General features: G+C 40.9%; 6 protein-coding genes across 6 annotated transcripts in view; all 6 read right to left on the bottom strand.

Moving 5' to 3' along the window:
- Positions 1–9,856: 9,856 nt before the first annotated feature.
- Positions 9,857–25,591, bottom strand: epm2a (EPM2A glucan phosphatase, laforin). The gene is made up of 4 exons (XM_060893959.1): positions 25,228–25,591; positions 22,331–22,505; positions 13,676–13,920; positions 9,857–11,642 (listed from the first exon to the last, which is right to left on the bottom strand). Exons 1-4 carry the CDS (start codon positions 25,475–25,477, stop codon positions 11,341–11,343), a joined length of 972 nt encoding a protein of 323 aa, XP_060749942.1. The 5' UTR covers positions 25,478–25,591; the 3' UTR covers positions 9,857–11,340.
- A 1,306-nt stretch (positions 25,592–26,897) lies between these two features.
- On the bottom strand, positions 26,898–35,096 carry fbxo30b (F-box protein 30b). The gene is made up of 3 exons (XM_060894076.1): positions 34,898–35,096; positions 29,282–31,656; positions 26,898–28,791 (listed from the first exon to the last, which is right to left on the bottom strand). The coding sequence occupies exons 2-3, from the start codon at positions 31,628–31,630 to the stop codon at positions 28,588–28,590; spliced, it is 2,553 nt and encodes an 850-aa protein (XP_060750059.1). The 5' UTR covers positions 31,631–31,656; positions 34,898–35,096; the 3' UTR covers positions 26,898–28,587.
- A 1,848-nt stretch (positions 35,097–36,944) lies between these two features.
- Positions 36,945–41,459, bottom strand: LOC132862574 (fibronectin type III domain-containing protein 7-like). Its single transcript, XM_060894646.1, has 10 exons — positions 41,344–41,459; positions 40,926–41,183; positions 40,164–40,427; positions 39,759–40,019; positions 39,156–39,416; positions 38,676–38,936; positions 38,229–38,516; positions 37,702–37,734; positions 37,504–37,572; positions 36,945–37,408 (listed from the first exon to the last, which is right to left on the bottom strand). The coding sequence occupies exons 1-10, from the start codon at positions 41,393–41,395 to the stop codon at positions 37,128–37,130; spliced, it is 2,028 nt and encodes a 675-aa protein (XP_060750629.1). The 5' UTR covers positions 41,396–41,459; the 3' UTR covers positions 36,945–37,127.
- A 531-nt stretch (positions 41,460–41,990) lies between these two features.
- On the bottom strand, positions 41,991–46,895 carry LOC132862544 (fibronectin type III domain-containing protein 7-like). Its single transcript, XM_060894605.1, has 10 exons — positions 46,718–46,895; positions 46,343–46,600; positions 45,861–46,124; positions 44,932–45,192; positions 44,152–44,412; positions 43,739–44,005; positions 43,259–43,519; positions 42,913–43,173; positions 42,431–42,691; positions 41,991–42,256 (listed from the first exon to the last, which is right to left on the bottom strand). Exons 1-10 carry the CDS (start codon positions 46,893–46,895, stop codon positions 41,991–41,993), a joined length of 2,538 nt encoding a protein of 845 aa, XP_060750588.1.
- Positions 46,896–49,011: 2,116 nt separating this feature from the next.
- On the bottom strand, positions 49,012–54,344 carry LOC132862545 (fibronectin type III domain-containing protein 7-like). The gene is made up of 12 exons (XM_060894606.1): positions 54,328–54,344; positions 53,489–53,685; positions 53,099–53,362; positions 52,708–52,968; positions 52,318–52,578; positions 51,937–52,191; positions 51,586–51,846; positions 51,199–51,465; positions 50,526–50,789; positions 49,915–50,175; positions 49,440–49,703; positions 49,012–49,274 (listed from the first exon to the last, which is right to left on the bottom strand). Exons 1-12 carry the CDS (start codon positions 54,342–54,344, stop codon positions 49,012–49,014), a joined length of 2,835 nt encoding a protein of 944 aa, XP_060750589.1.
- A 16,262-nt stretch (positions 54,345–70,606) lies between these two features.
- LOC132862759 (uncharacterized) overlaps positions 70,607–71,475 on the bottom strand; it is an 8,818-nt gene continuing 7,949 nt past the window's right edge. Inside the window, exon 6 of the mRNA XM_060894981.1 lies at positions 70,607–71,198. The gene's annotated coding sequence lies outside the window, so the exon portion shown is untranslated. The remainder of the gene's footprint in view (positions 71,199–71,475) is intronic.

A 71,475-nucleotide genomic window follows, 5' to 3' on the forward strand; every position in this document is an offset into this window, starting at 1 on the left:
AAATAATTAACAAATGATACCTGAGTCGGAAATCACAGAGTCTTGATTTCAGAGGTCATTAAAACGTTCAAATGAAATCTAAACTCTTCCCCACATTTATTGCTCGTTTGTATCATGTTACGTTGTATAAATTTCAAAGTGCGTTAATGATCCCTGTCCAGTTCGGTTCATTAAATGGAACTATAAATGGATAAAAATGATGAAGTCTTATTTAAAACTCATGATCCTTAGCATATTAATATATAGGTGTATGTTACAGGTATTTTATATTTTATTGCCTTTATTATGATTTGATTACTGTATTACGTATATGATCAGATTCCAACATCAGAAGAGTAAAACACAATAATAATAATAAAGTAACACAGGATATTGATCACCACATGAAGCATCATCATGATAAAGGAGAAGCTGACATACACACACGCGCACACACACACACACACACACACACACACACACACACACACATGCACACACACACACACGCACACACAAACACACACACACACACTCTCTCTCTCTCTCTCTTTCTCAAAACACAGTACCTGAAGGTTTTTCTGCTCTCAGAAGTATCCTGAGTATCCAGGCTTTTTTTTCAAGGTTGTGAATGAAGGGCCCTGTGGGGGCCCTGTGCAGGGCCCTTAACCCTCAGTTGTATAAATTGAAATAAAAATGTAAGTCACTCTGGATAAGGGAGTCTGTTTAATACTGTAAATGTAAGCAACATATTGTCTAGAATCAACCAAGAAAAATTTGCAGGCATTTTAAATTTTACAAATAATTTGAAAACATTTTTCGACATTCAATCCAGTGTTGCGTAAAATCGTGTAGAGAAGCGAATTTGGTATCTTTCCTTCTCGTAGATGTGTGTACTGTATATGTCCAGATTCGCAGTTCAAATAGTGTTTGAAAGTGAACGTGTGTTCATGATTGACGCAGTGTGTTTCTCTCATTAACGGGAAAAAGCAGAATGGCTGAAATTCATGGGTGTGAAATCTGTGAAAGGACACTCTTCAGTCCAGCGTGTGTGTGGGTGGATGTTTTTAATGCAAAACTAATGCTCCGTCACGCTCTTGTTGTGAGGATGTGTGTGTGGGTGTGTCCTTGTGCATCGTGCCAAGTTGTTTTACTTTTGTGAAGTACTGTATGTAAAGGAAAGTTCACACGAATTTGTGAAAAGATGAAAGATCCAAAGGAAGGTCAAAGCTTTTAAGCAACTTGATCCGCTGTTCTTGAGCTCCTCCTTATCTTCAATCAAACATACACACACACACACACACACGCTGCTCTCCTCGTCATCATCACCTCACCGTCATCGCTTCCTCTCGTCTTGACACATAAGAGAACTGAGATTAATGTAAGGTTTAGTTTTAGAGCATACTATCAGGATAGATGTGTGTCTGTGTGTGTACGTGTGTGTATTTGTGTATATATGTGTGTGTTTGTGTGTGTGTGTGTGTATATGTGTGTATATATATATATGTCTGTGTGTTTATATGTGTCTGGGTGTATATGTGTGTGTCTGTGTGTATATATGTGTGTTTATATATGTGTGTCTCTGCGTGTATGTGTGTGTCTGTGTGTATACAGTATGTCTGTGTGTTTATATTCGTGTGTGTGTGTGTGTGTGTGTCCAGAAAGCTAATTTATTATTATAATTTTACTTCACTGCTTCATTTGTTAAAAAGTTGTTTTTGTTATTTTTTTCCCTCTCTGTGTTCTGATACTGTGTGTGAGTGTGTGTGTGTGTGTGTGTGTGTGTGTGTGTGTGTGTGTGTGTGTGTGTGTGCGGTTAGTTTTTCTCTGTAATGACTTTACACTTTTCATTCACTACACTCTTTCAGTTATATCATTAACGTACATACAAAACTTTTTTTTTCATTTTTAATTTAAAGAATCATTCGGCAGAAAGCGGAGTATCATTAATACAAACAGCTGTAAAAAATAAATAAATGTCCAGATTTAATGTTGGTTTCGGCCTCAGTGTGGGTTTTCTCTTGTGTTTATGGTCATAAATAAGGCAGAGAAAAGGAAACTCATTTCAGCAGTGTTTATTTTATGGCTCCCTTAGTGTGTGTGAAGGAACCACAATGGACCTGAAAATAACCATGAGGCACCGTGAAGCTCAGTGTTTCAGTGTAATTTCATTAAGACTTAACGATAACTGCTCACAATCTTACTGCATCTATACCCAAACTGGGAAAAGAGGGGAAGAGAGAGAGAGAGAGAGAGAGAGAGAGAGAGAGAGAGAGAGAGAGAGAGAGAGAGAGAGAGAGAACCAGAGAGAGAGAGAGAGAGCAAGCGAGAGAAAGAGAGAGAGAGACAGCCAGAGAGAGAGACAGCCAGAGAGAGAGACAGCCAGAGACAACCAGAGAGAGAGAGAGAGAGCCAGAGAGAGAGCAAGTGAGAGACAGACAGCCAGAGAGAGAGAGCAAGTGAGAGACAGACAGCCAGAGAGAGAAGGCAAGTGAGAGAGAGAGAGAGAGAGACAACCAGAGAGAGAGAGAGAGAGCAAGCGAGAGAAAGAGAGAGAGAGACAGCCAGAGAGAGAGACAGCCAGAGAGAGAGACAGCCAAAGACAACCAGAGAGAGACAGACAGCCAGAGACAACCAGAGAGAGAGAGAGAGCCAGAGAGAGAAAGCAAGTGAGAGACAGACAGCCAGAGAGAGAGAGCAAGTGAGAGACAGACAGCCAGAGAGAGAGAGCAAGTGAGAGACAGACAGCCAGAGAGAGAAAGCAAGTGAGAGACAGACAGCCAGAGAGAGAGAGCAAGTGAGAGACAGACAGCCAGAGAGAGAAGGCAAGTGAGAGAGAGAGAGAGAGAGAGAGAGAGAGAGAGAGAGAGAGAGAGAGAGAGAGAGAGAGAGAGAGAGAGAGAAAACTATTCAGAACACGAACAAAAACAAAACAAAGACATAAAATAACAAATTTTAAGCTTTACATATTAATGAGGAACTGATCAGGGAACAGTATTAGCGAGCTAGCTAACATGGAGGTTCTAAACTTATACACTAAGCTAAGAACTGGGGTCGAGTAAAGGAGAAGCTTTAAGAAACAGCATTATGCAAGGAATAAAACAGGATGTTCATGTTAAAGGAAAATAATCAAAGCATTTATATTATATTATATTTCTGTTACACCCCAGCAATTTGGAAATGATCACATTTTTACTATTAACTATAAATAACACATCATTCTTTTGATGCTTTGCTTTTCTTAATGTTTTCATGAGCTCATTAAAGTGAAATTATGATGGTTTTGAGTCTGAAGCGAAGCTGTGTTAGGACTAATCGAGCTAGTATAGCTCAATAGCTCAATTAGGAACAGTCGACCATCTGCGCTAAAGGTCTGAAGATTTCTAGAGGACTTCTAAATATATATTCAACAATAAAGAACAAAGTATGTACTTAAAAAAAAAGCAAGCAATAGAAGGTGTCAATAAAATGTGAATGGGAGTGTAATATCTATTCGTTTGGTGAGTCAGATATCAGTAAAAGAGGCTGATGGATTTGTTTGTTCATTTGTTAATTGCTTATTGATTGCGGGATTGTTGTAAGTCCTGCTGTCTGTCAGTATCACATTTATTACTGCATGAATTCACTTGGAATAACACAAAGCACAATCTATTTCTCAATATTTATACAGTTCAGTGATAATTCCATAGACACACACAGCAACTCCCAGTGATACTCAGAGCAGCTCCTTAATTAGAAGATTGTTCATCAATAGATTTGCTTTTCTATATTTTACATTCTCACAACGATCTGAGTAGAATAGTAAGAAATAGATTATTAAACAATAAAACCAACAATACCAACAATAAAACCAAAAACCAAACTCTGATATAATAGTAACTTTAGATAACTTTAAAACCCAGAAGCAAACCAAGACACTGAAAACAGGATCAGTCTCCCAAGCAAATCGTCGCTGTCGGTCGGAAACCTCGTATGTCCAAATTTTGTCAATTTCATATTTTTTCACATATCGATGCTATTGGTCAGTCCCCACGTGGGTCTGTTATTTTTACAAGTTATTAACCAATCTAAAGTCTTGAAAATAGCTTGAGCACAAATCTCTTAACTCCATTGGACACTTCAACTGTCCACCTCTTCCTCACTCCGTGTGAGAGCTTCACGGCATATTTCTCCTCAAGAAGAGTCGCAACGAATCAACACGTCTTCTGAGGTAAATGTCTTCAAAACACTGGGCTCAAAGAAAAAAAATTCTTGACCCCCGCTAGTTCTGGTGCTCGTCCAAGGACAGGAATTTAGCGCAAGACAATCCACTGCAACGCGGACTAAACCCTGTGTACTGCAAATAAGGTACGGCGTTTTTTTAATTTCCTGAAAAATAACGGTTTTGGAGATACGAGGATTCCGCCTGACAGCGACGAAATGCTGCCAAGTCAGATCCAGAAAAAGATTCTAGGTCTTGATTCTGATACAAGAGAATGAGACCAAGAGTCTGGGCCATAAAGCCCACAATCAGGACAAGACCTGGAGCACAGAGAAACGAACCCCAACCAAACGTCTGATCAGTAACACGCAAAACCTGAGACCTAGAACCAGAGGAAGACCCTAAGCAGCAACACCCATATTCATTCATTCATTTATTCATTCATTTTCTACCGCTTATCCGAACTACCTCGGGTCACGGGGAGGTAGGCATCATCGGGCATCAAGGCAGGATACACCCTGGACGGAGTGCCAACCCATCGCAGGGCACACACACACTCACATTCACTTATGCAATCACACACTATGGACAATTTTCCAGAGATGCCAATCAACCTACCATGCATGTATTTGGACCGGGGGAGGAAACCGGAGTACCCGGAGGAAACCCCCGAGGCACGGGGAGAACATGCAAACTCCACACACACAAGGTGGAGGCGGGAATCGAACCCCGAACCCTGGAGGTGTGAGGCGAACGTGCTAACCACTAAGCCATCGCGCCCCCCTCACCCATATTCAGAACAAGACAATCTGATGCTGTTTCTGTTTATTGTCTTTTGTTTATTGGCTTGTATTTTTTGTTTGCACTGTCTTTTGTCCTGCACTGTCTTGTTTGTCTCTTGTCCTGCACTGATGCACCAGGTTGCACAGAGACACTTTATGTGGCTAGGACTGGCTTACTAAATCTTTATAGCTCTGTCTTTGTTCTATGTACTGTAGCACCCTGATCCTGGAGAAACGTTGTCTCATGTCAATGTGTACTGCAACAGTTATATATGGTTGAAATGACAATAAAAGCTTCTTGACTTGTCTTGATTTGACACCGAGAACCTGACCAAGCGTCAGACCACACCAAGGATCCAGAACCAGACCTACAGCAAATCACAGGGCACCAAAACCCAGATCCACATTTGACTGCAGCCTCCATCGCACCTGTCGCAGGTTCGAATATAAATTCAAATAAATCCCAAATGATTCATCATGTTTAGTTTTGAGCAAGCTACCAAAATGTGTAACGTCCCAGGTGTGTGTGAATGTGTTCGCACAATGCAGAGATCACAAAGACAACATGAAAAATTGTTCCTGCCAACATCCCCATGGGCTCCTGCCTGGGTTTGCAGTCTCCTTTCAGTCCTGTGCCAGGTTATGGAAAGTGAACGATGAAGACGGAGGACGTCTCCATCATTTGGGAGCGCGGTGAATGTTTGGCCTGCGTTTGAAAAATAGAGTGATCCCCTGGAGCAACTTTAAAGGTTTAATGCATTGCTAAGAAACGCATACAACAGACAGTGAAAGGGATGAAACAGAGGCAGTGAGACTACAAAATAGAGAGATCATTTGTGTTTGATGTTGAAAATAGCAGGTGGAAGTGTGTGTGTGTGTGTGTGTTTATGTGAGTCTGAGCACAGGAGGCAGTCTGACAGTGTGATGCAATAGCACAAGTGGAGCAGCAGTTTGTCTTTCTGACGAATGGCTCACTGGCCCATGGGCTAATAGACCCTCTCTGAGATTTATGGGAAATTTCACCACAACAGAACAAATGAGATGGAACTGAGGCAAAAATAGATGCTGCTGCACTGGACAGGAGAGAAAATCGCATATTCACACAAACTATATGTATATATTGCTGCATGCGTGACTTTTCTATGACAACAGTTTGGAGACTGATCTATATTCATCTATATAATTTGATATTTTCTCTATATTTTCCCTTTCCCACTTCACTCACTCACTCATTTTCTACCGCTTATCCGAACTACCTCGGGTCACATCTCAGGCGTCATCGGGCATCAAGGCAGGATACACCCTGGACAGAGTGCCAACCCATCACAGGGCACACACACACACTCTCATTCACTCACGCAATCACACACTACGGACAATTTTCCAGAGATGCCAATCAACCTACCATGCATGTCTTTGGACTGGGGGAGGAAACCGGAGTACCCGGAGGAAACCCCAGAGGTACGGGGAGAACATGCAAACTCCACACACACAAGGCAGAGGTGGGAATCGAACCCCCAACCCTGGAGGTGTGAGGCGAACATGCTAACCACTAAGCCACCATCCCCCCCCTTTCCCACTTGTACAGTAAATTCTATTTTTGATTGTAATTCTATTCTTAGTCCATTTTATTCAAATTTTATGACACAGGAATTGAAAAAGCTCTTCACTACACGTCATACAGGTGCGTACAGGTGTGTATGCGACAAATAAATTTGCTGTAAATTCAGATTGCAGGTTTATATTAATTTGTGCGCTCTAACATCGTTTATATAGTAAAACAATCGTTTCTAAAGTTACACAATGACTTGTATAGTGGCCAAAAAGACTAAAAAAAAAAAAAAAGAAAGAAAGAAAAAGCCTTTGTTAATCTCCAAGAATAATTATGTGAGATTTTAATATGTGGCGCTTGAGGAATTACGTCCTTTATCATCATCCCTGAAGAGCCATCAGAGCCTTGGACGACATCTGTAGCTCTTCATTTTCTTTCTTTTTCGACACCTCCTCTATTCACAGTGTATATAATTGTGTCATGTTTTAGAATGTGATAGCGAAGACGGAGAGAAGAATTACAGGCTTCTTGTAATAAAACATTATCTCTGGTGTATACTGAAGCCTAGGAACCCCGTAAACTCTTCCTCTGCTTCATCTCCATCGCCTGTGTTTTTCATACTGCTGCATCATCAGCTATTCTTTTCTTTTTTATGATTGACACTCGTCTGATACGTGCGACTGATCCGGATCACTTTACATTCAAAATCTTTCACATTTCCTCTAAAATCATTTCATCACTTTATAGAGAGCAGTAGCTGAAGTATAAAAATCCTCTGACGTTAGCGCATCTTGCTAATTTTGCTTAGAACCTGCACAGGTTTATGTTTTTGCTGCAGTTAACAAATAATTCATTAATAAATCAATAAATTAGAATAAAATGTATTAATGACTTTGTTTAGGTATTAAAACTTTGCAATATTTTACAAATTACTCCAAATTACAACTTTTTAGCAGGTTTAGCATGGATATGATGACAGACCTAACAACAGTCTGGCACTAAGCAGTATAAACCAGTATAAACCGGTTTGGACAAACATGACATTGCTTTTGATGTAGGCTGTGGATTTTTTTCCTCAGTAACTTTGAGCACAAGCAAATTTATAATTATTTAATTTGGTCTTAAATAATTGAACTACGGGCACGGTGGCTTAGTGGTTAGCACGTTCGCCTCACACCTCCAGGGATGGGGGTTCGATTCCCGCCTCCGCCTTGTGTGTGTGGAGTTTGCATGTTCTCCTCGTGCCTCGGGGGTTTCCTCCGGGTACTCCGATTTCCTCCCCCGGTCCAAAGACATTCATGGTAGGTTGATTGGCATCTCTGGAAAATTGTCCGTAGTGTGTGAATGCGTGAGTGAATGAGAGTGTGTGTGTGCCCTGCGATGGGTTGGCACTCCGTCCAGGGTGTATCCTGCCTTGATGCCCGATGATGCCTGAGATCATGAGGCTCCCCGTGACCCGAGGTAGTTCGGATAAGCGGTAGAAAATGAGTGAGAGTAATTGAATTACGCTTTGCGGCTTCAACTCACCTCACTATAGTCAATTTTAAAAAGTTTTCAATGAAACCTTTTTTATTATCGTTTATCGATTTATTTCATGTTCGTGTGTGTTATAGTATGGTGACGGATTTATTTTATATTGATATGATACTGGTGATGTCTCAAAATATAAAATTAATTCAGTTAAATCACTTAGTACGAAGAAATTACACTGACTTTCTGACTTTGAAGTTATGTTTGGCCATCGTTGTATATCTCAGTTTTAAAGCTTTCAGTTGTATTTCTATAAAATCCTTACGCCTATAGATTATTTGTATAGAACCACAGAAACTAACGACTAAGTAGAAACGATTATGGTCTGTGACTCTCGATAATACACAGCTGTATTAGAAACGTCTCTCATCTGCAATAAAGTTGATACTACAGTAGTGTTAATTTCGTCAGACGAGACGATACGAAATATGTTCATCAACAACCTTTTTTTTTCATGACTAAGACGAGACGATGACAAGACTGCACCACTGTCCAAAAACGCTGACTAAGGCTAAATTAACATGCATTATTGTTGACGAAAAAAGACGAGACGAAAATGTTTTGTATAAAATAAAAACTAAGATAAAATCTCTCTTCATTTTCGTCTACAATTGTCTCTGATTTTTCATCAGCTGTTACGCCTTTAAAATATTCAGCACGAGTTCGCGGCTGGGGGGCACGGTGGCTTAGTGGTTAGCACATTCGCCTCACACCTCCAGGGTTGGGGGTTTGATTCCCGCCTCCGACTTGTGTGTGTGGAGTTTGCATGTTCTCCCCGTGCCTCGGGGGTTTCCTCCGGGTACTCCGGTTTCCTCCCCCGGTCCAAAGACATGCATGGTAGGTTGATTGGCATCTCTGGAAAATTGTCCATAGTGTGAGTGTGTGAGTGAATGAGAGTGTGTGTGTGCCCTGCGATTGGTTGGCACACCTCCGTCCAGGGTGTATCCTGCCTTGATGCCCGATGACGCCTGAGATAGGCTCCCCGTGACCCGAGGTAGTTCGGATAAGCGGTATCCGATGAAGCGGTGAGAGTGAGTTCGCGGCTTCGCACTGTTTCTCAAGTTACAGGTCTCATAAGCCTGTGGCTGCAACACGAAACTACTGAACACACAACACCCAAACGACGACGACGACATGCTAGGTCGAAGGAAGAGGCTCGATATTTGGTCGCATTTTAAGTACAATGATACTGACAAAAAGTCAGAATGTGTCATCATAACTGACGGGAAACAGACACGTTTAACATTTGCATTCAACAAAAATCATTCAACAAGTGTATTTTGTCAGGTAATTACGACATTTAACCAATGTTTGAGATGTGAAACACTTTTTTTACTAAAATGTTTATCAGTAATAATCTTAGTAATAATGTGTTATTTTAAAAAAAAGACTACAATTTTTTGACTAAAACTAGACTAAAATTAAAAGACTTTTAGTCGACTAAAACTAGACTAAGATACCTTGAGTTTTCTTTTGACTAAAACTAGACTAAAATGACGAGACGTTTAGTCGACTAAAACTTTAACAAAAAAAGATATGTGAATGACTAAATATGACTAAAACTAACAAGGACATTTGGCACAAGACTAAGACTAAGACTAAATTAAAAATAGGTGACGAAATGAACACTATACTACAGCAGCTCTGTAGTGGCTCAAAGTAAGAGTCACTACAGAGTATTATCTGTATTATTTGTTTCCATATCACATAAACAAGTGGGGAAAATGATTATAAAAAGACACCAAGACATTCGCAGAGTTTTTTTTTTTTTTGTCATTTTATTTGCATTTATATTCATAACTTGCTGTTCTGTACTGATCAGGGTTGCCAGATCAATATAATCCCTCAAAAGCAACCACAAAATATCTCTGTTTTTTTAAATTCCAAAACCACTATCTATTATTATATTTTTATATTATTGCTTAATGCACTGTAATAAAACTGCACACAGATACAGGGCCTTGCATAAGTTTTCGTTCCCCAACAACCCACAGTGTTATTGAAGGGTGACAAATGAATATAGCTGAACATTTTTTTTCAAAGTATTCACTCTCTTTACTGTGAGTGAAGCCCTGCTTTATTCCCGCTGCCTTCAGAAGTCACATAATTAATTACATTTATGTAGCTGACTTGCGTATAAATGAAGGTCTGTGTGATGTGAATAGAAAAATATTTAATTATTGGAGAACAAACGTAAACAATCAGCATCGTTAAGACCAAAAGAATCAGATATTAAAGATCTCACAAACACATTATTACAAGATGGAAATAATGTGGCACAAATCTGATTTTACACACACACACACACACACACATGCATACAAACACACTCATACACACAAACACTCATGCACACACTCATGCACACACACTCATTCACACACACTCACTCACACACACTCACTCACGCACACACACTCATGCACACACACTCATGCACACACACTCATGCACACACACACATGCACACGCACTCACTCACACACACACTCACACACCTCAAGGTATTCAGCGCTCACTTCTTGTAACCCACTGAACACTGAGTGGTTTGTAGAACATCACCAGAAACCTCGTCCTTGGGAAAAGTAGCAAACTGTGCTCAAAAGTAAAGACACCCTGAGCTCCCTGACATGCAGGGGAAAATTAAACAGAAGAAATGAACGAGAGATTTTAAAGCAGCGCTGTGAAGCATGAGAGGATAGACAACCGACAGAACAAAGAAGACTTTTTCTTCGCTGATACAGAACACGAGCGAGAACAGGATGTTTTCCGATTTAAAAATCTCTCTCACGGACGTCTTCGGAATAATTTACCAGCTTCTCCTCTTTGAGTATTTTCTTCCTCTCAATAAACCTTCATGGATGGTGACAGAATTGCCACCCATTTATTCAAAAGGCCACAATGCTTTCACACCCTGCATCGGTGTGAGCGAAAGGTCCGATCTAAATATAGCCTCCATGCTGAGCATTCACAAAAAGATTTAGCAGGATATTAAATTTGGAAAATCGTTCCACGGAATAACGATAACAGTCGTGTGCGTGAGCAGCCGAGCCAACAGCTCCAAGGTGCCCTTTTTCAAAATGACCATTTTGTCAGGAACAAGATAGAGGGGGACAGATAAGATGAAAAAGAGAGAAATCTTTACAAAAAAAATCTTACCAAAAAAAATTAAAAATAGAGGTGATTCATATCCAAACGTAAGAGGAGAAAAACCTGAAAAATTCTCCAAAAATTAAATAACATTAAAATAATAAAACAGTAAAACAATCATTTTAAGTATACACTCATCTATTTATCTAACATTGTCCTCCTTCATGCATTTCAGAACAACACCCCGGGGCACGTAACCGTCCAAACTTCAACCAGAAGTCGTCCTGCGCTCGTACCAAAGCTTCTTCGTCGATGTACACCGCCGCCCTCCTGGCTGTGAGGTAGTACTGCACCTTCCTGAGGCTCCAGCCGAGCACGTACATGAGCAGGCCGCACACGGCGGCTGTGGAACGACCCACGCCTGCGTTACAGTGCACATACACGCTGTGACCGTTTTCTAACAACCCGTAGAGCAGGTACACAGCCTGGGGCAGCATCCGCACACGTCCTGCAGGGGGAGACATATACAGCAAGAATTTTGTTTTTATTTTGGACTTACAATTTTGGAAACAGACAAGCAGATCTGACAACCAGCATTACATTTTTAAATTCTTAAATTTTAAAAACAAATGATCTCTCAGAAATCTGGCAAAATAGCGTCTTCTTGTTTTACATCATCCCCGAGTACAAAAAGCGAGAAAAACTTAAACATCACAGGTTTAAAAAAAAAACCCAAGAAGCCACAAAATAATAAAATTATGATTACAACAATCACAAAAAAATATTCCACGAAATCTTAAAACAACTGTAATATTAAATAAAGCCCCGTCCCTTTCCTATTCCTGAACAGACATGAATATGCAAATTAGCCACTGGAGTCATCCCAAACCCACAACTTTCTCAAACTACAAAAAAAAAAACAACAACAAGACAATGCAAAATGAAGGCGTTATATATATATATTTATTTACTTGAAGAAAAACAGATTCCTGTCCATCGAGATCATAAAACGACAAGATTGTTGAGAATAAGAATGACGATGAGTTCAGTTAACGATTTTTCTTTTTTTTCTTAGCCACATTAGCTTAACACTTCAGACACCGGATCGATTTCTAACCCTCGGACTGTTTGTAAAACACTTTCCAGCATTCGCTTCAGAGCGGTGCGACGCCTAAGGTTGGAGTTTAATAAAAAAATTATGCTGTAGTTATCGTGTCAAGAAAAAAATCAAATATAATAACAACTCCAAGCAATATCCAGCTCTCTGTGGTGTAAATAGAGAGCGCTGTGCTCTCGGATGCCTTTTCCAGTGGACAGGGAAATAATCTAATAACCTTGTGTTAGTGCGGTAAGAGATATGTTTAGCCCTGAGTGTGTTATGAGTGTGTTTATCTTTTATCAGACATGCTGTGCTAACTCCTCCTAGCTTCCTAACGCGCTGTGTTGGTTTTTTTTTACCCGTGAGTAATACTCAGATATCAGTTCTGCCGTGTAAACAACGCCAATGGTCTCGGGTTAAAACCAGGGTCGAGCCTCACTGAGGGGGTGTGAACGCAGGTAGAGGTTGTGCCTCAGATGATTTTAGTGTTTAGCTACGCATTAGCGAGTCCTACAAGTCAAATCTTCAGTGTGGAGGATAAACGGCCAGTGTTTTACTCATCTGACACCCAGGATAAAAATATCGTAGCGAACAACACTAAGATACAACATTTTATATGTTGATGGACGACGATCAATAAAAAGATAAAATATATCATCCACATCTGGCTAGTTTTATTTCCTTCTAAGCAAGAGAGTTCTAAAGTACATTAAAGCTTGGTTTTGAATTTCATTTCCTTTGATTTTTAAACATATCTTTATCATTCGTGCTTGCTAATACAAAACGTGACAAGCTCAAGCTCAACGTGACAAGATGGGAAACGTCATCTATCCTCACGTCTATATATGCCTCACTATTTAGAGTGGCGAGGTTTAAGTTAAAATAAAAAATTACCTACAGACTAAACCAAAAGTCAGTCAGAAATTAGTTCATTCATTCATTCATTCATCTTCTACCGCTTATCCGAACTAAGTCGGGTCACGAGGAGAATGTGCCTATCTCAGGCGTCATCGGGCATCAAGGCAGGATACACCCTGGACGGAGTGCCAACCCATTGCAGGGCACACACACACACACACTCTCATTCACTCACGCAATAACACACTACGGACAATTTTCCAGAGATGCCAATCAACCTACCATGCATGTCTTTGGACTGGGGAAGGAAACCGGAGTACCCGGAGGAAACCCCCGAGGCACGGGGAGAACATGCAAACTCCACACACACAAGGTGGAGGCGGGAATCTCTGGAGGTGGGAGGCGTACGTGCTAACCACTAAGCCACCGTGCCCCCCTCAGAAGCTAGTTGGTCTTCTTTTTCTGGTTGTTACAGGCAACATCTAACCCTAACCCTAACCCTAACCCAGACCTGAAATCTGCTCGTCTGATTATAGCGCATGTGATAAAAGCTGCTGTGATTGTATCTCTATTAACAGACGCACCCTCAGTGCTCATGTCAGGGGTCGGGATCCAGACATAAGCCAGACCACAGTCTCTGTACAGGTGCATCATGGTCTCCGGGGTCATGTTCTCATCGGGGTCACGCCGGCAGCCGTGCGAGTTGTTCCTGACGTCCCACTCGGTCTGGAAGTTCATCACAGCCGTGACACCCAGCTCGTGCTTTAGCTTCAGAGTGACGTGCTCGACACGCCGGGGGCAACTACCCAGCCATACTCGGGGCAGGATCCTGCAGGGAAGGGTGGGGTTAGGTTGGGGCAAAACAAATTTAAGATTTTCTCAACTGTAAAGCAAATTCAATGTGACGGATACAAACAAATGGATCAAAGGAGTCTTTGGATCAATCCTACAGCCCACATGGTCCATGTTTCTTTATTTACCCACCCAGATATTTAAACGATTCCTGCAGTACATGTTGTTTTTCCTTGCTTTTTTCTGTTTAAAATCACACAACCAAGAATGACATGATTTTTGCTTTAGGCTTATCCTATGCTGAAAATGTTTTTGTTTGTTTGTTTGTTTTTTATTCTGATGGACATGGTCTCTTCCACTGGACACAAGGACTCACTGAACAGAAGATGAAATGATGTCCTGACATGATCAATGATGGCCTTCATGGTGAGATCTTAAACGAACAGCTCTGTGAGGGAAAATCTTTTAGAAGAACGATGTCCACGTCTCTGGTTCAGTTCCAGAGGCTGGAAGAATCGATGAAGCTGAAAAAAATCTGTCACCTGTATAAACAACTCAGGAAACACTGACTAGTGATTTTGGAAGAATATATTCTCAAGAAAGTTTTTAGTGGAAGATTTTCCTGTGATATTTATGCTAGAACTTTCTTTTCCTATGTTTTCTATGCTAGCACTTTCTTTTTTCCATGGTTTCTATGCTAGCACTTTCTGTTCATGTCCTTTCTATGCTAGCACTTTCTGTTCATATTGTTTCTATGCTAGCACTTTCTTTTTCTGTGGTTTCTATGCTAGCACTTTCTGTTCATATTGTTTCTATGCTAGCACTTTCTTTTTCTGTGGTTTCTATGCTAGCACTTTCTTTTTCTGTGGTTTCTATGCTAGAAATTTCTTTTTCTGTGGTTTCTATGCTAGCATTTTCTTTTTCTGTGGTTTCTATGCTAGAAATTTCTTTTTCTGTGGTTTCTATGCTAGCACTTTCTTTTTCTGTGGTTTCTATGCTAGCACTTTCTTTTTCTGTGGTTTCTATGCTAGAAATGTCTTTTTCTGTGGTTTCTATGCTAGCATTTTCTTTTTCTGTGTTTTCTATGCTAGCACTTTCTGTTCATGTCGATTCTATGCTAGCACTTTCTTTTTTCCGTGGTTTCTATGCTAGCACTTTCTGTTCATGTCATTTCTATGCTAGCACTTTCTTTTTCTGTGGTTTCTATGCCAGCACTTTCTTTTTCTGTGGTTTTTATGCTAGCACTTTCTTTTCCTATGTATTCTATGCTAGCATTTTCTTTTTCTGTGGTTTCTATGCTAGCACTTTCTTTTTTCCGTGGTTTCTATGCTAGCACTTTCTGTTCATGTCGTTTCTATGCTAGCACTTTCTTTTCCTATGTATTCTATGCTAGCACTTTCTGTTCAAGTCGTTTATATGCTAGCACTTTCTTTTCCTATGTATTCTATGCTAGTACTTTCTTTTCTTTGTACTGTAGGCTTCAGGCTGTACATTTTGTAAAGTCTACGCAGAGTTTTCGGGCAGTTTGAGATTTTTCCCAGCATTGCAGATTATTTCATCATTTATTTACAGAATTATCTAAACCAGGACAGAGAGCATAAGGTACATTTAGTCCTAATCACAGTGGGTTTATTAACTTTATTATTTAATAATTTAGTACATTTTAAACGTCTGATCACATCATTTACATATAAAGAGCCTATTTTTAAATTAATGAGCTTTTCTTCAAAAAAAAAAAAAGAAAGAAAAAAGTCCAGTGCTTTGGGCCAGACACCTTATTAAACTATTTTTTCTTTTAATCACATCAGAATAAAACATAAACCTGCTCTGTAGCCATTATCGGTGTGAGATTTCTCTTTAAAAACCTATTAAAATATGCAAATGAGGTGATACATTTAATTACAGTTAATTTTTGCATATTAAAAAATGCACTTTTCATCTGTTTTCTTTTTTGCTCAAACGTTCAGATATCAAATGAGAAAAATGTTTTAATTTCTTGGAAATCTTTTAAATGTATGAGAAGAATGTATGCGGATGGAAGTATTCAGATAGACGTTATAAGTTATATTTGGAGAATATATTAAATATTAAAAACAGAGTTAAAGCTAAATCATGATTTTTTATTTTGAAGGAAAGTTTACAATTTCTAAAACTTAAAAAAAAATAAAGAGAAAATCCAAAGATAAATCTTATAAGAATGCAGCTGCTATTAATGCATTTTTTTTTTGTATTCCTTATTTTGTAGTGCTAAGCTACATCAATCTTTTTTTTTCTCCTCAATTCTCCTGACCAATCAGATCACAAGTTCAGGAATCAAGCCTGATCAAAGTACTGATGGAACTTCATCTCGTCAGCCGACATTACACCAACTGTTAAACGGTAAACTAGGATAGAACTAGTTAGGATTGGTACTTGGAGTCATGGTCGACATGGTTACTAATGTTACATAATTTTTTTCCCCGCCCGTTTCGGTAGAGAACCCCGTGCTGACATTGTAGCTAATCTTTCTGAAGGAGGACAGAGTAAGGAAAAGTGTTTGACTGGTGAGGAGAGTGATATTTGAACAGAAGAGAGAAATGGACCCTTGAGGAGGTGAGGAAGAGGAGAAGGACGCACGGTGCACTCGATGGATAGAATATGGAGGTATTTTTAGAGCCCCAGAGGACAGTCAGAACCCCGGCTACACCCCCTCCTGTAATCATCTCATTTATCTATCTGTCATCGTTTCTCAGACAGACAGAGAGAGAAAGATAGAGAAAAGAGACAGAGACAGAGAGAGATAGAGCTACAGAGAGAGTGAGAGAGAAAAGAAAGTCAGTGGGCGGTGGAGAAAGAGAGAGAGAGAGAGAGAGAGAGAGAGAGAGAGAGAGAGAGAGTAAATGACAGGGATGCAGATTGGACATTTAAAAGAAATAAAAATTCAATTCATCCTCGCTCCATTCTTCCTCCACTTCTCCTTCTCACTGAGGCACAGCGATCTCTTTAACCTTTTCCTGCTCTTTTCTAATGATGTTCTCTCTGAATCTCTGAGCTCAGACTCCCGTCATTACAATCAGGAGGTGTACACGGTGTACAGAATGAGACAGACATGAATGTATCCCGACCCAGAAGCTCTCATATTATACGAACGTTTTTCCAACTAGATTGAATTTCAACTCAATAATTCCTCCGTCCACAACATCCTTCGGTGTAAAAAGTGAAAAGACCCAAGAGGGCTTCTGATTGACATGTAAAGAAACCAATCACAGATTGTTTTGTTCACCGTCATTGTTTAGGGGTGTGGAAATGTAAAGTCCCTACAAAAACAAACCTGTGCACAAATGTTGATCATGAATCATATAGTGAACTACACATCATTTGGAGAATCCAGTATTTAGCTGATCCTAATAAGCGCTATTTGTAGGGCTCATAGACACAATGGCTTCCTTCTTCCATGAGGGTAGTAGAGGGTAACGACGGCTTTGTTTCCACGTTGGTTATTAAAAAAAACCCTGACCCACGTTTTCTGGAAATTCTGCACTATCCAACCGACCGGACGATGATTCAGAAACTCCTGAAGTGTTTGAAATTCCGTGTGCCGTAAGCGTCAGACGTTCAGCAGACGGTCTGTGGGCGTGACGTCTGACCCTGAGACTGTCACCATCTCTCCATAATGACTTTATAGCACTTCCACTACCTCAAGCACTATAACGAATTCCGTTCAAGTAAATAACACGGTTAAAGAGCCCTCGAGATGGTCACAGAGATTTACGAAGCTAGAGGAAGCTGACAAGGGTGTGTTAAAAACAGAAAGCACATTGATTCCCCTCTCTCTCTCTCGCTCGTGAGCAAGCGCACACCTGCGGCACTTTCTACACCCTGATCGATTTAGCCTCTCTAACACATTCAATTTGGCCTTTCTCCAATGGATTTAGCCAATGGCATCCCATCACGAGCTATTTATGAGCTCCCTCAGCAAACAGATATATTCTGTGTCAAAACTGTTCGTGGGTACAATCTGTTTTTCTCTCTCCATTCATCACATTTATTAGAGGACTGGGCTGCAGAACACGTTCCCCAAATTATTACAGGCTAGACAAAGAGAAGCAAGGGTTCACTAGATGCCATTACACATGTCAGGTGATTCAGGGTGCCATTATTTTTAACTAAAGAGCTGTTTGATTGTGTATCCTGCCCCTGCCCTCAGTCCGGGTCAAATCCACTTCATGACCCCGGGGTCAACTGAAGTGGAAAAAGCTTTGTTGTTCCCTTTTTTCTGTATATCCTTTTAACATCGAGGTCAAAGAGGTAAAAATTAGCACTAACAGCTATAAGAGGAACAAAACAGGTGCTGCTACGGGAAAATAATAAACGACGGCGTCATTATGAAGCTAAAATGGTGAACGTTTGGTCGCTTTCACACTTAAAGGTGGGGTCTCTGTTGTTTGAGAAATGCTTCAGAAAACCGCGTCGGGCCGCCAAACAAAACAAAAACAAAACTAATGTGTAGCCAATGAGCAGAAAGGGGCGTGTCTTGTCAATATGGACGGAGAGAGTGTTCAGTGCGTATGTGTGACATCAGCAGAAAGCGGTTTTGACATTGACATGGAGGATAAAAACAAAGAAAGAAAGCGAAGAAAGGCTTACGATAAGGTAAGAAGTAGGACGTGTTAATATAGGATCAGCTTTCCAGCGCTGGAGAGAACTGAAGGAGCAGGAAGGCCTGCGATGGGACGCCGAGGCACTTTTTTCCTTCTCGATAGGTGAGTAACGTTGGTTTTGTTTTGTTACACAGAACTAATATATGTTTTTGTCCTTTACATGATTATACTTGTGTGTCATTTTTGCTTGTTTGTTTATCTGCAATCGTATTGTTCTTCCCTTCAGCTATGATAAAGACACATTTCTTTCCATTATTTGCTTGGGTTGCGTATGTACATATGTGTGGGCGGAGCTATCAATACAGGGGTGGGACCCATTTGGGTTAGGGGTGTGTTTGTTTTGGTGATTTCAAATGTTAACATTGGCTTTTAAACAATGGAAACCCCACCTTTAAAGTCTGAATTGATTCTGTTCTTGTTTTGGGGCGGAGCTTATTATCACAGCTTTACTTCTGAAATGCTGACACTGGAGACTCCTTCTATTCTTTTATGTGTTTAGTAACAAAACGTTTTAGATTAAACAATAACATTTCAGGACAGATCAGAAATGCATATAGTTTTACATAGTCAGAAAAAATATCGTTTTTAATTCATTTCTGTAATCTTTAAGACTCTTGTCATATAAAGAGCAACGTTGTCTTTGTTTTCTTTTCTTTTTTTAATAATGATTTCTGCTCTGCTCTTGGGCATCAGGATCGCTGGATAAGAGTGACACTACAGCATCGGAGAAGCGCTTGATTTCTACATCCTTTCACAGAAGCTGAGAAAAGTCATTCAGTATATTGGGTGGAAATGAATCATTTGGGAAGCAGCCGGTAGCAGAAGTGAAGCCGTGATGCCTCTGTGTTGCATTCTTGCAGTCAGTAATTCTCTACCCCTTGGGGCTTAATTAATTTTGCACTATAAATTAATATACATGCAAATTTGCACATTACAAAAAGCAGCCAGAGAGAGAGAGAGAGAGAGAGAGAGAGAGAGAGAGAGAGAGAGAGAGAGAGAGAGAGAGAGAGAGAGAGAGAGAGAAAGATAGATAGAGAGAGAGAGAGAGAGAGAGAGAGAGAAAGATAGAGAGAGGTTATTATTTCTTCTACTTCAGGCAAAAAAAACAATGATTAGTTGAAGATTATTTTCTTCTCAAAAGCTTTACAAATAAAAGACGACAGTTTTGCTGAAGAAACTTGTCAAAAGTCAGTGGCATTGAACTGCAAACAAGGAAACAGAAAACCTTAAAGAGGATAAAAAAAAACAGATTTCTCCAAAAAAAAACAAAAAAACACTTTTCTGAAATATTGATATTTTAGCCTTTTGGAAGCGTCACTATGATGAAAAATTCCTCCCTCTTTGCATGCAGCCTTCCTGTAGAACAACCTCTAAAACACACATGTTGGCGGTTGAGATAAAAAAAAAAAGGAAAACTAATCACTGACTGTTAAATGCTGACACTGAAGACTCCTTCCAAATATGTTAGCGAACTTCGGCACATCAACAATTCTACAATTTTGTGTGTTATGTAACAAAGCATGTAGTGAATCAGCGTTACTATAGAAACAATAGTTATATGGATATTTATCCGTTTATTGTTTTTAAAGTTTAGATATCGTCACTGTCGGGCGGAAACCTCGTATGTCCAAATTTGGTCAATTCCATATTTTTTCACATATCGATGCTATTGGTCAGTCCCCACGTGGGTCTGTTATTTTTACAAGTTATTAACCAATCTAAAGTCTTGAAAATAGCTTGAGCGCAAATCTCATAACTCCATTGGACACTTCAACTGTCCACCTCTTCCTCACTCCGCGGGAGAGCTTCGCGGCATATTTCTGCTCAAGAAGAGTCGCAACGAATCAACACGTCTTCTGAGGTAAATGTCTTCAAAACACTGGGCTCAAAGAAAAAAAATCTTGACCCCCGCTAGTTCTGGTGCTCGTCTGAGGACAGGAATTTAGCGCAAGACAATCCACTGCAACGCGGACTAAACCCTGTCCACTGAAAAATAACGGTTTTGGAGATACGAGGATTCTGCCCGACAGCGACGATATAGTTCTGTCAATCATGGATCTGTTCTCTTGTTCGTCAAAATAAAATTCACCATTCAGACTTAAAATCCTCAGTAATCACAGGAAGTACCATGAAGACTTGTGATGTTAATCGACACACAGAACAAACCGGATGGCTGTTACATCTGATACTGACCAAACGATGACCATCGTTTTCTAGAAGGTTCTGTGGATCAAAACACAAACACAAACACACTGTTCTAATATCTCAGACTCAGAAAAAACTAATCCTCACTGTATTTCTATTTTCATCCTCAGATAAGTTTCAGTACCTAATGACGCCTCAGTCACATCTCAGGAGATCAGGACGGGCGAATCGGCGTCTAATCACCTCTTCGAGCTCATGACATTTTCTGATAATAAGCAGCAACTGTGGATCATTACAAATCTGAACAGCCTGAGGAAAACTCCAAAGAGGCAAACAAAATAATACCGTGTACTATAATGATCTGACTCCCTGGATGAGACAGTAACAAGGCTGTTTACACTGCGTTTTTAAACGAATCATCTTGTTCTTCCATTATTACAAAAAAAAAAAAAAAATATATATATATATATATATATATATATATATATATATATATATATATACATATATATATATATATATATTTCAGAGTTCAACTGGAAGACGAATGAATAGAAGCGAAAAACGGAAGGAAGGAGGGTTTATAGTTAATTTGAATGGCACACACACACACACACACACACACACACACACACACGTATTGTATCTTGGAAGCTGAATGAAAAGAGATTTCTAAGAAATGCTTTTTTATAGTTAACCTTTTGTCCTTTCCTTTTTTTCTCTTTACATCCGTTGATTTTAATCCATCTGTACAAACCTGAACTGAATGTCCTTCGCTAAAGCCCCCCCCCCCAGACACATACACACAATCCCACAAACCAGCAATCCTTTCCAATCATTTCTTTTCATTCACTTGTGAATATTCATGAGTGAGTATTAATGCTCTAATGCTGACGTATTAACGCACTCGACTTACACATGAGACACACAAACACACACACACACACTTTGTCACATATTTTTTCAATCAGAAACTCAGGTGTGTGACTCCCTGCCCTCCACTGGAGAGCTGCGACCCTGGCAGAGTGCTTTGGAGTGCTTTAGAGAACATCGCTCGCACTCACAGCTCTTCTATTCACGAGGAAATGAAAAAGAACGACTTCAGACAGAAATCAAATTTTACACAAGTGATGTGAACCTCGACTGTTCTGAAATCTATAATTTACTTACTTAGTTACTGGGATTTTATACATGCATTAAGTCTATTAAGGGTGTTTTACCGCATGCTGCCTTTAGGAGTCGCTGTTTCGCCGTTTAGATGTCACTTTGGCATTGTCATCTCTGCTAGCTTTGCCTTTTATGGCGCTTTGTGGGTGGGGCTAAAAGGTGGCATGAAAATGTTTGGTATTTTAAGAGTGATTTTCCTTTCACAACATTCCATTACATAATTTAGTTTAGTAATTTATATACATTTTTTAAAAATATATATATTTTTTTTCTTAACACTTTCCTGAATACAAGCTGTAGAATCATAAAGGCTGCAATCTGATTGGCTCACTACACATCTGTGTATAAACACTTTTCAGGAAAAAATACAGCATCTTCTTGTAAACCTGTTCAAATCAAGCTCACGGGAAATTATTTTGACCAAACTGTTTCTGTACCAGCATCGACACCTGAGGAGAAATGAAATAAAGTGTCATTGGCGATGTGTTTACACACTTGGAAAAGTGCATGGCCTGTTGTCCGGCGACGCTGAAGTAGAAGTCTGTTGTGTGCTTCATCTCATCCGTGTGGCCGCTCACCTCGATCCAGTGACCAATCGGGTTACAGTACGCACCGTCCACCATGTTGCTTTGATCGTACACTAACTCCCGGTCGTGATGTGGGCCGTTACCTGGAGACACGGTAAACCATCAGTAGACATTAGAAATAAAAATAAAATTCTCTTGCTCTTTCTTTGTATCATTAAACGAAATTTGAAACATTTTCTCTGACTTATAATAACTGTATTTTATGTATTGCAGTTTTAACAATCACAGACCCTCTTTATTAAGGATCTGGATGCAGATTTAGGTTCCTGAGGAAACCTCCCCGGGATGACATGATACAAAAGGGATGCCATCTTCCTTATAATGTAAAATTAAACAGGACCCAATTTTAAGACTGGCAATGTTTTGTGACCCCTATATATATATATATATATATATATATATATATATATATATATATATATATATATATATATATATATATATATATCCATGACAGATGTTTTCGCAGTGCCTTGGCATTTACTTGCATTGCTCTTGCTCGATATGTCCAGCACTCTTTCCACCATTTTATGATTTGTGTTTATGTCTCCCTCCATTGATACGTGTGCAGGAAGCGAAGCCGTAGGCTCGCACTGCGAGACGAAATCGTATTTACGGAAAATGTCAAAAAAAATGTCATGTTCGTTTCTTATCATGTTTCTTCTGTCAGGCGTGAGAATGCAAGCGAATACTTAAAACTTTACCGGTATTAAATATTTACACTCAGGCCATCAGTGTGCTGTGACACTGGAATGTGTCAATGGTCAATGAGTCAACGTTACCTAAAGTCATGATGTCATGTGACCAACCTGAAGAAGACAAAATCGATGTAATGCGAAAAAACAGAGAAAACTCTCAATGAGAATCAGGCTATGTTCCTTTTAATGAGAAGCCTAAACATCCAGAGCTTTAACTCTATCTTCTAAATGCCTCGCAATCCCAGTTCAGTCCTGACTGAGTGTCTCACTTCATGATCTTCAACACAGGAGGCAGCAAACATGGGGTTTTGATGTCCTGACTGCCAGAAGGAACTGAGATTCATTTTCTGTCCCACATTTAGAGTTTAGACTTTAGAGCCATGTGGTGTGCAATCAAGCATCATTGTTTTCTTAAAATGTCCTAAAGTGTGCTGCAGCATGTTGAAAAGGAAATCACAGCATGCCAAGAAACAGAGAAAACAATCATTCTAGTGCAAGAAAAAAAAAATTATATATATATACGTACAATACAGTTCAAGCACACCATTAAAGCCATTTAAAATGAGTGGGCTGCTGAAAAATGAACAAACCTGACAAAATTAATTGAAAGTCAGTCATTGTTGAGGTGCAGAATAACTGACGTCAGTAGAAACCGGTCTGAGAGACAAAAAAACATCAAAATCTGTCAGTTCTTTTTGAACTCTGTGCTTTGTGAGTGCCAGTGATAAAATATGCTGAGAAAGTCAAAGCAGATTCAAGTTAAATTGCAACAGGACAGAAGGATAAAGTGTGTGTGTGTGTGTGTGTGTGTGTGTGTGTCTGTGTGTATACAGTATGTGTGTGTGTGTCTGACTCTCTGTCTTGTATGGGCCATCAATGCCATCTAGTGAGAAAGACGGTCCATTACATTACATCTGCTTCTAAAATTATAGTAATGTTTTATGTAATATTTTAGAATTTACTTCCATTTTATTTGATTAGTCTGTGTGAGTCAAGTCCAGGCTCACTCATTCACTCACTCATTTTCTACCGCTTATCTGAACTACCTCGGGTCACGGGGAGCCTGTGCCTATCTCAGGCGTCATCGGGCATCAAGGCAGGATACACCCTGTATGGAGTGCCAACCCATCACAGGGCACACACACACACACACACTCTCATTCACTCACGCAATCACACACTACGGACAATTTTCCAGAGATGCCAATCAACCTACCATGCATGTCTTTGGACAGGGGGAGGAAACCGGAGTACCCGGAGGAAACCCCCGAGGCACGAGGAGAACATGCAAACTCCACACACACAAGGGGGAGGTGGGAATCGAACCCCCAACCCTGGAGGTGAGAGGCAAACGTGTTAACCACTAAGTCAAGTCCAGGCTGTTTATGACATTTTATGAAAATGTCATTTGAAAAAATTCCAGTCGGGGCAGTTGTAGCTCAGTGGGTCAGACATTGTGGCCTCCGTAGAAGGTTATGAGTTCAAATCCCATCTTATCTGCTCATGTTAATATAAAAAACCTGGATAAATATAAGTGCCTGTAAATGTAACTGTAACATGACAGAGTGTGTTGTTACAGGTAAATAATCACTGACAGCATAGTGTGATGTGGGTTTTTGTGAAACAAAGAATCATCTTATTCCACAGCTATCTGCCAATGTTTATGTTTATGTTTTTATATATATATATATATATATATATATATATATATATATATATATATATATATATATATATATATATATATATATATACATACATACATATAAAGATATAATATAAAGATACAACTACACCATTTTTATCCGGTAATAGTTACCATTCATGAACAAAACAAGTTAGTTCCTGTTATTGCTTACATTATAGGAGCTGGTTAAAGTACAGGGAAAAATCAGAAAGTGTAATCTCCTCTTTCCTGAAGAAAGTTTGACAGAAGTTCAGAAGTTTTACAGAAAACACTGATACTGGAGACTCCTTACAAACGATAAATAAACGCCGCCTCAAAGAACCGCTACAACTTAGTCATTACCTTTTGACCAATCAGAATCGAGAATTTAGTTTAGATTAGTTTAGTTTAGAAATAAATCTTAATAAAACTATCAAATACCTTCCCATATATAATTCCCATCAATCCGCTTAAGGAACTTGAACCAGAATTTGTGTGTGTACGGTTCGCTGAGTTGCACTTCCCCGAGCCACAGACAGGGGTCGCAGCTGGACGCCAGCGTCCGCGTAGGTTTCATCGCTACTGCGTTCTGTGAGTCCCAGTGGCCGAGTTCGGGACGGGATCCACACACAAACACCTCGATATCCGAGCGCTCGGAGCTCAACACAACCCCAAACCTAAACAAAAGCATTCTCGGTGAAATGAACAAGAGCTAAAGCGCCTAAGACTCTCTCGATAAAATTTTATTGAAGTAGGATTCACGTCAATTTTTCCCCGTCGTGTTTAACCTGCTGGTTGTTCTCGAAAGAGCCGACTCTTTTAGGTGAGTCGACACACCAATTTAACGTGCTAGTTGTTCTCGAACGAGCCGACTCTTTTAGGTGAGTCGACTCACCCATTTAACGGACCGTAATCACGCATTTTGATAAGAAAAACAACAACTCTTATTCATTCAAATGCATTTTCATTCAAATGCACGGTAAAGTGATACAATACAATATGAAAATATGCAAATATCAACAGCTTTGTCTAGTTTTTATAAAAATGTAGTAATGATTCGTTTGGTAGTCGTGAAATAGAGCCGAATGATCTGACTCACTGTTCAGCCAAAGACCCTTCAGAGAGGGTTCACTCTAAACTGTTCCGGGTTAGAACCACCATTTATAGGTCACAACTGAGAGAAAATGGATTGTCCTAAATGCAGCTAAAGCACATTTTTATATATATTTATACTTTATATAGCACAACTTTATAAAACAGTGTCACAGAACAACTTTATGCCAATCCAGATATAGGTTTAAATTGATCCCATTGAGCAAAAAAGGCAAAAATTGTTGAGGAAAAACTATCCGAGACCTCACGAGGAAGGACCTGTGTGAGGAAACAACGTACACATGCTGGGTCAACATCTGGAATATAGTCATCAAATGACCACTGAAGAATACAGTCAAGTGTTTTTAAGTCAGGTGTATGAAATATAGTTTATAACTAGTTTATAGATTTGTGACACCAGAGATATGAGTTAAAGAAGAAAAAGGGCAAGACTGAGGGAGAAACTACGCTCGGTGTTTTCTGTTCGATCACAGAAGATTCATGCAATCGGTGAAACGTACAGGACCGTTTACGAGATGGCATGTAAAACAGCAGACGTTTGTGGTCGCTGATTCTTGTAATGTTTAAATGAATTGATGGTCTCTGTACAGCCAGTTGGGGGGCACAGTGGCTTAGTGGTTACCACGTTCGCCTCACACCTCCAGGGTCGTCGACACCTGCCTTGTGTGTGTGGAGTTTACATGTTCTCCCCGTGCCTCTGGGGGTTTCCTCCGGGTACTGTGGTTTCCTCCCCCGGTCCAAAGACATGCATGGTAGGTTGATTGGCATCTCTGGAATATTGTCCGTAGTGTGTGATTGTGTGAGTGAATGAGAGTGTGTGTGTGTGCCCTGTGATGGGTTGGCACTTCATCCAGGGTGTTTCTTGCCTTGATGCCCGATGACGCCTGAGATAAGCACAGGCTCCCCGTGACCCGAGGTAGTTCGGATAAGCGGTAGAAGATGAATGAATGTACAGCCAGTCAGTATGCTCATGTTAAGAAATAAAACACCAGTCAAAGTTGATAAAATATCTTTTTATTCAACACAACCAAAAACCACATGCAGGTCTGGACTATATAATTTCTCGGTTAATCTCCAGATCATTGGTGCCACAACGCTTGGTCAGGCAAACACTTTTCCTTCTTCTTCAGCAGCAGCAAGAGTTGCCAAAAACAAAACAAAACAAAACCAAAACAGTCCATAAGGCCTTCATTGGGTTTATACAAACACAAAAACTTGGCTTTGGGATTGAAGCTAAAGCAGTGCTTCTGAATCCCAAACGTTAATCCAATTCAGCACTGAATGTTCTTCAAAATGTAACAGAAAGCTCAAAGACACAAAAAGGAAGTGTGCATTGATGGAAATGGTCTTAAAAAATTCTCTGCACTTAGGTGAAAGGATAGCAAGTTATTATTACCCGACAGATTAACTGCACATACTTGTAAAGCCTTTATAAATGAATGTGACGATCCACAATCTAAACCTTTTCATTCAACATGCACTTGTGAACTTGGACATGGAGATAGAACACATTAGATATGTAAACCTTTATGTTAGGAGTGTTTACAATATTTAAGAAGGTGCTACATTATGTTTCTTGACACATATTAAGTGCTTGTAGAGTGTCATTTAAAAGCCCTCATTTAAAAGCCAACAAAAGTGATGAATGATGATAATGATGCTGGTCTCTGGGTTTATACCAGGGTCCAAGCATTAGAGAGTTCAGTAATGTGCAGATGAAAAAAAAATACATATGGCCAACATGCTTTGACAGCTCATACTGTGAGGAAAAAAATGTGTATTTAGATGAAAATTGCAAACATATTTGTGCAGAATTGCATGATCCTAAGTCAACACTTTCATTCATCAATCATCACTTTTTATTATGCAGAATCATGGGGTATGAGTGCTAGTTTAGGATCAGCTGCTGGTCATCAAAATGTCATGTATTCAAAAACAAAAAAAAGACCACAGGGTCTTCAAGTCCTGGAGCACCCTCTGCCCTGTACGTCCTTGTGTTTTCCCTGCTCCAGTACATCTAATTCAACTCATCATTTAATTAAGAACTCTTCCTGAGTTTGGGTTCGAGTAGGAGGGAGGTGACTTCCTGAGTAGGACAGATGAAACACCAGTAACAGGGTTGGGAATCTGTGCAATAGATTTCTAACAATAATTGACAGCTGGTGGCATGGTATCACCACTTAAATGTAATGAAATCCATCTCTCTTTCACCACTGGCTCCATTGGTGCTTATCCTGAAAAGACGCCTCCTCCTGTATGGGTCTTGTCCAGTCGTTTTAACTGGAACATATGGACATAATGTGACAGCACTTGATGGAAGCGAGTAAAACTCCATGATGTTTAATTCCAACAAATCAAAATACACAGCTTAAGGCTCTTCATTGGACTCTATTAGACCGAGTTATTTTTGTCATTTTAGTGTTACCTCTCATGGGCAGAGCAGCTCTAGAATATACCAAACATTTTTGTGAGAAACAAGGCAAACTATGGATATCTTTCTCAGTGCACGTGTCATTAAAACTCATCATAAACCAAGCAATTGTTAGACTTATATACCATATATATATATATATAAAAATCTTAACTCAAAAAAATAATCTCTTATGTACACAGCAATGGATATTATTGATTAAAGAGGTTAGGTAAGGTAGCGTTATAGCACTTTCACTCTGATTGTTATTGTTGACGTTATAATACTGGCTTGAGGACAGAACGGAGTGATCGCCCGCCTCGGGTAAGCTCCCTGGTTGTGCACATGCACGGCAGCGGCACGGCGTCCACCTGTTTATGGACCTCGTTATACGGACAGCGTTTCAGGTGGTCCGACATGCTGGAAATGTCCGCAAACTCCCATCGGGTCACGGGACTGAAGGCTGTACTGAATCGCCAAACCTGCAACAAAGGCGTGTTACATGTTGAAGCACTATGTTTACTTATTGCGAAACATTCTTATAGATAAACAGCATTGCCAAGCAAGGTGGTGCTTGCTGGTGTGCTGATCCATTCCTGGCATAATTTTCAGTAAAATTACCTACATGTCTTACACATGGTTTACTGAAAATAAATGGGGAACCAGGTATAAATATTACAGAACACTAACGAAGAATACATAGTTAGCTACCCAACAGTACCATAAAGTTAGGTACATACTATTGGTAAGGATAGAAGGATTTTTACTAGAGTAGTAACGTCAATAAATTCCTACTATTACTACAGAAGCTTACCATTTACTACATCTAGCATACCATTGCAATTTGAAACCAGTCCTTTTATAAGGGTCATGTCAGAGGAAACAACTATGCAAGGGAATCAACAGTGGTCACTACACCATTAATAGGATTTAGCTCTAAACACGGCCCCGACTGTGTGACATATGGCCTACCTTGTCTTTTATCTGCCAAGATCGCCTCCCATCAGGATACTGCCTTTTTTCCCACTGTACCACCACCATGCCCCGTGTCTGCAGCAGACTTGCACATACATCCCTCATGGTACGTGACACCATGGACAGTTGGCACAAGCTGAAGCCATCCAGGAACTGTGCCACATGCTGCAGGATCTCAAAGGGTAACGCGCTCAACCGATCACAGTCAGGTTCTGTTACTGCATCCATTATGGGCTGAATCCCAAATGACCTGAGGTATCGGTCATGGACGATCTTTGCTCCCTGCCTGGATGGGCAGAGCCTACGTTGGGAATAGGTGCAGCCATAATAGGCGAGTGGGCAGCGGTGTTCCATCCAGCCGTTCAACCCCGAGTGGATGTCTCCGTGGACGTTGCGGAAGTGTGAGAGGAACTCTTCTCTGCGAAACAGCTGGCCACATTCAAACGTGAACATAGAGCCTTCACGTGGTGCCCAACTGGGTCGTGGCACCAGCTGCTCCATGGTCAAATCTAATCTTAAAGTACAAAAGGGACTAGGCTGTGAGAGACGGGGTGCTGCTCGGTCGCAAGCTGAAGCTGACGCCACCTCACCAACCATGGTGCTGGTCGCTAAGATGGCAGCAGGAAAACTGAAGGTCTGAGTGCCAAAATCAACATGTGAACCTCCAAAGGCATAGACGGTGTCAGAGATTCTTCGGGCACGTGGTGACTCCTCTAGGCAAAAAAGCAGAGCTGCAGCTGTGAAGTCAATCTCACCAAGGCCCAGGGGGTCATCCTGCGGTTCCTGCTCTAAATCGGACGTGTCCACAGCTTTATCCTCCATCTTACAACGATGCTGTCTAGGTGGAAAGCTCTCTGTAAAGCAACCTTTCCGCCCGTTAAGTGCAAGAGGCATGAAATTGCGGAGCAACTGAAGGTTTTGGAGTTTTCTCTCAAAAGCCTTATCTTCAAAGTCTAACACTATAGATGGAAGCACACTGTCCCTGGGCACAACCAGTTCCTGGGCATGCACAGGTGGCTGTAAAAGTGGAGCCTGGGATCTGAATGCCGCCTGCATTGCAATCTCATGTCTCACTTCTGGTCTGTGCGTAAATAACGGACCAACAAACTCCCAAGAACCACCATGCTCCAAACACACATCTATCTCAGCTGGTTCCATAGTATGGTCCTGTGATTTTGTAGATGCTACAGCATTGTGACAATCATTACACAAACTTTGCTCATCCTCATCTACTAGACTTTTTGAAGATTCTTGACAAAGTTCTTCACTAATGTGGCAAGGAGGTTTGTCCTCATCCCCAGAATCAATTCCACCAACTGCCCCTAATTCAACCTCATTTTCAGATGCACTATCCTTCATTTCAATGTCTACATGTTCAACAGTATGTGGCTGATGGATTTCACCATTGGGCTCACTGACAATACAACTGGGCTCAGAGCCTTTGACAGCATCTCCAAGCGCACCAAGAGCTAAGACCAAGTTTGTTCCCAATTCCATGAAGGTTTGGTGGTGTTGAGGCTGCAACTCCTCGCTTAAACCACACACTCCACTGGCTATTTTATCAGAGTTGGATCCAGTGGCTTCCTTCTCAAGTAAAACTTTATGTAACTCCCCATTTAATTCTGGCTGCAATGCTAAAACACTTGTAGTCGGACACTGTGTGTCTGAGGCGTTGAGGTGTATCAGAACATTCAGAGCAGCAGACAGGCTTTTGGTTGTCTCTACTGTGGTTTTGTACAACTCACCATAATGCTCCTCATTCATCCCATTAATCCCATTGCTGATTATATCTTTCGAGCAACTTAACACAGATTCCTCATCCATGAATTCCTCAAGTGGCATGATGGGAACCATAACATCTGCAATTACGCTTGGCTTTTCCCGGATCTCTGCAAGCGGTGGTTTTCTCTCAGGGCAATTTGTGGGTGCAAGAGACACAAGTTTGAGCGAGGCCAGCATAGTGCGCTGGTCCTGCAAGGCAAGAGCCATGTCTAGCTGTTCTTCCTCATCTGCTTCCCGACTCAACCTCTCGTAGGAACGGTAGTCCTCGTCATTCACTGGCCACCGGTTCCACTCCATGGTACAACATACCACGCCAGCCGGACACACCTCAAGATGCTCCGCCATCTTGGCACGGGCCAGCACGAAAGGGCAGCCGATGCTGTGGTTGAGGCATGGTACCCTCTCTAGTGGGCACAGCAACCGATGCTCATCTGACTTGCAGTTGTGAAAAACAGCACCGCAAACCATCGGGCAGGCAAGGAGGTCACAGGAAGTGCCAGGCTCAGGCTTGACCATGCACCGCCGGCTCACACATGAAACGCAGTGAGTATGGAGCTCTTCCATGTTCAAGAAGGCCAAAGCAGGGATGTCTGCAAGACAATAAAAGAGCAAAATCTTTGTAAAATTTTAGTTTGGGGCAAATGACTCTTCAAATAATACCCTTATTGGAATTAATAAGCACATGGGTATCATGAGACAATTTCTCAACGGTTCTAATGAATTTACTTTCATTTATTTTTACTTTTTTTAAATGTGGGATGATTTCTGACAGCCTACTGAATGTACTGAAATTATTATGTCTAGAACATAAATACATATTAGTAACCAAACCAAAATCAAGCCAAGCCAAGTTATGCAAAACCTCGTGATCATTCTAGGCCTTCAAACATCAACTGAAAACAAAGAATTTCCCTCAAATAAAATGACAGATGAGCCAATTAACTTATAAAAGTGTGATCAATGACAGCTGCATAGAGGCTTGAAGATTTTAACTGACCCCCCCTAAAAGCCCTGGAAAGTCTGTTTTGTTTTTCTTTGCTCATCAAGTCCACTAAAGTCCACTGATAGTGGACTTTAGGAAAGACCCCTCAACACTACTCCCCCTCAGAATATATAACAGCCCGGTGTCATCTGTGGAGGCCTTCAAGTTTTTGGGCACTACCATTTCCCAAGATCTGAAATGGAAGTGCAACATAAACTCCATCAACAAAAAGGCCCAGCAGAGGATGTACTTTCTACGCCAACTACGGACGTTTGGTCTACCACAGGAGCTTTTGATGCTGTTCTACACTGCAGTCATTGAATCTGTCCTGTGCACATCCATCACCATCTGGTTTGGTGCAGCAACAAAACAGGACAGAAACAGACTGCAACGCATGGTAAAAACAGCGGGAAAAATAATTGGTGCCCCCCTGCCCACTCCCCAGGACTTGTACGACACAAGAACCAGAACCCGGGCAGGAAAAATCACCACTGACCCTTTGCACCCTGGACACAACCTCTTTCAGCTCCTCCCTTCTGGCAGCGCTACAGATCTTTGCTTACTAAAACTGCCAGACATAGGAACAGTTTCTTTCTCCAGACAATCACCCTGATTAACACCTCACCATAATTATATTCCCTGCTAAGTACTGCATTATCAGAACTGTCAGTCATCACATCATCTATATATTACACACTACTGCTGCTGTATATTGTACAAAAAGCATAATATTGCACTATATTGTTATTTGCACTCCCACACTTTATGTACATAACTGATCGTTCATATTCTATATTCATATTTAATACTCATTCTGTCTATATTGTATCTCATCGTCTTGTATAGTTTGTATAGTATAATGTTATTTATGTCTGTATTGTATAGTATAGTGTTATTTATGTCTGTATTGTATAGTATAGTGTTATTTATGTCTGTATTGTATAGTATAGTGTTATTTATGTCTGTATTGTATAGTATAGTGTTATTTATGTCTGTATTGTATAGTAGTGTTATTTATGTCTGTATTGTATAGTATAGTGTTATTTATGTCTGTATTGTATAGTGTTATTTATGTCTGTATTGTATTGTATAGTGTTATTTATGTCTGTATTGTATAGTATAGTGTTATTTATGTCTGTATTGTATAGTATAGTGTTATTTATGTCTGTATTGTATAGTATAGTGTTATTTATGTCTGTATTGTACAGTATAGTGTTATTTATGTCTGTATTGTATAGTATAGTATAGTGTTATTTATGTCTGTATTGTATAGTATAGTATAGTGTTATTTATGTCTGTATTGTATAGTATAGTGTTATTTATGTCTGTATTGTATAGTATAGTGTTATTTATGTCTGTATTGTATAGTATAGTATAGTGTTATTTATGTCTGTATTGTATAGTATAGTGTTATTTATGTCTGTATTGTATAGTATAGTATAGTGTTATTTATGTCTGTATTGTATAGTATAGTGTTATTGATGTCAGTATTGTACAGTATAGTGTTATTTATGTCTGTATTGTACAGTATAGTGTTATTTATGTCTGTATTGTATAGTATAGTGTTATTGATGTCAGTATTGTACAGTATAGTGTTATTTATGTCTGTATTGTACAGTATAGTGTTATTGATGTCAGTATTGTACAGTATAGTGTTATTTATGTCTGTATTGTATAGTATAGTGTTATTTATGTCTGTATTGTACAGTATAGTGTTATTTATGTCAGTATTGTATAGTATAGTGTTATTTATGTCTGTACTTTTGAGAATCACAAACAGCTGGAACCAAATTCCTTGTGTGTGTCAACACACTTGGCCAATAAACTAGATTCTGATTCTAATTCTGATCACTTACACACAGTTTGATTAATTATAAAATGTTTTCTTCTTGTTGCTGCATTTTATCTCCTGTTCAAACATGTCAGGATAATCAGAAGACATGTCAAATACAAAGAGACTGAAACATACCATTTCAGCTGATTCTGTCAGACCAGTGACATTTCTACAAATACTCAAGAATTTGTTATTGTCCAATGACAGCCATTTAAAATGATATGACTTTACATGAATAAATCTACAGTAATTAAAAGTTTTTCGAGCAAAAGAAAAATCTCTTCGATCATAAACATTTAATGCATATTTAATAAGACTTATTTCTCTGATCCGTATATTTGATGTGACAAAATAGCAAAAACATTTACACATATTGAAAGTTTGCATATTTTCTTTTGTTAGAATTAAATTCATTCAAATATATTTAAAACCCTCACCCACCTCATTAACATTAAACATAAAGGATAAAGGAGCTTTTAAATATGCTGTTTATATCAGTACTTTTTAATGTGTATCCACTACTGAGGAGCAACATAAATAAAAGCTAAGCTAATTATGCTAATGTTATGATTAGCAGGAACTCGTTTGTTTTGACTACAGCCTTTGCTAGCGAGTCGAGATCTTCATTCAAAAACGTCATTTCTTTTCCAGGATGAATAAATCTTAGGAAATCACCCCTTTGCAATTTGCACTCTAAATCGACACGACAAATACAATTTCTCAAATTTGCAACGACGACGAAAATAAAGCTGATCTTTTTGCAAACCAGTGAATATTTTTAAACCCACCCTATTCGGATAAATCCCGCCCTCCTGCACTACGATTGGCTGGAATGTTAGACACTCAACAGACTGACTCGTATTGGAGCGCGAACTGACCAATCAGAGCGCAGGCTGTCAGTCGATTGTTTAGCAGGAGCGAAGGGGGTTTGTCGATAAACGGGTGGTCAGTTAGTTAGCAAACTTTCTGGCTACAGAACTGATAGAAAAGTGTCTTTTTCTCAGCGCTCACTTACTTAGTCAGAAATGTCAGCTAGCTCCGACTGTTCCGCGCTGGTACTCGGTAAATGTTCGATACAAATCAAACACTTTGTTTTTTAACACAAACCACCATCATTACTCGTCTTGTGTCCTGTCTTTTAATCTTCTGCCCCCTCCCTTCCACTGAGACGCGCGTCGATGTCGCCATCACGTAATCCTACGTCCGTCTGTATGTCAACGCGCAGGCATAAGCCCTGTAGCCTGGCTGTATGGACATGGAAGGCCAATGGGGTCAAACGCTCCCCAACCAGCCCACCCTCCACACACACATCCCACTTCACCATCACCATCACCAACACCGCCCAAGAAAAAAACAAACAAAAACAAAAAACTTAAAGAAAGTTATTCAAAAGCCTGTTTTTCAAAAGTTTTGCAAAAGCAACGGCATTTGGTAATGTAAAGATGTCGATATTAAACAAACAACTACAACTGGAAAGTCGTGGCCTAATGGTTGGGAAGTCGTGGCCTAATGGTTGGAGAGTCTGACTCCTAACCCTAAGGTTGTGGGTTCGAGTCTTGGGCCGGCCTGAGGTGCCCTTGAGCAAAGCACCGAACCCCCCAATTGCTCCCCGGGCGCCGCAGCATAAATGGCTGCCCACTGTGCCGTGTGTGTGTTCACTGCTGTGTGTACACTTTGGATGGGTTAAATGGAGAGAACAAATTCTGAGTATGGGTCACCAAACTTAGCCGCATGTCACTTCACACTTCACACTTCAGTTTTATAACCTGATCACTTCAACAAGAATGTGAGAGAACAGGTTTTTTTTTGTTTTGTTTTTTGCTGACACAAATCTGGGGGGGCACGGTGGCTTAGTGGTTAGCACGTTCGCCTCACACCTCCAGGGTTGGGGGTTTGATTCCCGCCTCCACCTTGTGTGTGTGGAGTTTGCATGTTCTCCCCGTGCCTCGGGGGTTTCCTCCGGGTACTCCGGTTTCCTCCCCCGGTCCAAAGACATGCATGGTAGGTTGATTGGCATCTCTGGAAAATTGTCCGTAGTGTGTGATTGTGTGAGTGAATGAGAGTGTGTGTGTGCCCTGCGATGGGTTGGCACTCCGTCCAGGGTGTATCCTGCCTTGATGCCCGATGACACCTGAGATAGGCACAGGCTCCCCGTGACCCAAGAGTTCGGATAAGCAAGGCAAGGCAAGGCAAGTTTATTTGTATAGCACATTTCATACACAGAGGTCATTCAAAGTGCTTTACATAGAAATTAGAAAACAATTTATAAGAGAGAAAAAAAATAAAAAATATAGCGGTAGAAAATGAGAAATGAGTGACACAAATCTTATGTAACTGTTATTATCGTGTTTATAAATCACTTGGATAGCTAGAATGATTAAAACATGCAGAAATGTAGGAAGGTCAAATGATCCCTAAAATATACGTAGTATCATGTATTATTGCTACAAAAACTCGCTTAAATTGGACATTTTGGAAAATTTTCCTGTATAATAGACATATGAAAGAGTTTCTAGACCTTTAATAATTACAGGGTTGTTCAAATAATGACAGTATATGTGAATGTTTGGTTGTGAAATTGAGCTATAAAGGAAACTTTGGATGTACAACAAAGACCAGCTTATCAGAAAGAAAGAACTATTATATAACAGTAAATATTGAAATTCCTTTATTCGTTCATTCTGACTGAATTAAAAGAACTAATGAAAAGGCACAAAACTGTAAACTATAGTGCATCTACAAAACAATACAATATGTAGTTTAAAGATATTGATTGATAAACCGTATTTTATTTGCTCTCTATTTATGCAGTATACATACATACATAAATTGTTAATTGAAATGTTCTTATTACAGAAAATGACTATATTCTATTATATTAACAATATAATGGTTTGTTACAAAATGAAGTGAAAATTCAGCTGGACGTTGCTCGAATAAAATCTATTTTAATTTAGAGACTCAAGCTTACTGTATATTTTCTCTAGACAAGAAGAATTTGATTAAAAACATCTGATCAGAACATTTCATTAGAAATAACAGGGTTATGTTGGGGTTTAATTCTTGGTTCTTTAATGAAAATAACATTATTAGTATGTGAAAGGAATATTGGAGGTCAACAAACTCTGGTACTAATATTTTCATGGTCTATCTTGGGTTTAAGTATCTAACTAATGAGTAGCTCACTATTACAGGTGTTCTAATAGCAGGGATGAGCCGGTGATCATATTGAAGGTTCTTGTGATTCAGATAGGAACCTCAGTTGTGATGCACACTGGAGTGGAGTATGTGCTATTCGTAGTGGAGCTCTTGGCAGACACGGTGACGCAGTAGATCGTGGCAGGTTTAAGGTCGCGGACATCTGAGGCCTCACCTTGGACAGTAAGTACTACACTGAAGGGTTGAGATTCATTTTCTTCCCTCACAATCAGGGTGTAATAACTTGCACCGTTGACTGGTGCCCATTCCACATGTAGGGTCACGCCCTCGACAGTCGCATTCAGGATTTTAGGCATTGACAGCTCACCTGTAAATAGTTAAAATTGAAACACACTTTTTTGTTACTGATCTAATGTCAAGTATAATGTCATAGGTATAATTTATGTGTAAGTATGTTCTCACCTCCATCCTCTTGTCCAGCCAGATTCTTTGCCTCTCGCAAATCTCTCCTACGACGGCCTGACACAGGGCCTGCAAAATACCAGGTGAGTACACGGGAAATACACACATTTATAGTAAAGATAGTATATCGTGTCACGGTATATCATGTATTCAATGAAATAATCATATATCACGTAAGTGCGTGGGTGAATCAAGGACCTGTGGTGTTTGAACTGTACACTGTGCAGAAACCTGAGGAACGAGAGAGAGAGAGAGAGAGAGAGAGAGAGGGAAGAGAGAGAAGCATAAATTTAGGAAAATGTTAACCACAATTAGACAGGGTTAGTGTTAGGGTTAGGGTTAGGGTTAAGGCGTGTTCAATTTCAATGCATTATGTTATAAGTTACAAAAAGAAAATCTAGAGCTGTAACTAACTTCTGCCTTAAGTCGCAGTTTGCATAGATGTGCATACATTTGCATAGCGTTACATTACTGGCTGTAATTTGCTTGTGCAGTGAAAATAGTTTTAAACTAAATTTCAATTAATGTTTGGTAAAGAATGTAGTAGTATTTAAAAACTCAGGACAAAAGATACTAAACTATAGCTATACCTGATATATCATTTGTATGTATAATATAATATATAACTCTTCCCTGAAAAATAATGAGGTTTGAAGTTTTCACCTTCTGTGATGTGTAATGGTACTTTACATTGACTTTACTATGTTTTTGTGTTGTTATGATACCTGTAGATCCATTAACAGCAACGGATGACGCTCCGTATCCTGCTCCACTCCCAGCAACAACCTCCACTGAGAAGGAGATGTTGCAGGGCAGCAAGAACTCGAAATATGTCTGGTCTGTCCAGTAGGACGCCACCTGCACGAGAGCGATGGGACCGTAGAGGAACTGGCCGTTGAGTTTTGCCAGGTACTGGACAGCCAAGCAGCTCACAGTGCTCCAGCTCACTCTTACCAGTGAGGTATTTTCCATATTGCGAGTGGCTACGGTTACTGATGGTGGGGGACACGGCACTGTGTGAGGCAGGATAGAGAGAGTTAGAGTCTAGACTTTTTTCATTAACATATTCTAGACAAAATGGTATTCTGGGTTCTCAGTATCATAAGAAATAATATTTCCTTTGTTTTAATAAATTCAACAGAAAGTAAAAAAGTAGAGTCTGGTGAGAGAACCTATTCCTCTCTGCACTATTGAACTGCGGGAACTGTTGCACACTGCATCTGAGGCTTGCACACTGAAGTTATACGTTGTCCCACACTGAAGCCCTGCTATGGTACAGGAAGTATTTGTGGTGATGCATTGACGTTTGTCCCCTTGTGCGTTGACTGCCAAGGCAAAGTACAACAACGAGCCCCCACTGGTGGACCAGGAGAGTGTAGCTAAGCTGTTTCCACATGACACGGACACATTTAGGCTCAGAGGTGCACATGGAGCTGAGAATAGAGAAGCACACATGCTAAGGTTAGAGAAAATTTAGACAGGAGTTACAGATGGTCATAATATTAGAAAGACAATCTAAAAATGTCTATATTCATGCTGTGTTCCTTCTGAATACAGTGTTGTTGGTCCCTTGACATCCTTTTGTGTAATCTGTACTTAGAGACGACATTGTTTACACTGAGATTTGTAATGAGAATTTGATTATGTCTTACTTGTGAGGAAGGTGAGGGCCTGGCTGGCAGGGCTGGTGCAGTTCCCATCCGAAGCGATCAGGCTGAGCGTGTATGACTGGCTGCAGCGCAGGCGGCTCAGGGTGCAGTTCTCCCTGCTGCCGCTGCAGTTCTGGACATCGCCATCCCCCCCAGTAGCTGTTAGATAGTAGGACTGAGCGAGGTTAGATGGTGCCCAGGTCACGAACGCACCCTGTGTGTCACACTGAGGTGTCACACTCAGTGCCTGAGGTGCACACGGAGCTGCGGAGGAAAAGAGCACCAAGACGCGACGTGAGACGAATGAATCGCTCAACACTGACTTGTTCCTTTTGCTCTGTACAGTCTTCACAATTGCACAGCACAAAATTTTAATAACGGTGTAAATTGTACTATCATAAATATAACTGCTTGTGTGCCAAACCTGATTCGTGCGCAGTCAGAGAATCACTTCACAATGAATCAGATAATACAGAATTTTTTTGACTTTAATGAATCATTTGAACGAGATTTCTTTCTCATCTTTCTCATTCAGTGAAACACTGTTGTGTTTATTTGTCATTGCATTACTTTGTGTATGTACATGTATTTGTGTATGCGCAGTACCCGTCTGGAGATGATATGGAGAACTGCGGAGACTGTTGCATTTATCCGAGCTGGTGGAGATTATGATGGCGTATTTCATTCCACAGCGAGCACCATTAAGCACACAGGAAGTACCGGTGCTGTTACACTGAAGGAAGCTGAAGTCCTGCCCCTCTGCTGTGACAAGGAGGATGGATGAGCTTGACTGGGTGAGCCAGCTGACTCTTATGGAGCTGCTACGGCAATCCGTCACAGCGCTGATGCCCTTCAGAGAGCAGGGCCCTGCGGGATAACAGATGGGATGACACCATGAATATTTGTGTGATAGCACTGAAACGCTATGAAAAAGTCAGATCACATAGCAGATCACACATGAACACAAAATTATAACGTGTCAAAAGTCATATTGCTCCCAAGCTAGTTTACCTGTCTCGATATTGAAGGAGTTGTTGTATTGCCCGCTGGCACACCAGGAGTTTATGGCAGTAAGTTGGAAGGTGTACTGCGTGCCGCACAGTAGGCTGGGGACATTACAGAAAAGGTCAGAGGTGCTGCAGTTGGAGCTAGCGCCGCCCCCTGATACCGCTAACACCTGATATGACTCTGCACCGGCCGCTTTTTGCCACGACACCCAGACTGAGTTGGTCACGCAGTCAAGGTTGCCGCTCTGACCCTGAGGTATGCATGGAGCTACACACACACACACACACACACATTTGAGCAGTTAAAAAAAAACCAAAATAAACATTTCATAAATTGTCAAGTGATGTTGTTTTGCTGATAAATTACTAGGATTTTTATAAAAATTGCTGCAGGTTGTTTGTAATTTTCTTTTTTTGGCTGCAGTCACTTTAGAGACAGAACTAAAAATTGTACACAGCCAAATAAACTCTGCCTTCATGTGACTTTGCTTTGGCTTTAAATCATTTTCAGAGTTTTCGTTTACATCGACATGAACGTTTGTTTCTGTGCTAACCCTCTCCTTCTCTTTGTTACCCAGCTGCCTTCACCTATTCTTTGTCTTGTTCTTTAGTTGTTTAATTAGCTTTAATTATTTAAATATCCTGTCACATCACATTGTACCATTGATAAAGATACTAATAATATTCATGAAGACGGCAAAGTGCTAAGCTGGTGACTATAAACTGGTGGCTCCATTGTGTGGTGTAGCCGTTGTAGCACAGATACCTGTTGAAACAAGCTTAGCTGCACTGGGTACACTCTGACAGCTGCCCCGAATTGCCCTCACTGTCACAGACAAGGACAAACCACAGACCAGGCCTCTGATTGTGCAGCTTATGCCCGATGTGTTACAAGACAGGCTGGTGTTGCTGCCCCCTGCCTCCACAATGAAGTATTCTGCATCTGGATTGGCGGACCAGGTTACAGTCATGGCACTGGCTGTACAGTTCATCTGAACTTGCACATTCTGGGGAGCACAGGGAGCTGGAGAGAGAGGGGGAAACCAATTAGGATTCTCAAATTAGGCCAGTTGCAAATCAACAAATTGTTGTCATTGAGTAACTACTGTGTCTCAGACTCAGTATTTTATTATCCAACAGTTTGATGGTTAAACAAGGTCAAAAGATCAGATCAGGTTCCTTACCCGAGCGTAACTGAGTGGTAACACTCCTGGCACTACTGCATGTGTCATCCATAGCGACCACAGTGATGTTGTAGGACGTTCCACAGAGCAGCGGGCCAAGGGTGCAGGAAGGCAGGCTGGAGTTACAGGAGACAGTGTGAGACCTGTTGATGTTCACAGCATCAGCCCAATATCTCAGCGCTCCACTGGATGACAGCCAGGTCACAGCTGCTGAGTTAGAGTTGCAAATCAGGGAGGCTTGCACACCGGTGGGCACACAGGGGACTGAGGAAGAGTTTGGAGAGGAAGAGAAAAATAGGAAACAAATTAGTAGGTTAATGTTTGGAGTCATGTAACTATTTAAAAAAAAATTCTTTCAGTGAGCAGATATACTAACATTTGTTAAAAGTGAGAAAATCTTGATTCAATTGTGAAATAAACTGATTCTAAGATATGTTTATAAAACAAAGGCACAAGATGATAACATGTATTATGTAAAGCTAAAAACAAAAAGTTATGGCAATAAAACAATTGTAACTATTAAACGAGATATAACGTACAAACTGTGTCGTTAAATAACACTTCAGAGTTATTAAACATTCACAAAATCGTGATTTTGCTCAATTGTAATAATTTTCCATGCAAATACTTTTGGAAAAACTCAGTAGTTATGTACCTGACTGGAGATTGACTTGAGCAGCGCTGCTGTTACAGCGGCCATCCTGGCCAACAGCAGTGAGGGTATAGAGTTGGCCACAGTTCAGATTGAGTAATGAACAGTTTGTGTTGGTGGTGCTACATTGTGCCTGGGTTCCGTTAGCTCCCACTGCTTGTACCAGGTAGGACAAAACGCCCTGTGCTGCTTCCCATGACACAAGTCCTGTACCGGTCCAGCAGTCCATTAAGGCACTGAGAAACTGTGGCTTACATGGAACTGACCAATCACAAATAAGTACAATTCAGTTTTCGGTATCAAAATATAGTCAGAAATATAATCTGTCTACTATATGATCAAAATTTGAAAGGAAGCATTCATCCATACATTCATTTATTCATTCAGACAATGGACAAAAATCCTGATAATTTATTAGAGTCATGTGTGTTGTACCTGTGTTCAGCTGAACACTGTTGCTGTACAAGCTGGTGCATGTGCTGTCAGAAGCCGAGACAGTGAAGCTATAGTTCAGTCCACACAGTAGCCCAGTGAACACACATGTGGTGCTGTTACTGTTGCATGATGATGGAAAACCTCCACTACCCTGAGCAAGGGCTCTGTAGAAAGTGGCTCCACTGCTGGGCTGCCAGGTCATGGTGACAGCACCAGAAGTACAGTTCAAAGTGGGGCTCAGAGGGGCAGGGACACATGGCACTGTAGAAAACAGAAGTACTAAAATATTGAAATACTGGTATTTGAGATGCACACACATTCAAGCACACCACATGCTCTGAAACTAATCATAAAGAAATTCCTGTTTTCAAAAATTTGTATAATCATTGATGCAATGGCAATTTCTGTGAATAGACATTATAATAGGAATCTCTAGTGTCAGCATCATGTGTTGCATCATGTGGGTCTGTGAGCCATCTTACCTGAACGCAGCTGTAGGACTGGGTATCCTCTCACACGGCATTTGTTATTAATAGCAAACACGCTAATGTTGTACACATCGCCACACAGCAGGTTGGACACATTACAAAAGGTCCCAGTGGTGTTACATCCTGTCATGTACCCTCTGGTGCCTAGAGCTTGGACTTCGTAGGACTCTGCCGCACCATTACGATCCCACTGCACCTGTGCTGAGTTGGCTTGGCAGTTCATGCTGGAGTTAATCCACACAAGAGGACAGGGTGCTGATGGAAGAGATAGAGATTAAACATTTCTCCTTGACATTTAGTACATACATGCTTGATTAGTAAAGTATGATCTCTGCAATACCTGATGCAGCCTGCACAGCAGTGCTCTGGTTGCTGCTGCATTGATTGTTTGATGCTGTCATGGTTATGCTGTATATCTGACCACAGTCCAGTTGCCTTAGTTCACAGCTGGTAGAGTTTGTGGTACAGGATGAGTTCTGACCAGGTGGAGCTCTGGCAAACACAGTGTAATAGACTGCACTGCCGACAGAAGTCCAGTTCAATGACAACAAGCTGGAGGTACAGTTCAGCTGCACGGAAGCAATATCAGGTCTGCAAGGAACTGAACATGGAAGGAGACAGGACATTAAATTTTCAAACATTCAAACATTATAAAAAAATAAGACACAAACATTTTCTTAAAATCGATCTTAGTCGACCTTAATGTGGACATACCACTTTAAAATGGGTGTCTTCTTTATCTCACAGCGCTACCTTAAGATTGCTCTAGTATCTATCTCATAAATACTGCCTTAAGATGGCTTAAACCTTTCATATATACCTGAACCGAAGTCCACTGGCTGACTCGGTAAACTAGAGCAGTCATTCCCAACGGCCACCACCTTTACTGTGTATACCGCCCCACAGGTGAGGGCCTTCAGAGTGCAGTATGTGTTGATACCAGAGCTATTACATGCAGCGTAGTCATTGGATTTGCTTGTAGCGTAGACAAGGTAGTACTGTGCACCCAGGCTGGCATTCCATGACACTCTGGCTTCGTTTTTGGTGCAGTCCATCACCACAGAGACACCCAACGGGACACAGGGAGCTGGATACAGAAAATGAACATGTGAGAAGTCTTGAACCTTGGAGTAAATGTATAAAAAAACCTGCATCCTTGTAGCTTAACATGTTAACATGCTTGACCTTTAAGCAGAAATTACAGAGGCTTACTATAATCAACATGTGTCTGACCTGTGTTGAAGTTTGTCTGACTGCTGGGTTTTGAATTGCACAGCTGACGGGATGCAGTTACACTGACATTGTATTTCTGTCCACACTGCAGTGTTGCAACGCCACAGCTTGTAGTCGACGACATGCATGTTGTGACTTTGCCATCTGGGCCCACCATACTGGCCATATAGTAATTAGCTGTGTTCGATATTCCCCAGGTCACTGTAGCAATGTTGGAAATACAGTCCACAGAAGTGGAAACAGCAGTAGGGGGACATGGATCTGCAGGGGACACAGGAGTGTAAATAACTTTATAGCTCACCTTTCAATTACAGCTTAGATTAAAATAAACCCTGGTTCCTCTGACAGAAGAACACCTTAAATAAATTTATACAGCTTGGTATAACAGATAGAATTCTGCTTTAGTCCCTTTATATTCATTTTGCAAATAATAACTGGGTCCTAGACAAATCTATATGCTTCTAGATCTATATGCGAACATGTAAAGAGTTGTTGAGTACACATTTTTTTTCCCTCACAGTGATCAACACATATAAACCAGGCCATTTAGTCCCCTGAATACCTGGCATAACTAAGTTGGGAGAATTGGGGAGAACAAAATATAGACTGATCTGAGGAGTACAGGGGAAAATGTCGATCTATTATTTTGTATGATTCATGACCTGAATATACATTTAAAGTAAAGTACATTTAAAACTATACATAATGTCTATTTTATGAGTTACTGCAAGCTAAATGTTGTAGGAAATTGGTGTTCATTCATGTTGTTGTTATGCACACCTGTCTGCAGAACAGAGGTGTTGCTCGGGCTGCTCCTGCACCCTTGCCCCACACTCAACACCTTGAAATAGTACTGCTGTCCACACTGGAGATCTGAGAATTGAGCGATGGTTGTGTTGGTAGTTTGCCCCACCTGTTGGCCGATGTTGTTTTCAGCAGTTACCACGTATGATTGAGCAGCCTGACTGGAAATCCAGGTCAGAGATGCAACCCTTAGGCTACAGTCCATAGTGGTGTTTAAAATCTGGGGTATACAAGGAGCTGCACAGGATAAACACATTTTTGATTAGAACTTAGCTTATAGTGAGACCAGCCACTTGTCATTAATATTCATAAAGCAGACCTTTTGCATTTATTGATATTCAAAACCTTTCCTTCATTACTACTCTCATTAGACATAGCTACAGTTTAAAAGGTTTCAGCATTACATTTACAGCATTTAGCAGACGCACTTATCCAGAGCTACTTACATTTTATCTTATTTTTATACAACTGAGCAATTGAGGGTTAAGGGCCTTGCTTAGGGGCCCAGCAGTGGCAGCTTGGTGGACATAGGAATCAAATTCACAACCTTCCGATTGGTATCCCAACACGTTAACCACTAGGCTACCACATCCCCATTAGCATAATTCATACAGAGAAGAAATTTGGCTGGTTACTACAAACAATATGTCATTTTTGTTGAGCAAAACGGATGTCACGTGGAAGTTGTAGAACTCCTCAGAGATTTGCTACAAGGCAAAGCAGCCATTATTTTTTGCACTTATCATTTGGTAGTAATATTTGCATAACAATTTTAGCAGCACCATTCTGTACTCATTTATTCGATTACATTGCAGTGGTGGTTTTGCCTTCTTGCTAGCCAGGCAGATGTAATCTCCTTATTAAATAAGCCTTAAAGCTCTTATAAAATGGTTGGAAGGTCTCACCCATGCGGATTGTAGTGTTGTTACTAGGGATGCTTCTGCAGCGTAGGTCATTTGCAACGACCCGGGCTATATAGGTCTCCCCACACGATAGGTTAGTCCAAGTACATACTGTTGTGTTTGACGTGCAAGTGTAGGTGCCGCCTAATGTCTGTCCCTCAGCAACTGCAGTATAAGACACTGCACCGTCACTGCCTGTCCAGCTGATAGAGGCGATGTTGTCCTCGCACTGAATGAAGGTGTTCACACCAATTGGTACACATGGCGCTACAGAGAAAGGATCAAGGAGTTTATTGAAACGGGAGTATTGAATTAAAGACTTCTTAAACACAGTCTCACCCTAATCTTAAAATTAATAATCTCAGTTGTATCTAAAAACTGCTGCTGTATTCATAAAAGACTGTTCTTATCACATTGAGAAAGGATTTTTTGTGTTAGTACATGGAGTGATATACTGTAATATGCATAAAGCAGTCATGTTGTACCAGTTGAAAACTTGGCGGTGGCACTTGTGAGGCTCTGACATTGATCATTGTTCCCCAACACGCTAAAAGTGTAGCTCTGGCCACAGGAAACCTCCACCTGCAAGCTGTTCACGAAGCGCTGGAAGGTGTTGGTGTAGCCCAGGTTTCCACTGACCGAGATGGTGTAACGTAGTGCACCATTGGCATTGGACCAGTTCAGCTGGAGCGTATTGCTGGTGCATGACCCAGTCACGATGAGGTTCTGTACCTGGCAGGGTTCTGAACAAAGTTTAGATGATTAAAGCCCCTTGATGGACATGCTTAAATATAATTTGCATGCAATAATAAAATCAAGAAGCAAAATATTAAAAAAATGCAGCCAGGATAGAGAGAGACCTGTGGTGATGTTGACAGGTACACTTAAATCACTTGCGCACTGTTTGGTAAGAGCTCTAACACTCAGGAAGTATTGTACTCCGCACTGCAGCCCACTGAGGCTGCAGCTGTCTGAACTTGAGTTACACATTGCAGAAGGTCCTCCACGCTGGTAAGTAGCACTGCCCAAGTAGTACATGACTCCTGGACTCCGTTCCCAGGTTAGCAAAACTGTGTTAGTGCCGCACTGTACGTTTGCACCCACATACCGGGGCACGCAGGGTCCTAGAAATCATAGGCAGTTATATTACCATTATATACAGTGTATGAGTTATTGATAACCGATTTAAGTTCAAGTGTAGGTGGATTTTCGATTCTAGTTAGTCAGAAGATATTAATTAACTAACAGAAAGAGCTGACATCTAAAAGAGTTTTATTCCTTACTTAAGTTGCTCAAGGCTACGACTTACGGCTTTGGAAGGTGATGCCAGTATCCAGGCTAACAGAACCCGCACTGTTTAAGGCTGTCAGGTTGAGACTGTACGTTTGTCCACACTCCAGATATGAAATGTTACAGCTGTTCTGTGTTGTGACACATTTTAATTGGTTCCCGTTGTAGCTAGTAGCGGTAAGTTCATAGGATGTTGCTCCATCACTCCAGGCCCAGCTCACAGATGCTGAATTATTTGTACACTGAACTGCTACGGCAAAGCTGGTTGGGTCTGGCAGGCAGGGGACTGGACATAATGACAAGTCAGGGTATCAGTAACAGCAATGCTGGACACATTCGTTTTATTATAAATCTACCATCTAAAATGTTATATGCACATACTGTGTCTTGCCACTAACCTGTAGTGATCAGAGCTCCTACACTGTACGTGCTGTTGATTCTGGTGCCGATTGCCATAACACGGGCTACATAAGTTGTCCCACACAGGAGTCCTTGCACAGTGCATGATGTCTCTGTGGTCTGGCAGTAAAGATTGTCTCCCCGGTGTCCCTCCAGCATGGCCTGGTATCTTACTGCCCCAACGCTTGCCTCCCATGTCACCTGCCCTTGGTTACGTGTCGTTCGGGTTGCCAGGGCAGTAGGTGGACATGGCTCTGAAAAAAAAGCACATTTTATGTTTCTTTTTGGTCTGAAATTTTCAACCCCAGATAACACTTACACAAATCACTGTTCCTACTGTAAACCAATATGCTCTTATATGTAAGCACATAAAAAAACAACAACAACTGAAAAGTGCTACTTACATACCTTCAGACTAGTACTGCTACAACTACTGTACCTTTTAGTGCTGTAGCAGCTTTAAGTCTGTAAGTGTGTTCCTGTGAGACCTGCTTTTCTAAGCGATCCGAGTACCAGTACTTCCGGTACCGGGTCTCAAAGTGTCCTTTTTTTCCCATAGACTCCCATTATAAACTTTGGAGGTTTATAACTCGGCAAGCTTTCGAACTATCTACACCAAACTGCTCCTTTATGGTGATACTCTGAACAAACTTTTAAAGTGATGTACCGACTGGCCTTTCGGTTGTGCCGCAGCCCCGCCCCCAATATATGCAAAATCAAAAAACTTTTTACAACATGGACATGTGACATATCAAAACACTCAGAACAATGAGGGGAACTTCCTCACATGTATTCTGATGACGTCACGTGACGTCACGTGATGTCACATGAAAATAAAAAAATTGCACAACATGGGCATGTGATATATCAAAACACTCAGCACAATGAGGGAAACTGCCTCACGTGTATTGTGACGTGTATTGTGCTCATGTCACGCGACGTCACGTGAAAATCAAAAATTAGCACAACATGGACAAGTGACATATCAAAACAACCAGCCCAATGAGGGGAACTCCCTCAGGAGTATTTGGATGATGTCACATGCTTGTCTCCGCATACCTCCAAATGTTTTGGCAACCTAGCTTTTTGTCCACTTGTCTCCAAAAGCAACACTAACCCTTATGTCCACTTGCCTCCAAAAAGCACCATCCGTTGCGAATACTTGCACCGTCAAAGCCAACATCAAAGTTTGTCGTGACGAACTTTACAAATCTAGTTTTGTTTTGTTTTTTCAGTGTAAATTTCAAACATTGGCACAGGTTCACAGTAAGATGCGGAACTTGACTTTGACTTGGCCGCCATTTTTAACCACTCCTATATTGCTTTACACTTGTCTTTGGGGCTATTGTCCATGTGCAAATTTGTCCCATGATTTATTTATTATTATTTTTTTGTATGTTCTCATTCATTCTGCTCCAGAAAAAATGCTCCAGAAAGATCTGTTTAATATGGGTTGGCTGACCCCCTAACCTGTGTTGAATGTAAGCGTATTGGACGGGACCCCATCCTGGTAGATATTGCTGTAGGCAGTCAGAGTTATGTTGTAGCTTTGGCTGCAGTTCAGTCTGTTGAGCACACACGAGGTGTCAGTGGTCGAGCAAGATGACTGTAAGCCCTGCAGTGACACGGCCCGTGCAGTGTAGTTATCAGCACCTCGGGTCGTGTCCCATAGGAGCAGAGCGACAGGTGGTGTGTAGCTCACACTCACTAGCAGTGGAACACATGGTCCTGATAACACAAGATAAACTTACAATTAAAACATTTTCCTAGTCAATATTACAGTGAAGAACTGTTTTGCACTGTAACAGCTGAAGAATATCAGGCCTTGACATTTATAAGGATATAAGTACAGCAGAGTAATTTACAATGTAATAAGAAAGGAATAAACATCACCTGTCTGAAGGTATCGAGTCATGGAAGCAGAGCTACTGCAAGTGCTTCCAATGGCCTGGACTGTGACATTGTACTTGTCTCCACATAACAGATTGTTCAGGATGCAGTTTGTCTGATTAGTATTGCAGGAGACACTGGATCCTGAGGTGCTGCTCACCGCTATGGTCTTATACCTCAATGCACCGGCACTCAAAGACCATGAGAGTATAGCTGTGCCTGTTAGAATGTCCATCTGAGCCAAGATATTATAGGGAGCACATGGAACTGTAAGAAAACAAAAACGAACATAATTGATCAAGAGTGATTGGTATTGTTTGGTGTGCAGAAATGAATGGCAAAACCTAACCCTAACCCTAACCCTCTCATGTTTAAATAGATGGAGTTGAATAACATAGAAATAACATATAAATTATTTTACTACCCCAAACTATGGACAGAAAGCCCTGCTCCACCCATAAAAATGTGTGATTATTACCTGAGTCTATGTTTTTAATGCTGCTGTTCTGGCTGCTGCAGGACGAATCAGAGGCGACCACGCTTGCACGGTAGATGTTTCCACAGGAAAGCCCACTAATGCTGCAACAGTCAGAAAGGCTCTGGCAGTTAGTGGAGCGCCCCATGCTGTCCATCACGGTGGTTGTGTAAAACTGTGCCCCTGAGCTCTTGTTCCAGGACACTGTCAGGTTGCGCGCTTGGCAGTCCAAGTCCAGGATAACGTTTTGTGGAACACATGGTACTGAAGCAGAGAAATTATAGAAATACTGATTAGTTTTAATATGAAATATCAGGAAGCTGAGAGTAGTAAGTCTTGTGCTTCTGTCAGTCCAACTGAAGCAGGTATGGACTTTTTATCTGCCGGTACAAGTGAGCATGGCATAGCCTTTTTACATGTTGGTACCAGTGAAGAGGTTGGCCAATGTGCCCCATACAAGTAAGTGAGAATGTTTATATGACTCAAACAAAAAAAAATTACTTCACAGGCTTAGATCTTAAAAATTAATTTGTTAAATTAGATGTAAGTAGGACAAACATATACACTCTCATGCACTCTCAAAAGTGAGTATGAAGGCATTGTGGACTTTTCACCTGTCTTGAAACTTGTTGGGGGACTCGGCAGGCTAGTGCAGGCGCTGTGTCGTGCCACCACTGTAGCTGTGTACTGCAGGCCACACACCAGGCTTCTGAGGTCGCAAGTTCCATCAAAGCCGTTGCAACTGTCTGTGAATGTTCCGTTTATGCTTACAGCGTTTACTGTATAGAGCTGACCTCCTGCGCTGCTCGTCCACCCCACTCTCGCAACATTATCAGTGCAACTCACACTGGCATTGAGGCCTGGTGGCTGGCATGGTGCTACACATGCAAAAACATGATTAGGTCAATGTGAAACAGAAAGCATTCCTAGGAAAAATTGATATATTATGATATAGGATGTGACTTCAGTATGTAAAGGTTATAGCAGATTATACAACACTAATTTTATATTCATAAAAAACCCACACATTTTTATTGGTTAGTTGTTTTTAATGTGTCTCTCTAAAGCAGAAACTGAATGTTCGCCAAAAGGTATACTTGAACTTTAGATATTAGAGGGGCCATGTGTTTGTTTTTAATTGTTATCCTATGAATTTTTCATCCATCTCTTATGTTACAACCTATGTGCAGTGGCCTGTACTTCAGTAATTCAGTATTCAGTATTCTAATGCATAGAAGGTGGTTGAATGAGAGAGGAGGAGGGCAGATGTCTGTGTGAGTGTGTTACCTGTCTGTACCATTATGGCCGTGCTCTGAGAACTATTACAGTTTCGTCCTGCTGCAGTGACAGTCATCATGTATGACTGACCACAGGGAAGGGATCTGACCTCACAGGACGTGCTATTATTCAGAGTAGAACAGCAGGAAGCCACGCCCACCAGTGGCTCAAGTGTGGCTGTATATGCGAGAGCTCCAACACTGGGCAACCACTGCATGCTCACTGTCCCCGTGGCACAACCCACCGTCGCATTCACACCCTCAGGGGCACATGGTACTAAAGCAAGAGACAATAAAAGATTTTCATTTCTGTAAAAATATGCGTACATTTTTCTTTTTACAATTTTTTATTCTCTTTTTGTCTCTCTCTCTCTGTCTTCCTCTTTGTGTCTCTCACCTGTCTCAGACTGTATGGTGTTGCTGACTCCACTGCTGCACTGTGTATTGTTGGCGGTGAGGCTGAAACTGTAATTCTTTCCACACTGTAACCCAGCGACTGCACACGTGCTGTCACTGGAGTTGCACTGAAAGCGCTGTCTGTAATTGTCTGTTGCCAGAACAGTGTAATACGCTGCACCCGCTGATGTGTTCCACGCCACCCAAGCTGAGTTGGACAGGCAGTCCATCTGCACACTTGTCAAGGTGGGGACACATGGAGCTACACATACAAAAACATGTAGACATGCTTCATGATAAAGTGTCACCGTTTAAATACTGAGTTTTCAATAACACTGAAATCCACACAGACCTGCTTGAATACTTTTAGACGCCGAACTGACTCCATTGCAGCCATTTTGACTTGGTATTACAGAAACGATGTAGGTTCTGCCACATGGCACACTGATGGTGCAGGATGTGGATGTGCTACTGCAGGTGTAAGAGACATTTGAAGAAACAGCCTGTGCCAGGTAGCTGACTCCAGCCGTGCTGGAGGTCCAGTTTACTGAGATAGTGTTGGAACTGCAGATTATGTTTGTGCTGACGGCCTGAGGAGGACATGGAGCTGGAGACAAACACAAAAATTTTAATTAACAAACACTGAGACATGACTCTAGATGAATTTGCACCCTAAATCAAAAGAAGTATCATCGCTGAAGGAGATGTACTGTAATCATGGCTGTATATTCACCTGAGATGGCACTTTGTACAGAACTGCGGCTGCTGTTGCACTTATCGTTCTGGGCTACCACTGTCACATTGTAGGTCATACCACAAAGGATATTGGAAACTGTGAAGAAGAGCTTATCTGTAACTTGGTAAATTATTTGACCAACACTGGTCTCCACCATGGCTCTGTACTGAGTGGCTCCTCCGCTCTGCTGCCAAGTAACGTTAAGCACTGTTGATTGACACGCGAGTATCACCTGGATGTTCTGAGGCACGCAGGGAGCTGCATTGGTAAGGTTAGATAGAGGTCAAGATCATTAATATATCCTCAAGACTGGTGGTCAAAAGTATTCTGATATAAATGATTATCTGAGAATGTAGATGGTATCTCAAAAATGGTGATCCTTCTCACCGGTTTTGACAATCTGGCTTTGGCTCTTTGGTCCTATACACGTTCCAACCACTCCTGACACATATACCTCATATGTCTGTCCACACTGGAGACCAGGAATGTCACATGTTGTCCCATTGCTGCTGCAATTGAACCTTTGTCCCATGCTGCTCTGAGCAACAGCCAGGTAAGAGACAGAACCCTGAGAGGTCTGCCAGGATATGGACATAACATTTGACTCACAAGGAACCTGGACAGACACCAGATTTGGGGGACAGGGGCCTATAATAATATTAGGAAAAGAATAGGTTATGTTATGTAAGTAAAAATTGTATACACATCATTTCAGAGGTTTAATCTTAAAAAGTCTTAAACTTTGACATTAAATTTTTATATTTTAAGGACCTGTTACCTGAGGTAACGGGCACCCACCCCTGGGCAGGGCTGGGGCAGGTATAGCCCTGACCGGTGACACGGATATGATAGGACTGAGCACACTGCAGGCGAGCTATGTTACAGGAAGATCCAGTTGTGCTGCAAGTCACACGGTCATTCACATCCATGGCATCAGCTGAGGCGTTGTAATAAAGAATGCCATAACCAGGACTCCATGAAACAACAGCAGAGTTACTACTGCAGTCCAGCAAGACACGAGGAGTCGACTGGGGACATGGCCCTGGACACAGAGAAAATAGGAATGAAAAAGAGCTAAATATTCCTTTATCATCCCACAATATTTCTTCTGAGCACACATATAGTTCGTTTTTTAAACAAGTTTATACACTATTTTCATTCTCAGTACCTGTAGACACGTTGAAGGGTTGGCTGGGCTGAGACCTGCAAGAACTATTCTCTGCGACAACTGTGATATTATAGTCCTGACCACAGCGCAGATCTGAGAAATCAAAGGTGGTGTCTGTGGTGCTAAAGTTGGATTTGTATCCTTGACTACCCACTGCATAGACCACATACTTTCCAGCTCCACGGGCTACGTCCCACCTTACAGATGTAATTGAAGTATCACAATCGTACACTGCTGTGACATAGGTAGGGACGCAAGGAGCTGAAAGAGACAAAGTAGTGGGTTAAGGAGTAACAGTCGAACTCTCTCACGAGGCATATCTTACTTTTATGCAGCTATCACTTTCTCTTTTTTTCTCTCCATTGTTCTGTATATGCAACTCTTTCACTAGTAGACAGGTATCTCTATATCTCATTCATTCATTCATTCATTTTCTACCGCTTATCCGAACTACCTTGGTGTCACGGGGAGCCTGTGCCTATCTCAGGCGTCATCGGGCATCAAGGCAGGATACACCCTGGACGGAGTGCCAACCCATCACAGGGCACACACACACACTCTCATTCACGCACGCAATCAGACACTACGGACAATTTTCCAGAGATGCCAATCAACCTACCATGCATGTCTTTGGACTGGGGGAGGAAACCGGAGTACCCGGAGGAAACCGCCGAGGCACGGGGAGAACATGCAAACTCCACACACACAAGGCGGAGGCAGCAATCGAACCCCCAACCCTGGAGGTGTGAGGCGAACGTGCTAACCACTAAGCCACCATGATCCTCTATAACTCAAATGTATTTAAATTTTTCTTTCTTGTGGGTATGCATTTATCTTACTGGTATGCAGGTATCATTGTCTCTCACCTTTGTCCAGATACTGTACCTCTGTCTCTCACCTGTATGCAGGTATAAATGTCTCACCTTTGAGTAGATATCACTGTCTGCCAACATTGCATAAGTATTTTTGTCTTTCACCTGTGGGTGCAGGTAGCTCTATTGCTAGCCTGTCTACCTCTGTTAACTTTACCTGTGATGAGATCCACGGAGCTGCTAGGCTGGCTGGTACACTGTTGAGTAACCCCAGTAACACTGACTGTATATGCCTCTCCACAGCGAAGCTGGTTGAAAGTGCAGGATGATGCTGTGGTGCTACAGTTCAGCACACCTGTGTTGTTCACTGCCAACACTTTGTATGACTGGTCCAACCCAGTGGTGTTCCACCATACACTAGCACTGCTGGTGTTGCATGCTAGAGCAACGGACAGGTTCTCTGGTTTACAGGGGGCTGATTGAAAAGAATAGGAGAAACCCACAGTCATACAGACAAAAATATTTGAATGACATTAAAGGTAGATTAGGTGGCCAATTCCTGTCTTTCTTTAGATTCAAACCATCCACGGTGATTCTATGCATCTCTGGAGGTTTGTACCTGTCTGTACTTGTAGGTCAGAACCCTGGATGGTGCATTGAATGTTGGCGGTAGTCACAGCAATGCCATAAGTACGTCCACATCTTAAGCCCTGGATAGTACAGGAAGAGCTGCTGGTGTTACAGGAAGGTCGTGTGCCATCAGTGCCTATAGCGAGTGCAGTGTAGCTTTTGTTTCCAGAAGCAGGCCACTGCACTGCCAATGAATTGGCACTACAATTAAGCTGAGTCTGTACATTACTGATCAGACATGGTGCTGTAGGGATAGAAAGGAGAAAAAATAAGGAGCAGAAGGGAAAATAATGAAAGCAAATTTGTTGATAGATTTAGCCTAGTAAATGCCTAGCCTGAAATGACTACAGTCTTTAGACTTTATTTGTGATAGACCTAACACGCTTGAACAGATGTGGCCTCTCATGACTGTAAACTGGTCTATGACTTGCTTACCTGACGAAAATTGGACAGTGCTGTTCACCGTGCTGTTGCAGAACCCAGTAGAAGAGATTACAGTGGCTGTGTATGTGCGTTCACAGTCCAGCTTCACCACACAGGAAGTAGTGCTGGATGTACAGGAAATGGAGCTACCATCACTGCTCACCAGTGTAGTGGTATAAAAGAGGGCACCGGCAGCACCAAGCCAAGTGAAGTTACCCACGTTTGTGCCACAACTAGCAGTAGCCGCCAGCCCGTAAGGTGAGCATGGAGCTAAGCAGAACCAAAGAGGACACAAAATTGAATAACTGCTGTCTTCCTAGGACTAAATATCCCAATGTCAAGCAAGAGGCATACCTGTACGAATCTGCACTGGTGCACTGTACTGGCTAATGCAGGTGTTGTCCTGTGCTGCCACCCGCACTGTGGATAGCAAACCGCACTGAAGGTAGTTTAATGTGAAGGATGTTGCCGTGGTGTTGAAAGTGGAATTTGCTCTATTGTCCAGCTGGGACGACAGGAAGTAGGTGACACCTCGCCAAGGGCTGGGGTCCCATGTGATGATAATGTCATTGGTGCCACACTGAGTAACTCCAGCCAGGCTGGTAGGGGGGCAGATAACTGGAGAAAAGGGATGTTGTGATGTTACTATTACTACAAGCCTGGACAAAATTTGCAAGACTGACTGTTTGATGATAGTTGTGCCATCATTGTCATTATTTTATATAGCTCTACTCCTTTTTTTCACCTGATCTCAGTAGCACAGGTGTGCTCTGGTCACTGCTGCAGCCACGCTGTACAGTAACGACTGTGATACTGTAATTCTTTCCACAGTAGAGATCCAGGAACGAGCAAATGGTCCCATTTGTGGTGCAGTTGTGCCTGAAGCCATCTGAGCTTATCGCTGTGGCGATGTAGCTATCGGCATTGAGTGCGGCAGTCCAGCTGACAGTGCCAACATTATTTTGACAGAGCAGGGATGCCTGGACTCCAGTGGGTGGACATGGACCTGATGCCAAAAAAATGGTTTAGACTGCAAGTCTTACTGTGATCATAGCCTAAAGCATATGGTGTTGGGAAGCTCACTTGTGTGTGTACATACATACCTGCAGTGAAGGTGACAGGACTACTTGGGAACCCATTGCATGTGTCCGAAAATGGTGTGACCACAAAGCTGTAAGTCTGTGAGCAGCGCATGTTGGGTATTTGGCAGTAGGTATTTGAGGAGCGACAGTATTTGACATCACCATCTCGTCCCAGGGCAGTGACATCATATCCTATAGCAGTAGGGCTTAGTGTCCAGGTAACTGAGGCTGTGTTATTTGCACACTGCAGACTGACAGACACATTCTGTGGAGCACATGGCGCTGGAAAAGAAGTGTTGAATGAATAAAAAAGAGAGAAAGGACAAACCATAAGAGAACAGCTAGCTTTTTCACATGTCTGCATTATATTGAACATAGTTATGCTATTTTAACCACTTAAGTAGTCCACGTGTTTTAGTGTGATTTAGTGCTGGATGTTAATTGGTATTGCAGCATTATCGTTGATCTTATTACCAGTCTGCATTTGGGTCCTAGCTACATTGGTACTGTTGCATTGTCCTGCCACAGCCCCCACGCTAACATTGTACAATCTTCCACAGAGCAGAGATGAGAATGAGCAACGTGTCTGGTTGCTAATGCAAGAGTCTGAGTGGTCCTGGGTCTGAATACGGGACATGAAGCTCTCCCTTCCCAGACTGTCATTCCAGCTTAACACTGCCATGCTTGTTCCACAGGTGTAGTTAGTGCGCACTGCTGCAGGAGTGCAGGGAACTGCAGCATAGAAACAATACATAGAGTAGAGTAATGAGTTACAGTTTACAGCTGTAAACAGCTTGTCAGTAATATAACCTAATCTGTTTTTGTCAGTAGTCTTACACATATTCCGTGGTATCTGTCTATGAGTTAGTATTACCTCTTCATCCTAATATCACCCTATGTCACTACTGTCACCATTATACATCATTTGTATTGTTTTTACCTGTAACAATGCTGAGAGGAACACTAAATGTGCTGTTACACCACTGGCTGTAGGAGATGCCTTGCACTGTGTACCTCTGTCCACACCACAGTCCCTGCAAGGTGCAGTTGTTATTAGCTGAGCTACAGCCTACTGAATGGCCGAGTGTAGAGGTGCCATTTACAGTAACACCCAGAGCATCCTGCACCATGGTCCAAGAGACCAGGACTTGATCGCTGACACAGCTGCGAGGGACAACTTGCAGCACAGGAGGGCATGGGGCTGAGACAGGTTGAGGAAAACAGCATATATTAATAATAATATATACATTCATGTTTTACTTATAATAATAATATTTTAATGTAAATCCCTTGCATAATTTTTGCTTAATTCCTTTAGCCCTGTCTCTTATATCTCTACAGCTCCATATTTACAGTTTTTCCTATGTTCTCCTATGTTCTCCTATCTTTCCCTTTTTTATCTCATTTCGTACCTGTTTTCACTGTTGTTCCCACCAATGGGCTACTGTTGCAGGTGCCGTCATTAGCAACCACTCTCATATTAAACACCGTTCCACATTGCAGCTGTGTGATCGTGCAGGTTGTGTTGGAAGACAGACAAGAAACAATGGGAGCTGTCTGGCTCTGTGTGTAGGCTTGGGCAGTGTATGTAGTGGCACCAGAGCTTGGTTGCCATGATACAGTAACAGCATCTGAGCCACATTGTACCTGAGCAACCACGTTAGAGGGGTCACAAGGTCCTGTAAAAGCCAGAGAGTCAAGTGAGCACAAAGAAGGAAGTATTTGTTTAGTATTTTTAGTCCTTGTGAGCTCACACACCTGTTGTAACAGTGATAGCTGTGGTGGCAGTACTGTTACAGATGTCGTTGATTGGGAAGACCTGGAGTCTGTACGTCTGAGCACAGGTCAAGCCAGTGAAGTCACAGGAAAGTGCAGAGGTGGAACAGGATTGGGTTGAGCCACTCGGGCTGGTAAGGACACCAGTGTAGGACAGAGCACCCGCCGCCTGAGTCCAAGAGGCCTGCACTATATTACTGACACAAACCACACTTGCAGACACAGAGGCAGGCGTACATGGAGCTGCAGAGAGAGAGAGAGAGAGAGAGAGAGAGAGAGAGAGAGTGAGAGAGTGAGAGAGAGAGTGAAAGTGCTTTCAGAGCACTTTCTAAACCAATCAGATTCTAAAAATAAACAACTATTTGGTATCATTTATGAGGGTTGAAGTTTACGTACCTGTTTGGAAGACCTGACTTGGGCTTTCCGGTCCAGTACACACTTTGTTAGCAGCCATGACAGTGAGTGTGTAGCTTAGACCACATTGCAAACCTGGTACGTCACAGCTTGTGTCAGGTGAGTTGCAGCCACGCAGAAGTCCATTTACAGGTCTGACCAGGGCGCTATAGCTCAGAGCTCTGGGGCTCGGGGTCCAGGTCACACTCAGCGTGTTGGTAGCACAGTTTAGGAGTTTTGAAACGGTCACCGGGGCACAGGGAGCTAGAGTATAAGGTCATATTACTGACTATATATAATTCCAACTTGAAGTAATTTGGTTGATATGAAATCATGTAAGTATCTTCGCTATTTTCAAAATACAGGTTAATTTTTTTAAATAAAATTATATTATAAGTGGTATAATACATGGTAATAACAAGAGAATTATATAAATGGTGAAATAAAAACAATATATTATATTATTTAATTGAATTTTTTGTTATTTTTAATTAAGAAATTTAAAGATGACGTTGAAAATGAGACAAGGTGAAAGTTATGAAGTTTACCAGTGGACTGTATGTAGATGTCACTCTCTGTGCTCCAGCACACTCCATCACCGGCCGTCATTCTGATTGTATAATCCTGGCCACAGTGCAGGCTTGTATACTGACACCCTGTAGAGGTGCTGTTACACCACGCTATGTGGCCGTCTGTTCCTACAGCCTTTCCTGTGTAGGTCATGTTGGTGGAGCTCGAGTCCCAGGTCACCGATACGCTGTTAGTGATGCACGCAATCGTACTGCGTATGTTAAAGGGTGCACAAGGTCCTATGAGGGAGAAAACAGAGCAAAAAGTTAATAAATAATTATAATGACCTAAAGTAATTAAAGACAAACCTGTTAGCAAACAAAATGTCATCATTAAAAAAATTTATAATTTAATAAATAGTTAGTTACTGTTGAATTATAGTATTTATTACCAATTACAAGTCTTAATTACTGACTCATAATATACAATGTATAGTATAAACTGTTATTTCATGGCTATTTTCCAAAATGCATTCACACACACACACGCACACACACACACACACACACACACACACACACACAGACTCGCACACACATATACACACACACACCTGTCTGCAATGTAGCGCTTTGGCTCTGGGCACTGGAGCAAGTGTCGTCAATGGCCACCACACTGACACTGTACATTTGACCACAGCGCAGATTAGTCAGACTGCAAGTGGTTGTATTAGATGAGCATGTTGTCTGGTGACCTTTGTTGCCCATGGCAATGACCCTGTAAGACTTAGCACCAAGACTGCCTTGCCACATCACTGTTGTTTGATTACTACATGTCTTTGCAACTGTCACGTTGGTGGGCACACATGGCACTGAGAAGGCCGAAAGATCACAAAGAACACAAAAAGACAGCATGTAAATAAACAGAGGTTGATGTTTGGCTCTTTAGATTAGTGCTAAAGGTAAAGTAGCTACAGTAACAAATAAGAAAATTGTTCTTCTTTAAGTTTTCACATAAGCAACTAAAGGTTCAAATCAGCTGTTCAGAAATTCAGTATTGTTCAGTATTGTCTTATAGCACTTATCACAACAATTATGGAGATCATATACTGTAATAGCCTTATGTATAAAGCAAACAGTTACTGTGGAACTTCGCTCCCTCAAATGCCTTTGTACAAAAAATAGTAAAGACCTAACAGAAAAGTTCACTGACCTTCTTTAACGGTCAATGGCTGACTGAGCATGCTGAAGCAGGTGCCATTGTAAGATCGAACCCGTGCCACGTAAGAATCACCACATGTTATAGTGCTGAGGCTGCAATTGGGACTGGTTGAGTTACAGAAAAGCTGTCTGCCACTGCTGACAGAGACCAAACTTGTGGAGTATCCGTTGGCACCATATGTCTGGTCCCAGGTCAACTGGAGAACACCTGAGCTACAATTGACTGAGGTCTGAAAATTTCCTGGCCCACATGGAACTAACACAGAGAGACACAAAGAGAATGAATAGAAGTGAATTCTGCAAAAGCATCAATCAGGGTTTGTTTATTAAAAATATCTAAAATGTAAAGTACAACGAACAAGTATGACTCAGGTTATCTGTGATCAGGTAAGAGAATAGACATTACAGAGAAACAACCAGTTAGCCAAGTGTATCTCCAAACCTGATGCTACCACATCCTTCATTTTAGTGGCAAGCTCCAAGCCACTGGTTAAAACCAACAAATAAAATGCATATATTTGGCTCACCCGAGTTCATGCGGATGGTCGTTGAAGTCCTGCTACGACAGATGCCGTTGTGGTAGCTGACGCTGACATCATAGACCTGGCTGCATTTGAGGCTGGGAATCCAGCAGCTGCTGTTTACGGTGCTACAACTCAGTAAGCCTCCACCAAGGTCCACAATGCTGGCTGTGTAGGAACCAGGAAAGCGTGAACTCTGCCAGCTCACCAATGCACGGTTCCCATCACAGTCCAGAGTGGTCTGCACCTGAGCTGGCGCACAGGGGGCTGGGACAATGAAAGGGGAAAAAATAGGGATGAAGCGGATGTACAGTAGATTGATATATAGCACCAAATACCTTTACAACCTGTGCGATGTTAAAAGTTTTGTGTTTACATCCATGAATTTTATTTGCAATTGTGTGTGGTTCTGAACTCATGACAAAAGTGATCTCAGGGCTGTAGACAGTGCAGTAATATTCCCATTATTTCTGGGGCCAGGGTGTGCACAAAAGATCCACCAGAAAATTAGTGCTACCTGTTTCCACAGTGATCCTGTTACTGACAGAACTGTTGCATTTGAAGTTGGAGGCGATGATGGAGGCGTTGTATGTTGTCCCACAGGTCAGACCCGTTATCTGGCAGCTTAGATCTGTTGTGCTACAGGTGAAGCTCCCACCTGAAGAGTCTCTCACCGAGGCAAAGTAGAACAATGCTCCATTGGCTGAGTTCCAGGTGAGCGTCATGGAGTCTGAACTGCAGTCAGTAATGGGCGAGAGGTTCTGGGGCACACAGGGAGCTGAACACACATAAACATATTGTAACACAGGTAACATGAACAGTATTCTGTTGCACAACTCGGAAAACACAAGTTTTCTTAGCTCTTAATTCTGTCTTGTCAGGTAAGTGCACTGGTGAGTCACTTACCAGTATTAGTCTCCTGACCTAGTACCAGCTCACTGTAGCAGTTATCATTAAAGGCAGTGATCATCATAGTCAGACTTTCTCCACATGCAACTCCAGGAATGGAACAACTGCTACCATTGGAGATACAGCTGTAGTAACTAACATGACTTGCATTTCCACGATTTCCTCTGCCTTCCACGATGTACTGTGCCACCGCATTTGTTGCATCCCAATAACTTGTCAAATTGTCAGTTTTACAATCAGACACGGTAATCAGGTTAGAGGGTTTGCAAGGTGCTGAGGAGACGGAAATAAAAATGTAGATTTTTTTTATGTGCCTATGTATGTATGCCTATCTATGATAACTTCAAAGTAAAACTAAGTCCAATCACATATGGACTAATTAAGTAGGAAAAAACTATGTATTTGTTTGTACATTTACCTGTTTGGATGCTCACTGTCTTGCTGACTGGACCATTGCACTCCCCAAACACACTAGAGACATTAAACCTGTAGCTGCGTCCACACACGGTGTTCGTAAAGAAACAAGAATTGTCTGATGTTATGCAAGCTTGTGACCCCCCAGAAGAGTCCTCCATCTGTGCCCTGTAGAATGCCGTGCTGTTTGTCGGTGCCCATGAGAAGATGATTACATTGCTGCTGCATTCGCGATACAGGTTCAGATTAGCCGGAGCACACGGTACTGTAACACACAAAAATAAATTAAAGATATAGTCAGTGGTTTTGCTGATTTTTACAGATTGTCTGTTTCAAGTGACCGGCAAGTGTTTCGTTATCGGTGGGATGTCCGTCGTAAACAGAACCTGGGAGACTTTCTCCTCTGTGCGGATATGTTTTAATAATAATTGCCTTATGTACAAATCACTGACCACACCATTGACAGTGTGAGAGAGCATATGTGTGTTGGATACACATTAACGCTTACGGGCAGAATGAAAGTTGGGTTTTTGGAGAAACAAAGAAAAATAATGAAAAATGAGACAACAGTACAAACAAATAGGAATCCCAGGAGTCTTGGTCCACAACAATGCTGGTTTTATCTTGTCTCAGTGCATTGTAAGATTGCTGTGAAAAAAAGATTATGTGTAAACTAGACTACAGTCTGAACTGAAAGCCAGAGCTGAGCCTCCGGGGCCTCACTATTGTCTTCATGTTCCAAGGGTGTGTTTAGATGCTTTTGCATGGGAAACAGGAGCAAACACAGAATAATGGGTCGTTCTAACAAACAGAGTGTGATAGCACCTGTTACACAATCTGGGATTGTTCTGGTGTGGTGTTCACAAAAGGAAGACGGTTGTGAAAGAATCAAGTGTGTCCTATCTAGTCGTTGCAAATGCACCTCCGGTATTCATCAAATATCTCTCATACTGTATACGGATCTGAAATAACTCAACATCAGTAAACTCTCAGGCCAGAACCTGACTTGATGATTTTTGCTGAACATCTGTTCATATACTTATACTATATATATATATTTAGTTGTGGCTATGAATAAATATCTACAGTACTACTAATTCATTTGGTTTATATTTTGTTCATATCTTGTGCAATTGTTTTGAGTCTGGTTCCTCTCAAGGTTCCTTCCTCTTATTGTTTCAGAAGTTCCACTTTCCATACCACTGTCAATCCCTGGCTTGTTCACTAATGGTTTAAATTTACATCCAGGTATTTGAAAGGCTTTGTTGGTCAAGGAATGAAAGAAAAGCTCACCTGTCTGAAAGTAGGCTATGACGCTGCTTCTGCTCTCACAGTTATTGGACATGGCACTGACCCGCACCTCATAGTCACTGCCACAACCTAAGTTGACCAGCTGGCATGTTGTGCCTGTAGAGGTACAGGATGCGGTCCTTCCATTCTGATCAACCGCTACAGCACGGTAAGACTCGGCACCAAAAACAGTCCCCCATGATATCGCAGCAGACGCACTCACACAGCTGTAATCCGCCGTAACCAATGTCACCGAATTTAGATCTGGTTGAGACAGAAAGACATGGTCTGGTGAACTCACCACAAATTCTCTTCTGTGCATGATAACCATCAGCATGTCGCCTACTTACTGTTCACAGAGTAATTGACTTGCTTTGCCTCTCCAGGAACCAGAAACGTGTTCAGAGAAGAGACAGATATCAGGTACAGGTTGCATGGCAAAATATTTTGCACGTCTTGGAAGGTTAAAGAGATGGTTGTGCTCAATATCTGGGTGCCATTGAAATCTGTTACCAATATCTTATACATGAGAACCCGGTCCACAGACTGCCACATGACACGCACTGCCTGGTTCGAGAGGGGCACCACTGTGACCCCTGATGGTGGCTGAACCACTGAGAAAAAAGCAAGAAATTCTTATTAGTGTTTATTGTTTTCTCTTAAGATTGAGTTGCAGGTGATTAGCAAGTGATTAGCACATGTTATTTAGATGACTAGCATTGCACAATAGTTAGTTCTACTGCACTAATATGATTAGACAAGCAATGTTCCACATGCCAACACAAACTCTATCTAGCTGTTGCTTCTTTGGGAACTATTTCTATTGATGAAGCAAAAAGAAGATACACATAGAAGATGACACATAGAAGATCTCTCACGCGTGGTGGCGGTGCGAACTCGACTCCTCGCGCCCAGACCGGCCGAGTTGGAGGTGAAAACATAGCAGTCGTATGAGGTGGTGGGTCGCAGATTACGGAGGATTGTGCTGGTATTTGTGAAAGACAGATTATAGCGTTCGTTGGTTATTGAGGAATTCACCAAGACAAAGTATTGGTCTGCAGAGGACACCCGGTCCCACTCTAACACAATTTCGGTACTCGATATTGCTCGTGCGGTGGTTATCTGAGACGTGTCTGGGACTGGAAGAAGAAACAAAAAAGCTTAGTTAGACTTTTAGCACTTTATTTGATTTTTTTATAAAGAATATGACCATTTAATTAGAAGGTGTAAAAGCTAAGCTAAGTGTGATTAAAATCTGCTAGCTTGTTTCTAGTAATTTGTGATGTAATAATATTGATTTTTTGATATCTTTTGGCCATCCCTAACAAATCCACACATATTCACTGACCTGTCTTGGCTATTCTTGTATCCGAACATTCAACATTGTAAAAGCGGAATACTTTGACCACAACGGTGTACAGAGTGCCCGGTTTCAGACCGAAGACTTCTTTCTGTGTAGTTGAGGCTGAAACTGTGACCACCACAGGTGCCACACTGCTCATGTTCACCACACGCAGGTCCAGGATGTAGTTGGTGGCCACTGGGTAGCTGGTCCATTGCACAAGCAGCGATGATGCCGATGGGGAAGAGATGGATGTGATAATGTTGCATTCTGCCAAAAAAGAGCAAAAAATGGTGCATTTGGAGGCTAAAGTCATCTCTATCCATGCACTATTTAGCAAATAATGCTAATAATAGTTACATCCAGTTAGCAAATAATTAGAGAACATATTGGAAATTAAAGATAAAAAAACAAAAAGGAAAGATAAAGTATCTATAATTTATAAAAAATATAATACAGTTTGTCAGTGAATTGCCAAACTTTTTAAATCTACGTAGCAGGCAACGTGATATTATTTACATTTAATGGGGAATAAGCCGAATGAAAAAAGAACATTAATAATCATAAAGGTCAGAAGATACAAATAGCTCAATTTTTTTTTTCCTGCTTGTAATACTAGAGACACAAAGCTTATTAAAGCCTGTCTAACGACTCAGGAACTGTAATAACATCAAATCAAAACAAATAAAATAAAATAAAATAACGATGACCATATTTATTTGTGGCATCTACTGTAAATGAAGACTAGCATAAAGAGACAACATACAAAATATGCAAAAAAAACAAAATACAAATAAAACTAAAAAAGTTAACAAGTACTTGATTGTTTTTAAAATGGTCTATAGAAAGATATAGAAAGTTATTAGATTTCCAAAATTTCCGGATTTTGTTGCGTTGTTGTTGTTTTTTTTTTACATTATTTATTTAATTTATTACATGATTATAATAAATATGCTATTATTATACACTATACCGGTTTAATGAAGTTTAATTACATTGACAGATAAGAGGCAAATATTAAGAAATTAATACATAATTAATGTCTTTAATTTGCAGAATTACAACGTTAAATTTCTGGTCTTTAATGAGAACTAGATGCTTTAAGAATTAAGACACTGAGCATGAAATTTCCTCTGATTTAATCTAGTTTTCTTAGATTAGAAACACAAACTTTAAGGTTAAAGGATATAATAGTAAAGTTATTTTTGATTTTAAAGTAATAACACAATTTGAATCTACCATGTGCGGTTTTGAAAATCACACTCGTAGACTAAAACGTAATAAAATAGTTTTCAATCGGTTTCAAATTTTAATTCCTACATAAGAATCAAACATCGCAATTTTAGCTGATTGCTTTAACACGTTACAATAAACGTTGGTCGGTAACAGATTTAAAGGCTAATGAGATACGAGTCAGCTGACCTACCTTGAGTCTGAGAGTTTTTAATCTATAAAAGACAGAAACAACATATAAATATCAACATGTATTTTATATATTTCTCTGCCAAGAATTTTAGTTTTTAGTTTTCTACACTTTATCAGAGACCGGCGTTACCTGAACCAGAGCGAACCAAATGAAAAGTCCTAATTGTCTCAATGGTCCCATCTTTGACAGTGACTCTGTGCTTTCCATTTGCTCTATACAAACTGGTTTAATACAAAGGCTTATCTTGATTCTTTTGAGCTAGCAAAGTTACACCTAGTTCTAGTCAGCCAATCAGGAATCAGGGTCATCATTCTCGAAGATGCCCTGGGGTGTACAGCATATCATGGGAAGATAGAAAGAGAGAAAAAAGGAAGGGATGTATAAAAAATACTGCTAAATCATATAATACATTCTTATGTTTTTTATACAGCGGAGGTGTTACGTTTCATGCAACGCAATGTTGCTATGTGTTTTGGTTTAGTATTTCTGAAAAGTGATGCTTTCCATGTTAAGAAACAACTTTAAAGGAATAACGTGTTGTAATCATGTGTTTTATTTCTTTTTTTGTTGAGGAATTCACTTCCTGATTTCAAAACTGGACTTATATATGGTTTACGTTACATATAGCAGACACCCTTATCCAGAGTGACTTCCATTTATATAACTGAGGTTTAAGGACCCAGCAGGGGCACCTTGCTGGGCCTGGGATTCAAACTCATGACCTTCCAATCAGTAGTCCAACACCTTACCCACTAGGCTATCACATCCCTTTTAACCCCTTTAAACAGTCACTTGATCTTTGCAGGGTTAATTTATATAAACATAAAGCTAGTCCTAGATTTAAAGCTAGAGAACCTCGATAACAAATAACCATCCAATACAATTTAAACTGTTTATTTTACACTGTTTAAGAGACAATACAAATTTCCAACATGTTAGCTCATCTTCCCCAGAGGCATTTCGGCAACCTAGGTTGCTATTAGAGAAATAAAAGAAGCAGGAAATAGATAGATGGATGGCATTGTTCAAGATATGTAAAAGTATTACCTAATTAACTTGAGCAGCTTCCAGTTCCATGTGGTCAAAGGAATCGAATATGGGAGGATGCGGTCTTACTGTATTACTACAGTATGTGGTTGACTGGATATCCAGGATGTTACCGTAACAACAAGAACAAGAAAACACACTGTGTCTGGATTACATACACTTAATGACTTACTTAACTACTTTATTTCCCTCTGAAATATAATCATTTAATATGGGGAATTCTCTCTCCATTTCCTTTGTCTTTTTTTTTGTGCCATGAAACCTCATGGCCAGAGACCAGACAGATTAAAGACATTTTGAAATGTCTAAACTAGAACTATTATCCTGTTTATGTGCTGCATAAATGTACAACTTTGAATGACTCTTTCAGGATCCGTGTCGGTAAATTGAGACACAGAACATCGACAGGAAAGCGAAGCTGGAAATGGATATAGACAACCGGCTGCAAAACAATGGGACATTCATGTAAACTCCTGCTAAAATGAGATACGTTGTTTATTTATTGAATATCGCTGCATCAATAAAGAAATTAGCCTAAGGTTAGACAGCTAGCTAGCATGATCGAATGAACTAGCCTGAGCGCAGCCTACAGGAAACAACTTGACCCAATACGGCAAAATAACAGCAGCTTTTTGCTTGTTCTTTTTCTTTTTCTTTTTTATGTTAACTTTTAAGTAGCATCGTTCAAAAACGCTACATGCTACATCGCGGACACGTGACTGATTAAGATCTGTTTCATGATCTTATCGAGCTACAATCACAATTTGACTTCATCCAGTAGCCTTAAAGACACGATGACGACCCTGAAACATGCTGTATTCGTAATTACACTAACTGTCATACTACTCTTAACACTAGAGTAGGTTTTGGATTGTGGCATGTCCCTGTGGTGTGTTAGGATACTGTATGTTTAACTAGTTTAACTAGAAAGCACCTCCATGTGGTTGGAGGGATAAAAGAAAGAAGCCAGAACAATGCTGTGTACTTTTAATTTAATAACTCTTCATTAAATGGGGCACGGTGGCTTAGTGGTTAGCACGTTCGCCTCACAGCTCCAGGGTTGGGGGTTCGATTCCCGAGTTCTCCCCGTGCCTCGGGGGTTTCCGCCGGTACTCCGGTTTCCTCCCCCGGTCCAAAGACATGCATGGTAGGTTGATTGGCATCTCTGGAAAATTGTCCGTAGTGTGTGATTGTGTGAGTGAATGAGAGTGTGTGTCTGCCCTGTGATGGGTTGGCACTCCGTCCAGGGTGTATCCTGCCTTGATGCCCGATGACGCCTGAGATAGGCACAGGCTCCGTGTGACCCGAGGTAGTTCGGATAAGCGGTAGAAAATGAGTGAGTGAGTGAGAACTCTTCATTAAATGTCTGTTCAGATTAAAACCTAATATGTGTGGGCTTGGTCTTACTGTATTACAACACCGTGCTTTTAAAAGATGAATACATGTTAATCTCCTTTTTTAGTAGGACTATTTAAAAACTGTACCAGGAAAGAAATCGAGCATATATGTTCCTGAGAGGTATCCTTTCTATTTTCTGTACCGCACGTCCCCTACGGCAGCTGATTAATCCGATGAAAAGGTCTTTTTATTCTCAGAGTTCATAACAGTGCATTAGGAAAGAAAGAACATCAATGTGAAAGTGGATAGGGAAACCGTGTAAAGACGAGACGGCTTCCTTCTCAAAAGTTTGCGTCCGTTTGTTTTTGTTGAATAATTCTCAACATTTCAGATTTTCCTGAATTGAAATAAGTTTCTCTTTTCTACATATCCCAGTTCTAACGTTTCAAAATATGTTTTCTCCCAAAGCTTCCTAACAATGTCATGATTTTGAGTGCATCGGTTTCTGCTTACAGATTTTAGCAGTCAGAGTCTGAATGTTATTACTAATTTTACCAGTTTGCTTTGTACAGTTCTCAATATTTCATTTAGTTCATCACCAAAATTTGGAACGTTTTTACATTACACTTATCGGTATACGTGAATCCTGGAATATGACATAAGGATTGTTTCAGTACGAATTAACGTGGAGTTACATTTACATTTCCAGCATTTAGCAGACATCCTTATCCAGAGAGACTTACATTTGATCTCATTTTATCTCAACTGAGGGTTAAGGGCCTTGCTCAGGGGCCCAACAGTGGCAGCTTGGTGGACATGGGAATTGAACTCACAACTTTACGATTGGTAGCCCAACACCTTAACTACTGGGTTACCACATTCCAGAGTTGAGAAACGTCCCGATAACAAACAACTTAACAAACATTAATGCTTAGATTTTTCCGGAACGACGTCATTCATCTTCGCTGACCTTTCTATCATAACGCTTCCATTATGTAGGACAAATACAAACGAACACAATTCTAACAGTAACCTACATTTCACCAAAATACTCGCTTGAGATTCCTTTAACAGAGACTTTTAGGTTTATCCTGTGGTACTTTTGGTTGATTAACCGTGTATCATGGATACAGAGAGATCTTCATCAGTGTTTGGTTCCATATCAGCAGCCATATTTCAGTAGTCTTTATGTGCAACAACATGCTAATTTATTAGTTAATTTACCTTCAGTACCTGCATTACGGCTGCAAACGATCCAGATCCACACTTGCTCACACTCAGGGGCTATTTAGAGTAAACAGAGATCACAGGAAACCCCCTGGAACATTCGGAGTACATATGAAACTCCACACTGTCTGTCAGTCCAAACCTTGCCATTTCATCCCAGTGCACAGTTTCAATGAAATAAGGGAAGATATTTGATGACTGGATTATTGATAATACTAGCTTGAGGATGCCTATTAGCCTTATTAGCCTTATTAGCTTTAATGTACCTCCAGCGTTATCTCCAGAGATCATGGGGCAATATCGTATAACCCTAATCTTCAAGAATCATGTTTAGTAAGATGCCTCTAGATGGAGACAAGGAACTTGGAATGTATTTAAAGCCAGAGGAGATTTTCACAAGGAAGCCAGGATTTTTAATCAGACCTCTGCTGTGAATGCTATAAAGGATGTATATTCTTTCAGGTATCATGATCATGATTGTGTGTGTGTGTGTGTGTGTGTTTGAAGATAGATATAACCCTAGACTTCATATGTTCATCAAGCTAAGTGCTTGCTGGATCATATCACACTTCATCAGTCCCAAACCCTAGACCCTTCAAGCAGCTGGAGAGAAATGAAAGGAACCACAACACAATAAGGAATGTTCATGAATTTATTTTTATAGGCATAGATTATATTCAAAATCTTCTGATCACATCCAAAGAAAGTAAAATATATATTTATTACATGGACAAATTATTTCCTTTGGAGGCACAAGACATAGGAGGTGTAAATGAAAGCAAATTTCAAATGAATTTGTTCTCAAATCAACGATTTCGTTTGCATTTTCCATATTAGTCGTAAACTTTCTTTTTCCTTTTTTTTTTTTAAAGTTTGGCTCTGTTTCTCTATAAAACAAATATTTTTGGAACTTACTGTATAGAACAAAGAAAGAAATGGCCATTACCCTGAGAACAATGTAGGGATACCTGAATCATGTGCAAATCTGGTAGTTTTTCAACCAACATCGGTAAAGTACGAAATATGATTTTCAAGCTAAGTTTGTGTTGCCCGACAACCACATAAACACTACATACATAACATGAATACAGTGATTTGACTTGTTTTTGCTTAGCTGGGTTAGTAAGAACCTTTGAATACATTCATTTAATGGCTTTTTATTGTTGTTAATTAAATACACTCTATCATTAAGGCACAAATACTTATCGATATACGTAAATCCTAATTAGTGGATCTCTGGGACATGACGGGAGGTTAGTAAAGTGTGTTAGTAAAGTGGGGTCAGCTAACGTGGGGTCAAGGATGTGACGTTATGCAGAAGAGTGCAGCCGTGCTCGTCGTCTGAGGAAGCTGAGGGAGAAAAACGCAACGGAGTCAAAATAAAAACAAAAGTCTGAAGCGTGTAAATTTTTAAAAATTGCAAAAAAAAAAATAAATAAAAAATTCATTCCTCTTAACACACATTCAGACAAAGCCATTTTGTGTCTTCACTATTAGGAGGTTAAAAGTAAAAAGTCTGTGCTTGTGATTTCGCCAATTCATGTAGATTTCCAGAACAAAAGCAAAGAAAACAAATTTGGAATAAAGTGCAGAAAATCAAGCCACAAAACACATAAAAAAATAATAT

This window comes from Tachysurus vachellii, chromosome 19 (genome assembly GCF_030014155.1).
Source record: "Tachysurus vachellii isolate PV-2020 chromosome 19, HZAU_Pvac_v1, whole genome shotgun sequence".
In the NCBI taxonomy this organism is placed as follows: domain Eukaryota; kingdom Metazoa; phylum Chordata; class Actinopteri; order Siluriformes; family Bagridae; genus Tachysurus; species Tachysurus vachellii.

What these genes read in the sequence shown, in the direction of transcription:
- epm2a (XM_060893959.1), bottom strand. Translation starts at nt 25,477, where the DNA reads ATGCTTTTGTTTAGGTTTGGGGTTGTGTTGAGCTCCGAGCGCTCGGAT. An exon ending in TGGGAATTATATATGGGAAG is followed by an intron (nt 22,506 to 25,227) that starts GTATTTGATAGT and finishes CCGTGTCTCCAG; the next exon opens with GTAACGGCCCACATCACGAC. An exon ending in CCCTGACATGAGCACTGAGG is followed by an intron (nt 11,643 to 13,675) that starts GTGCGTCTGTTA and finishes CTCCCCCTGCAG; the next exon opens with GACGTGTGCGGATGCTGCCC.
- fbxo30b (XM_060894076.1), bottom strand. Translation starts at nt 31,630, where the DNA reads ATGGAAGAGCTCCATACTCACTGCGTTTCATGTGTGAGCCGGCGGTGC. An exon ending in CTTGGCAGATAAAAGACAAG is followed by an intron (nt 28,792 to 29,281) that starts GTAGGCCATATG and finishes CCTTTGTTGCAG; the next exon opens with GTTTGGCGATTCAGTACAGC.
- LOC132862574 (XM_060894646.1), bottom strand. Translation starts at nt 41,395, where the DNA reads ATGGATGACACATGCAGTAGTGCCAGGAGTGTTACCACTCAGTTACGC. An exon ending in TCCATATCATCTCCAGACGG is followed by an intron (nt 39,417 to 39,758) that starts GTACTGCGCATA and finishes TTTCCTCCGCAG; the next exon opens with CTCCGTGTGCACCTCAGGCA. An exon ending in TGCTGTTAATGGATCTACAG is followed by an intron (nt 37,735 to 38,228) that starts GTATCATAACAA and finishes CTCGTTCCTCAG; the next exon opens with GTTTCTGCACAGTGTACAGT.
- LOC132862544 (XM_060894605.1), bottom strand. Translation starts at nt 46,895, where the DNA reads ATGTACTACTTGGGCAGTGCTACTTACCAGCGTGGAGGACCTTCTGCA. An exon ending in ACCTGTCAACATCACCACAG is followed by an intron (nt 46,601 to 46,717) that starts GTCTCTCTCTAT and finishes AACTTTGTTCAG; the next exon opens with AACCCTGCCAGGTACAGAAC. An exon ending in TGCTGTGCAGGCTGCATCAG is followed by an intron (nt 43,174 to 43,258) that starts GTATTGCAGAGA and finishes CTCTTCCATCAG; the next exon opens with CACCCTGTCCTCTTGTGTGG.
- LOC132862545 (XM_060894606.1), bottom strand. An exon ending in TGTACAAAGTGCCATCTCAG is followed by an intron (nt 52,192 to 52,317) that starts GTGAATATACAG and finishes GTTTGTCTCCAG; the next exon opens with CTCCATGTCCTCCTCAGGCC. An exon ending in GACTCGATACCTTCAGACAG is followed by an intron (nt 49,275 to 49,439) that starts GTGATGTTTATT and finishes TTGTGTTATCAG; the next exon opens with GACCATGTGTTCCACTGCTA.